The sequence below is a fragment of the Gymnodraco acuticeps genome, unplaced genomic scaffold (genome assembly GCF_902827175.1).
Source record: "Gymnodraco acuticeps unplaced genomic scaffold, fGymAcu1.1, whole genome shotgun sequence".
NCBI classification, from domain to species: domain Eukaryota; kingdom Metazoa; phylum Chordata; class Actinopteri; order Perciformes; family Bathydraconidae; genus Gymnodraco; species Gymnodraco acuticeps.
Genome location: NW_022991356.1, coordinates 10,065 through 82,153, shown reverse-complemented (window position 1 = coordinate 82,153; position 72,089 = coordinate 10,065). Strand labels below are relative to the sequence as shown.

Sequence of the window (72,089 nt, the reverse complement as noted above, 5' to 3'; positions counted from 1 at the left end):
TGGTTTTACAACTGTCAGGATGGATTTACTATTATTTATTTATTTATGTATTTATTTATTTGACAGGGACAGTGCACATTGATTGACATTTCTGTAAATGCGCCAGAGTTAGCCAACAGGCTATTTTTCATCTGCAGTCCCTGAACAGATGTTGAAAGTCATTCTAAAAAAAATGGTAAATACAATCAGTAAAACAACATTCAACATAGATGCTTATATTATGATAAAAGCATATATAAAAAACATAAAAACAATGTACAAACAGAGCGTTGTAAAGTGCACATTGTTGACAGAGCTGATTTTCCACTAACCATGTTTTTAAGTTAGATTTAAATAAACTGCAGGTGTTTTGTTCTCTAATCGTTTCTGGGATTGAGTTCCACTGTTGTGCAGCTTTAATAGAAAATGAAGATTGGCTGAATGAGCTCTTCCTTAACGGAACAACACAGTCTCCTCTTGTTGCAGCTCTTGTTGACCTACAGGTGTGCGTATGGTGACAACATGTCTGAGCGGAGGTGAGGTAAGGCCGTGTATTATTTTGTACTTGAGGCAAGCATTTGCATATCTCATTACATTTTCCCAGCTCAACAAGTTATATTTTGTGAGTATTGGGCAATGATGAGAATAAACTGATTTCTTATCTACTATTTGAAGTGTTTGTATAATGATTCCACTATATTCCTGTTATGTTATAACATTTGTAAGAGATGGCTCAAATTTAGCATTACCTAGCCTCTGAAAATGTTACATAAACAATCGTTTTAGCAACACAAATATACACATTGGTCTTTGTCCACAGAGTTCCATACATTCAGTAGACACCCATATCATCTTTCAACATTGAAGATACACTTTTAACTGTTGTTGTGATCAATCTAATTTGAGTTTGACTCTGAATCCCTGATACAGTTGTGTACATTTCAAGTCAAATTGCTCACAAAAACAATCACAACAGGATGACGCATTGATATTCTCCCAAAATAAAACATCAGCTTTAATCTGCTCCCTTTGTGCTGTCAACCTGCCAGTTATTAAAAATAAATTGTCACATGCATTGTCATCAGTTAGTGACTTTCTTCTCTGACAGTTTAGTTGCTGTGCTTTCAACTTGTTTCCCCCCTTTCCTGTAGTGTGTCATGTAGGTTTTTGTGCATGTAAATGTTCTGCAAAGGCTAAAAACTAGGGATGCACGATATTGTTTTTTTGAAACCGATACCGATAACTTCCTGCTTCTCAAGACCGATACCGATAACCGATAATAAAAAAAATGTTATTTTAACGCGATTAATGCATGTGTATTTTTTTTCCTCGGCCGCCCCGTAGTTTCAGAGCGCATCGAGTTTAAAATACCATCTACAAGCTGATGCTGACAGCCCCGCTCCTGCCGCCCGCTTGTGGCAGACCACACTTCCACGCTCACCGGCAGGCACCGACTGGCTGTTGGGAGGACCGGGAGGGTGTGTGTATGTGTGGCCCGAGCGAGCGAGAGAGAGACCTTACGTGCATTGTTGTTGTTAGCATCTGGTGCTAGCTAGCTGCGCTAACGGATATACGGAGCTGTTTAAATGAAAACAGAGGAGCGACATTTCGCCACAACTGCGCCGAGCACTTGACTTTATGCAGGAAGCCAGACAGTGGGACATTGTACGAAAAGTCAGCACACTCAGCACGGATAGTGCGCAACATGATTGCAGCGTCCAGGCAGCTCCGGTTCGAGCATATGCCTTGAGTTGCACATAGCTCCAACGCCCATACCACTGACGACATGTTTGTTTACTGTCCTGGCTTCACGAGTTAGGGAGCGCTGGATTTGTGAAAACCTCCCCTCTTCCTAAACCACTAATACCACAGTACTGGCAAAACGGGAGGAGCCGAGTGAAAAACAAGCGCCCCTCATCCCAATCCACCCACACCGCAGTATGTTTTTCTTTTTTTTTACCCAAAAAATATATTGTATATTATCGGGGCTATTAATACTGGTATCGGGTTTATCGGGATGACGTCATAATTCCTAATATCGGACCGATAATTATCGGGCCGATAATTACCGTGCATCCCTTTAAAAACCCAAAGTTTCCTCCAGAGGGGGTTTCTCTCCCACACACTGACCGCCTGCCTGAAACGCTTCAATTGTAGTCCTTTGTTTACTTTCGCGACACAGTGACATCATTACGTTATACTTTCTTCTATTCGCTATCGCTTCACATTGTACCTGATAAGCTAAGGGGTGGGAAATCTCTAAGCGGTTAACCAATCACAACAGAGCCGGCCAGCTAACCAATCAGAGCAGACCGGGCTCTGTTTCAGACAGAGGGGGAAAAGAGGTGCTGCAGCACAGACAGTACACATGTCACAGTAGAGGCACACAATACAAATATGATACTTGAAAATGAGCGTTATAGGGCCCCTTTAATGCAAATACATTAAGTACTAACAATGAAATACATATACTTTAAAATGTCTCTTTAAAGACTCTTTTTATGCTAGTCTGCCCTGGAGTGTTTAACATATGCTTTAACCGAAACGCAAACCATTCAAAGAGAGAAAAAGGTTTCTGAATGTTAATTTGAATGGTGGTTTTCATTAAAGTCTGTTCACAAACATCTGAGTTTTTCCTTCCCTTTTACACACTTAACTTTTATGGTTACGGCTTTAATGGATCTTTTACTTTTCCCATCATTTTCTTTCATGCATTTTTTATATGTGCAGTCAAGTAAACTAATACCCTCACAACAGACCACCACTGCCACATCCTCTGGGCTCAAGGGCACTGTGCTCTCTATCTGATACTATTAATCCCATATGGCGTATTGTTCTGTGAAACATCCTGCAGCGAAGGGTTGCAGTTGATCAAATAAATTGTGTGTTTTTACGTGTTTGTGCTACTGACTGTATTTGTTTGTTTTGCACATATGTAGGCTACAAACATATTGGAAGTATTTGCATTTTATTAAATTGTATATCCACTATGGTTATGTGAGAAATCCACAGTATATTTTATACGGCCACAGCCCACAAATTGGGTATGCTGCTATGGAATACAAATGTATGTACGAGCCCAAGGATCTGCATTAAGCCGCAGTATAGTGGCTCTGCTGAAAGATTCATTTCAAGACGTGCCGCGAATGTGGGTATTGTGTGTATAGAATGTATGGAGGGATAATTTTATCTTGTATAGCCAATGTATTGTCTTTCCTTGTTACATGCTTGTTTGTCTGTGATTATGTATGTGTGTGTGTGTGTGTGTGTGTGTGTGTGTGTGTGTGTGTGTGTGTGTGTGTGTGTGTGTGTGTGTGTGTGTGTGTGTGTGTGTGTGTGTCACAATCAATTATGTACCAGCTTTGCTGTGTCTTGCTATGCAATGTCCACATTACAGATAATTTGAGAACAGAAATGTTTCTCTCTGTCAGTCTTTGGCTCCATCTATACTGCAGGATTTTCTTACAACCCAATTTACATAAGTAACCGCTTGTAGGACAACAATAAATGAAATTGAATTTGATTGCCACATTTCAGAAAACCATAGAATGACTCATAATATAGCAATTAAATTAGGTACAGTAAGTGGTGCTGAATACCATAAGAAATACGCTCACCATAGATAGGTACAATTCACCTTTAATTACATTCATGGGAATAAATAGGAAATGTACAATACATTAACACTACTAAATACACAAATTCATTGTAGTCTAATCATTAAGTTATGATGTTTTAGTTAAACATATTTAAGAACGGGGATGTTCTGATGTCTCATGTGCCAGACGTAGGTAACTCAGAGGAATGTATTTTGCAGCTGTCTACATTTGCATCACTTGAGCTGATTAAACCCCTCTGTCCTAATGCTACAGTGCCCTGTTGCATCGTGACTAACCTTTACCTCTTTTCCCCAACTGGAGAACTGACCTTCCCAGAAGGCTGTGCTCCATCAGCCCACCGCCGGGCCTGTCATGCTCCACTTGGAGCTCATCACGCCACGGACCCCAGCTGACAGGCTGTCCTAGCCGCAGACCTTGCTGTCTCCTCAGTGGGACATGAAGGTGTTTAAAAGAGAGTTTTTTTCCGGCCGTGCTTCATAGAGCAAACAGCAATTTTACATTTCCTTTTTTTCTACTAAGATTTTGAATAGAAAAGATAAATCAGTAAAGGACCAACAAACTGCAACCAAACACCGTTTTTTTTAGCTTTAATTTATCTAATTAATTAATTAATTTACTTATTAAAGTGTTAGATTTCCTTATAAGATTCAATGAGGATAATCAGACACAGTTAGGGTAATGTGTTTCATAAATGACTTACTGGGTTATAAATAATCTAATAACTAATTGTCTTCTTTTAAATAAACAAATTACATAAAGTGTTTCTCTTACGGAGTTTCAAACACCTAAAATAGCAAGTTAATAAATTGGGTAATGGGGTTTGCTCTAAGGTACCGATAGCATTTGAAATAAAATGACATTTGGCCGATTTGGCTGTGAAACCCCTTGCTGTGAGTTTTCAAATCATTGCACAGATTACTCATCACCTCCAACAATAATTGTGGTGACGTCAGTGCCCGGTGGCAGACAAGACCAAGTCTGATGTTCGTAAAGCACCTTTCACCTTATTCTGGCCTTGGGCTGCATTATATATAATGTTCTCGAGGTTCTACCAGGGATAAGACATTAACATTTCAGAGAGGAATAACCTCTCAGAGTGCCTACATACATATTTAATGTGCTCTATTTCTCCATGCGAGGCCTTCAGTGTGTGCAGACTGTAATTACCTCACTGCTGCAAAAACACCAATAGAGGAAGAGAGGGAGGGTGTGCAAGAGGATGAAAGGCAGAGGGGCAGAGTTGGGGGGATAGAAAAGTCAGACTTCACAGAAAAAACATGATTATGATAATTTACACTGTTGAAGGGGCATTGTAAAGGTTTCAACTGCTTGCAATGTAATTACACAGAGGCACGTGTGCACATGTCGGTATGCATACACACACACAGACATATACACACACACAAATGTAAGACTCTCTTGCTGCCACCGTGTTTCAAGCAACTTACATGAAAAGCTGTGGATGAATTTTGAAAGTCACAAATTAAATAGTCAAAGGACAAACAATAGCTGTGTAACTGGCAGCTCAGTTTGTGCAGTGATGTTATCCAAACACAGTAATTCATATTGACACACCTGAACCACAGATTGTGTTTTTTTTGTATCTGTTGACACATTATGTGATTAATGTTGGCTTTGGAACACAATGCAGCTACGGTGTGTGAGTAACAAGTATTACATTTTCTTTTGGATCAATAATGCAAAAAACTATAACAAATATTTGTTTAAATAGTATAAAATACGTTTTGTGTTCATAATTATAATATGAGGTGGTCACAAGTGTCATTAACGTATGACCTACTATAACATTACTGAGGTGAACACATTTTCTGACACGTACAGTATAGGCCCACTTAATGTTGAGGGAGGATAGTAATTAAGTCAACGAGTCAAAGATAATGCGTCAAATGCTCCATTCACACATTAAATCACATACTCTACTTCGCACAGGACTGTTACAACCTGAGGTAATGTTAACCACACATTCACAGGGAGCTGAAAGATGTCACAGTTATCGCTGCAATGCAGTCCCCAGAAAGTGCTGACGTATACAAATCGGTTTCAAATCATTGAGATATCTTTGTTATAATGACATTATCCCACCTCTTCCTTGTGAAATTGATCACGTCTAAATACAGCTTTAGAAATGATGGTCTACAAAGTAAAATCTCCTTTTTCCACTTAGTTCTGGGGCTGCTTGGATCAATAACTTAGTTGAAGGAGGAAGGATATGTCAGGATAAAGAATAGGAAATGTGAGACGGGATTTGTGGAGGAGACATAAACAGGACACAGAGGTTACCTAATTGTTGAAGGTGAACTCCTCTGTGTAGTTTCTTCGTCTAATCTCCTTCACCCCTCCTTCACTTTTCTTGAGATAAGCATTTCTTGAAAGATAATTTGTCACCTGAGTGGTTTCTTTACAGGCATACAAACAGAGCAGAGTTTGAAAAGCATGGAAGGATTATATGAGAACATTGGAGTCTTATCTGCTACCAGTGACTAATAAAAAATCACTTAAAATCACCACATCAGAATTGACAGAAACAGAAAAGATGTATCCCGCACTTTGCACTTGGTGGCAGCGTAAACAGGTTATCTATACAAAATTGACATTGTCACCATTTAAGTTTATATTGCGAACAGTCATATCATTAAGCGTCATGTTTCTGTCCACCCAGCAAATGTAAGTCTAGTGTTCGGGCCCTTTTAGTTCTGTTTTGCTCTCTACCAACTCCTGAGGGAAATATCTGTCTCTTTCGCCGCTAAAAGCTCCACTGTGTTCACCAGCCAGTCACCAACTTTGTCCGTGTGCTGTTGTGGCCCCTGTTCCATTTTCATTATCAAAACATCAGTTATCACCACTTTAAACATACTCTATTTGGACGGTGAGTGCACATTATTCTTAATGTATTCAGGCCAAATGTAATGAACTAAAACAGGAAGTCGGAGCGTTGTGAACAACTCACTGATGAGTTCATCTTTCTTACAGATAGAAGTCATACACTGGGTTTGGAAATGTAAAAAGCCTGAGGGTTGGATGGTGCTGGATGGACCGCAGCCAAGAAGGTAGGTCAAGATGTTTCTTGGAGATCAAGCAGCTGCATGGGAACAGTTTCCATTTCCACTCCCACCATCTTGAATTTATGAAAATGCAGAAAAGTCAGGATCGATTCACTAATAAATCAAGTGCAGTATCTCTGACTTGTAGACCAGATGTTTGTTACTGGTGTTATATTTCTCATGACAGGAGGAGCTGAAAACAGGCTCCTGGGAACCCAAATTGTCACCGATATGATGGGTACCAGCGAGGATGGAATGAGTACAAGTATGTTAGAGTGGCATATATAGGACCATTTTATCAACTAAAGTTAGAAACTACACAAAAACAAAACATAGTTGCTGCATGTAATCTTCCAGTCAACGATATCAAGCATGAAAACATTCATGGATGAACTCTTTTGAACTCATGCAGTGCACATCACCCTGCTCATCCAAGTGTCAGGAATGAAACATTCAAAGAGTTTGATGTTTTTGAGGAATAATATCTTCAAAACTATAACAATGCTATTAAGTTCAAAACATTCTAGGTTCTGCCATGCATAGTTCTATCCAAATATTTTTGTCATGTTAAACCTCAATTTGTCCTTTTACATTTTGAGTCAAACAAAGCCATAAAATATGTTTTGACAAAATATCGAAAAATTAAAATGAAGTTACTGAAGTGATGTACCGTATGTGTTTATGAAGTTACTTAGTCAGCTTTTTTTGCCTGAATAATGTCTTCCTTTTTCTTGACCACTACAAATATTCATTAACTCAAAAGAAGTAATTAAAGGTATCAAATGTATACCTTAAAAAATTTATGTTTTTCATGATACTGTACTGTATATAGGCACGAATATGAGTTCTAGGGTGTCTAGGGTAAAAAGTGTTATATTGCATCTGTTTAGCAGATGGGCAATGTGTGTGTGTACAGAAGTAAAAACCCTTGATGGTAGCCAGTACCGCATGAAAAGAGAAAGGAGTTGGGAGTCAATTGAGGGATGTAAATGAAGTCAGCCATGAGTGAGAAAAGAGTTGGGGGAGCTGCAGAGTGTTAGTTTTAATTTAACCTCTAAGGCTTTAAAAGAGGAGAGCAGAAAAGCACTGCGAGTTATATGAAGACTGATGGTGTGCGAAGCATGTGGTGAGCAGAAACCCTAACATCATTATGTTATATAGATATTAGAATATTTCATGTGTGTGCCCAGAATTACACACTCCCTTTTTTTGGTATAGGGGACACATTGTTAACGTCTGTGATTTGTATATGTGCAAGATTTAGCAATGATTATTGTGCGACTCCACTGGTTAAAAAGAAAATCTAATTGTATAGAATTTTATGAGAATATTAGCATTCGTCTCACATGTTTTTTTGCCTCAATAAAAATGATTCCTAATCAGTTAAAGTTCTCAATTGCTAATTTCATGTCTTGGAAACATCATTATATTCATTTTTTAAATTATTCTCTCATTTAGGGTAAAATAGATGAAAGGAGGGTATGCTTTAGGGAGCGGCTACCTTGTGATTGACAGTTCTCTACCACAGTGTTGCGATATATGTGTGTTCTCTGTGTTTCCGTCTTTAATCTTTTCACAGAGAAAATTGCAACATTTTCTTCATATTTGTTCACCCTCTTTGACACTTCTGGTTATAAAATAAAACAAATGGCCTCGGAAAAAATAACAAATGTGCAGGTTCCAGGGGCGGATCTATGGGGAGGGGCAAGGGGGGGCAGCTGCCCCCCCCCCCCCCACTGTAGAGCCTTGCCCCCCCCAGCTGCCCCCCTAACTTTTGTTTCCCTAAAACTGTACTAAAACAAACCTACATTATTTCCACAAGCTTCTCAAGCAACGAAACAAGCATTACATTAGTTAAAAGTGAATCATTTTAAATATCATTTTAGGCCCGTTAAAAACGCAGCTGCATTAAACTGCGGAGCGGCGTTCACAAACAGACGCTGCTCGCTGCAGAGAGGGAGCGAGCTGTCCCAGCACCTATGGGTCAGCTTCCCCTGGGAGCATTTCCCCTTCCACTAGTTTTGTTTTTACTAAGGACGAGAGCTTGAAACTAAATATTAATAAAACGCTGCCGTTTGATTCGATAGCGTTTAACAGATGGGCGCTGTTTGGGGCGTTACGTTACAAAATACTACGCAGACAGCGTTAGCTGGGAGATCGATCACTTTGCTAAACTACGCAGTAGCCTACTATTAAATCCACGTAAACTACACATCACAGCAATGAGGCCAGATCAATGAAACCAGGATACATCCTTTACCGTAAAAAACTGGATCTAAACACAGCTGCCTGTTTGCGTTTGATAAATACTTTCTGATGTTATATTTATGATATGCTACATATTAGCTAGGCTACATGGCCCTAACGTGTAAAGTTATACAAGCATTTGTACCAGTGCTTTTCACAAGTAGACTCTTGCAGGCCAGAGTATAGGAGTGATTCAACAACAACAAAAATACATATGAGAAGTGATCAGGACGAACAGAAAGAGGAAAAGGAAAAGAGAGATGAAGAGACCAGGAGGGTCAGAGCAGGAGGAAGAGGAGGAGATGAAGACATTAGTGAAGAAGAAGAAATATATGTGAGGAATAAAGATGAAGTATCAGAAAGAGGGCCAGAGGCAGGGATCAGGAGGCAGATGAAACTCCAGCTGGACCACATGGTATGTTCTTATTCTCCTTACATATTCCATTACAGCAGCACAATCTAGCAGCTCTTAGTATTGACAAATATTGATTGAAATGTGTTGCTGCACAGGTCACCTTTAGCTCTCTGAAGAGATGGGTGATGTCATTTGTGTACTTAATTATAATGAAGTTACAGTCTGCAGAATTCTGAGTATTCTCTGAATCGGGTGCCTTTTGGGTCTTTATATCTTTGAAAAATGAAACCAAAATGTTTGGTCATAACATCTGGTAGTGGACTACTTACATGTTCCCACCTCAGGCACAACATATAAATAATTACTAGGAATTTCCTTGAAAAAATTTAACAGGGTTGAAGTTTATGACAAAAAGTAGCCATGAGACCTTGTTTAGCTAAGATATGGCACCACATGGAAGTCAAGGACATTACAAAATTATAATATTTTGTAAAACTATTGTTTATTTTGTAATAAACAATTATTTACTATTATTAATTCATATAACAGAGTTGAAATGTTGAGCTTGTCAATCTTAATCTGAAAATACAAAAACTGAAATATAGGTAAGAGAAGAAACTGACTCTTTTTTGATGTAATTCCCTCAATGCAGATCACACATGGACCAGTGGCGAGCCGTCAGGGCCCTCTAGGCACTCTGTGAGGGCCTAAGATATTCTAAAAAATAATATTTGAAAACATTAAAAAAATAACATTTTTTTTCCAATATTTTTTTCAAAATGTTGTTGTTGTTAAATGTTTCATTAGTTTTACCAAAAAACTTGATTTAATTGTATTTAAAATAACATTTCCAAAGAAATAAATCCTTCGAATCTGCCTGTTCAGTTTCTGTTAGAATGTGAAGGGTTAAATGCCGTCTCTGCGAGTTACGCCCCGTCTACACTACAGGCATAAAAAAATCTTGAAGCTGGGCGTGTCTGAAGCTTGGCGATTTTTTGCGAGCAACGCGACCAACAACCAATCACATGAATATCCCGCCCCCGACATACAAAGCAATAGCAATGTTAAAACGAAGTAAACTGGATATAAAATCCCCAAACAGGCGAAAACCTACCAGTTTCACCCACTGTCTCTGCCACCTCCCTCCATGCCTGGTTCCTCCGGTTTGTATCCCGGTAAATAGTTCTGGTCGGAAAGAACCGGGTGATTTGCTACCGTAATTTCTCGTTTGGAATATGAGGAAATGAACTGCGGTCTGGCTCTCCCAGCTTGCACGCGGTTTGATTGGCTAGCGCTTGTACTGGCGGGAATTGCAAAAACGGGATTTGATTGGCTGACGCCAGCTTCGAGCAAGCATCGAGCCTCAAAAGTTGAACATTGTTCAACTTTTGACGCCGATAGACGCTCGCGATGCTTGCAACGCCTTGCCATGCTACCCACAATGCAGTTCGGCGAAGTTTGAAAATATCCTACGTCACCCCATTCAAATGAATGGGCGAAGCGTTGAAAGCATTTTTTGACGCCTGTAGTGTAGACGGGCCGTTACTAGGCTTGTTTGAGACGCGTTGCGGCTCGCCTCGAAAGTAGACGAGAATAGCCGATCGCAGCCGGGGGAGGTCTCAAAAAGCTCGCCTGAAGTCGGACAGCTCGGAGTCGGCTTCGTCTTCTTTTTCTTCTTCTCTCCGTTTTTTGGCGGATTGCAAACAACTTTAAGGTGCATACCGCCACCTCCGGAGTCGGCTTGACTCGGTTTGCATTTATAAAGAATGCACACATGTGTTTAATCGTTAATGTCAGATATGTACTAAGTAAATACATTTGTTCCTGCTCAAGATTAGATTCAACTTTATTGTTATTGCACATATTACAGGTACTGAGACAACGAAATACAGTTTAGCTTCTAACCAGGTGCAACAAGCAGTAAAGTGAAAAGTAATGTACACAATAGACAGAATAAAATATAGAATGAATTGAATGATGAATAAACAGTGAGGGGTATGAATACACTAGATATCAGCCTGTGAGCAGTATGAACAGTGTGTATGAATATGCTAAGATATATAAAGTATGAAAACGGTAAGCAGTGCAAGTATAGTATACAATATATAGATATTAATTTCATGATGATAAACATTGGAACAATGTGGAACAATGATGAAAAATGGGAATGGATGTGGCAACGTAAAACGGACACAAAACGAAACAAACTTTTGCCGAGCCAATTGGAGAGTTGCATCAGCAGCACGTGGTAAAAACCACCAATGAGCGCTCAGCTCGAGATACCAGCGAGTCGTTTCCTTATTATACATCCATGGTCGTTTCCCATCAAGCATTTCGCTTCCGCAGCCCGTGGAGAGGAACTGCGCCGCCTCGCCGCGCCTCGCTCTCAAGGCTGCGGGCGTCTTTGTCCCGCGAGATTTCAACGTCTCATGTAGGCGAGCCTCCAGAGCAAGTCGGACAAAATGACTAACCATCATGCAATGCACTAGCAAGACGTTGATCGCAACTGCGCAGGTCTCGCTTGTCTCAAACAAGCCTACTGTGAAGACGGGAGAGCTTGTTGGTCCCTCTCTACATTCACAGAGGGCCTGCTATAGTAACTCAACGAGAGAGTAATGTCAAATGACAGTACAATTGACCAATCATATCTTCCCTCTAAATGGGCGGGCTTTATTTTCGCGGACTTTATGACAAGTTCCGCCCGCTGTGAGGTCTATGCAAGTGGTGCAGTGACGCGTCCTAAAACCCGGAAGTAAACTGCGCTCGGATTCCCTCGACAGAAAGCATTGGGATTTCTCCATAGGATTTTGGAAAATAGCTTGAAATAAGGTCTGTGGAAAACGAACCTGTTAGATAAATGCTCGTTTTGTTCAGCCGGATAATATCCACATGTCTACCCTACTTTTATTATTTTCGAATCATAAATCTAAACGATAGATTTATGATCGATAGATTTATAATTAGCATAAATTCGTTCATGATGGCTCACTTCAGTGATAGTGATGACATCGTTGCGAAATTATTAACCGAGTCATTTTCAAGATTGAGTTGCAAAGGATCAGCTGAAGCAAGTGCTTCATCCAAAAGGACAGGAGGATGGACTTTGTGTTTCAGTGATTTGATCATCAAAGGTAGGCCTAAGTCATTTTCAATGCGGGCTGCCGTGCCGACTTAATTCATTTGTAATTGTTACTTGGCTGTGGGTGCCCTGTCATGATAGGTGTTTATATAAATGGTGTTGTTCTGTGTGGTAGAGGGTCGCTGTCATTGATGCGTTGTGCACCCCGGGCCGCTGTTTTGATATTCCGCTGAAGTATACACTGTGACGTAACATCTCTTCTTTTTTTTCGAGGGAAGGTAGAGGGCCTAGGTATAAAAGTCACGGCTCGCCACTGACATGGACTGATCCATTATTTTAATAGGAGGGTAAATGGTATGGCGTGACGGGTGAAACAAACTGAGGGACAATATTGCAATTTCATAGATAATTCAAGTATTTTTTCAGAATGTATTTTTGATCAGTTAAAGTTGACAAGCATATGATTATATTAGCAGCAACATTTTGGGATAATTGGCCATTTTGATTTGTTTAATATTAAATTAATATGTAATAATGCTTAGTGAGGACATGCAAATATGTCTGTCTAATACTAAGACAACCCATTTTTAAAAAACAATATATATATTTAATTTTACATTGTAATGCAAAACAACCTGTTCCATTAATTCATTGCTTTAAAATACATTTTGTAGTTTCCTTTCATTTAAAATTGTTGAGGTAAGCTTGGGGGACTCAAATGGCACCCGATTGTTTGTCTGAACACCTTGTTTCTCTTGTGCATTAAGAAGACTTTTGTTAGGGCATGAATTAACAATAAATAGGTTATATACAGTATAAAATACCACGTACTGTCCGCCCTCCCATGCTACCCTGGCATGACCTCTTGCCCCCCCTTTGCCCCCCATGTAAAATGTTCTAGAACCGCCACTGCCAGGTTCAAAACATAGTTCACAAACCAAATAGTGACGTTCTGGTGACTATGTCCGTTTCAGTCAGACATGAGCCATCCAAAACTCTGTGATGTCCTTGGCAATTGGACGGCAGTGTGTCTCGTCAATCTTTGCAAACTGTCACAGTCATACTGTTTTTCCAAAGTCACACATTACGTGCTTACTACATTTAGGATGAATGTCTGCCATGTGCCTACTGGGTCAACTTATTTGACATCAAGGGGCTCTTAAGTCTTTCTTGTAGTTTTGCAGGACACATGCCATGTGTGCACTCACACACACACAAATACACGCAAACAGCGCTCTGCAAGCCAGTAAGATCAGTCATGGACTCCCTAGAGCATGTCTGTGTTTTAGCAAATGCATTGCGACAGGGAACCTGACTCACCACCGTACCCGAGGGAGCTCAGCATCAGCGGCAGGCCTATGCAGCCAACCGCTCGCAGCACCAAATCTCCTTTTGGAGAGGAAACGGCACCCAACGCACAGTCATCCTACCACTGTCAGCGCCAATTACAGTAACTTTTTCAAATCATCTTCATGCTTCAATTGATCTTGCCGAACAGGAGCTAAATTGTTATCATCAGTAATGGTCTCGAGGGTTTGATTTAAAGTGCTCCACAACAAGACATAATATTATATTCTTTGATAGCAGTGGATAAAAGCTGGAATAATTAGATAAAAGCACGAGTCATTTGGAACAAAATGTGACTTTGAAACATATAATACGATTTAAATCTGTCAGGTTGTTGTTTAAAATGCTGTCACGAGTTAAACGTAGATGTTGTCCAGGATTTCACTTCTCCATCCCGTGGGAGCCATCGAATCCCGAGAGAAGTTCTTTAGAAGACCTGCCAGTTTGAAAGGCATGCCATTTTGTAAAACTGAACTGCCACATGCTTTGCAGATCAGCAGCTTCCTGCGTCACATAAACGTTACATATTGACTCAAGTTCACATGAATAATATTTCCTAGGGTGTCTGCGTCACCATCTTTAGATCTCACAAACCACGTGAACCTAATAAGAAGACCTGACTCTGACGTAAAGCTTGGCTCAATTTTTCCACATCGTTAATAAAGTTAAAAGCCACACTGCTCAATATTGAAGTGTTTTCTGGTCTTGAAATCCCATATCCATTGATTCAACCTTATTTCCAGATTTGGCACACTTTACTCAAATAAATTGAGCGTTGTATAGCCCTTCTCAACCTATGTTATATCCTGTCAAAACATTTATTAAGATCATTCTTTCAATCCCTTGGAATAGATGAAAGCAACTCATTTCACACACACACAAAAAGCCTTAGTAAAGCTGAGAATAATTAGAAGAAAAAAGTACAAAGCTTCTGCTTCAACACCACCACATGAAAGACTTAAAAATAAAAACGCGGGAACTACATTTCTTTCAGAGTCAATCTCAACCGATGTATAAAATAGCTGTGCAAATATTAAATTATTTTTTACCACATCAAGGGAGCGGATGTACAGGATGAGTGATGGCAACAAGACAGGATGACAGAGACAGCTGTCCGGGAGCCTCATGACAGCGCAAGTGCCACGAGCAGAGACAAGCCCATGTCTGCCTGTCTCTCTCTCTCTCTGTCTACAAGGGCTGTCTTCGGCCAAGGCAAATATCGGTTAACTAAAGGTCAAGCCTCTCTATATTAAATCAATTTGTCCGACAAAAGACACTGTCATGTCCTCAGTAGGATTCACATGGTGGACAGATGGCTCAATGTGTGGCCCATATACATCTAAATGTAAGGGCTAAGACTTTTGAAGATGTTTTTTTCTATCATCACCCAAAGTAGAAACATTTAACTTAAAACAAGAACAAAATGTTGACCAGAGGTATGAATATATTGTTATAAAAACGAAGTATGAATTGAAGTCACAAACACATCTTAGTCCCTTCTGTTTAGCATAGCTCTGTAATCAGCTTTAATATAACTCAATTATATACTAGTGTATATATTACTGTTTTACATATTTTATTTCAATTGTTTTCCTTTTTTTGTTGTTTTTTTAAGTTTCTTTGTTGTGATTTACCGACACTTTATGTAAAAACATTTACTGTTCACTGGGGATGTTCATCTGTTAACAAACTAAGACAACAAATACAAAGTATTTTGAAAAAAAGAGGTGAGCAATAAGTCTGTCGCTAACATTCATGCTCACACACTTTCCTGTTTCTTGTTCTTTACTCTTTCTTTCCTCTCTCTAGTTTTCCCCTCCTTGAGTTTGATTAATTTCCCACAGCTCTTCTGTTCTTATACTATTATCTGGGATCTTTTAAACTCATTCCCACGTTACTTTTTCCCGCTGTTAATATTCTCTTTTATTCCAAGTCATCCTCTTTCACATGCTCCCTTTTTTCTTTGTTTACCTTCAGTGCTCTTAGCCTTAGGGACTGGCCTTCCCTTGTGTTCTATCCACGCATGTTGCTTCTTCACTTATATCTCTCCCCTCATCTTTCTTAAGTTTTAGCGGTCAATGGCGAACAGAATCCGGAGCCTTAATTACAGCCCAGAGGAGCCGCCCCCTCTTCGCTCCTCATCCTCTTATCACTGCTGCTCCCTCATTCTCTTTGCTTTGTTCTTCTCCTCTGCTCCCTGCCTCCCCTGTCTGATCTTTTCTGCACACTTAGATATCGTCTTGCTTTGCTTTTGGGCTCTATCTCTTGACTCATCACTGAAACATTGGGTTGGCACCTCTCTCTTTCATTTCCCTTTCTGCTTTAGGTCAAATCATTCTGCTCACTCACTCGGTCCATCGCTATCTCGCTTTGTCTATAAGCGTATAAAGATACACGATGAATATGCAGATAGAACTTGATGTCAGGAATCCATAAAAATATGTAGGACTTCAACGCTCTTGTGTTGTTGCTCTGACCAGATCTCAGCCTTTACTATTTGTTTCCCAGTGTCGGTTTGATTCCTGTTGGGAAAAATTGTTTATTGCTCCCCTTCCATAGGGAGGTCAAAGGTCAAAGTCAGCCCAATACCACTTAAGCAAAGTGGATGTTTTGTGTCAAGTGGGCCTGAACTGACTTGGCAGTGTAAATCCTGAACCTCTTCACACCACATACTGCTAAATGTTTTACCGATGATGATTCATTCGACTGAACATGCAGTATACGGTGTAGTCAGAATGGTCGCCCACTGGTTGGCAGAACACTTTCTTCTTTATGTCTGCTAAATTGGACAGAGAAATCTTAGTAGCTCAACATGTGGTTGGTCAACATTGACATAAACAATAGTGTCGTCTCTATTAATCAACATGGCAAACATATTGGTTTACTTAAAGGTCACCTATTATACAAAATCCACTTTTTCATGTCTTTTATACATCAACATGTGTCCCCTCTGTGTAAAGAGATTCTGAACGTTTCAGGAAAAAATATTTGCTCACTTTTTGTTCCTGATCATTTATATAAAAACTAGGGCTGTCAGTCGATTAAAATATTTAATCGCAAATTAATCGCACATTTTTTGTCTGTTCTAAATGTTCCTTAGAGGGATATTTTTCAAGTTTTTAATACTCTTATCAATATATGAGTGGACAAATATGCTTTATGCAAATGTTTGTTTATTATCATTAGAACAATGACAAATATTCTCATGAATATTAAACATAACAACCTCTGAACATTACAAATATTCGCCTCAATTCAACCTGGAACCGCTCTCATACAATACATTAATACAATACAAAGTGTGTGTGTGTGTGTGTGTGTGTGTGTGTGTGTGTGTTGTTGGAGATTAAAAGGGATAACTGGTCCGCTTTTCAAATCTCCGCGCGTTCCTATGAAGCTGTTTATAATACAGGAAGGAATCCATATCTACAAAGTAACAGTTAACAATAATCTACTTTAATGGCAATATGACAATGCAATACAATCATTACAATACAACATGATATATTACAGTTATATTGTAATGCTTAAAGAGTAATGCCGGCTTACTCCTGCCCTGGTTCGCATACTGCAGAGCTACTTTCACCCGAGGGCAGCATGTGAAGAAGAGGCCGAACGCCAGGGATCCACCGGATATATACCAGAGTAAGAAGGAGGGGTTTGGTGTTAGGTCAGCTGGTCATCTTTTCAGGTCATCTCATTGGGAGACGCAACGCAGCAGGAAACGCAGCAGGAAACCAAACAGGCTCACTTTCCAACAAAAGGTCTCAAGGCCTGCATACCTACACCTCCCCCACAGAGCAATAAAACCCTGTTTACTCCAACCAGCCCAGAATGTTTATAGCCATTTGTAGTCCTTACATTTATGAACGGATAAAACAGAGAAATCAATACAAAACACAAACACAGGTATTGTTTGAACAGTATTCACTTAACTGCTACTGTTGATAACCACCAGAGAAACCCAAGGGACCTCTCTTAATATCACAAACCACTGTAGCTTGTTCTAAGTTGAATGCAAATCAGGACATGCTCTCACCTTCCCCCATCTTCCTTTGTCCTCAAAAACACATGTCAACAGGCCCCAAATGCAGCTCACAGTTTTACCCAAATTATTCCCATTTTAAGCTTATCCATAGTTTGCTAACATGAATAAATACAAATATAACTCTACTGTGTGTGTGTGTGTGTGTGTGTGTGTGTGTGTGTGTGTGTGTGTGTGTGTGTGTGTGTGTGTGTGTGTGTGTGTGTGTGTGTGTGTGTGTGGTGTGTGTGTGTGTGTGTGTGTGTGTGTGTGTGTGTGTGTGTGTGTGTGTGTGTGTGTGTGTTGTGTGTGTGTGTGTGTGTGTGTGTGTGTGTGTGTGTGTGTGTGTGTGTGTGTGTGTGTGTGTGTGTGTGTGTGTGTGTGTGTGTGTGTGTGTGTGTGTGTGTGTGTGTGTGTGTGTGTGTGTGTGTGTGTGTGTGTGTGTGTGTGTGTGTGTGTGTGTGTGTGTGTGTGTGTGTGTGTGTGTGTGTTGGATCGTTGGAGCTATGTGCAACTCAAGGCATATGCTCGAACGGGAGCTGCCTGGACACTGCAATCATGTTGCTCGCACTATCCGTGTTGAGTGTGCTGACTTTTCGTACAATGTTCCACTGTCTGGCTTCCTGCATAAAGTCAATTGCTCGGCGCAGTTGTCGGCGAAATGTCGCTCCTCTGTTTTCATTGAAATAGCTCCTTATATCCGTTAGCGCAGCTAGCTAGCACCAGATGCTAACAACAACAATACACGTAAGGTGTGCGCGTTCTCTCTCTCTCGCTCGCTCAAGCCACAAATACACACACCCTCCCGGTCCTCCCGATGGCCAGTCGGTGCCTGCCGGTGAGCGTGGAAGTGTGGTCTACCACAAGCGGGCGGCAGGAGCGGGGCTGTCAGCATCAGCTTGTAGATGGTATTTTAAACTCGATGCGCTCTGAAACTATGGGGCGGCCGTCTTATGAACGTATCTTAAATACGTTTATTTTCTATATATCTTTGCCATTTATTGTCTTGCTTATAATAATGATAATAGTCATTTATAAATATCATTTTAGAGCACACATTTGAAATCAGTAGGCAAGGCTGTAATTTCGCCAGCTGTTACTCTCATGAGCGAGGCAGAAAATAATAGTTTTAACATGCCAAAAAGCTGCTGTGTCGTTTATTGCACCTCAAACATTAAAACACATCCAGAGTTACGTGTTTCTGTACTTCCTCTAAGAACAAAGGACAGTAACAGAAGATCTCTGTGCCTTCATGCTTGATCGCCGTTCAAATGACAGCGTTGGTTTCCCCAAAAGTGGGCGGGCTGTAAAGTGACGTAGATTTGACACTCATCTATTATTCAAAACCATTCTATTTATTCTAACGTAAATTACATGCCAGTGTTTTGTCTTTTTATGTATTTGTAAGAAAAAAGCTTTAGGGGTATCTATCTACAGATAAATATTAAGCCTGACAAAGTACTTAACGTCTAATATATTGATTTCCTGCAATGTTAACTATGTTGAAGCACTTACTTTAACTGATATTATACACATTAATTATACTCTTATGTATGTAGATAGTATAAGAAATATGCAGAATTTGACAGTTTAATGGTGGAGGTATACACACATATTGATAGATGTCTTGTAATGCACTGTTGAGGAACCTGCGACCCAAGTTTTTCATTCATTGCATAACTACACCTAGTTGTGTATATGATATGTCCATAAACCTTTGAAAATCATGAAATCTTGAAAGGGATGTGCAAAATAGCCATTATATACAGTTTTTAATTAACTATTAGTAGAGAATAACAAGTAATTAATATACTTTATAGAGATCTGCAGATAAATGTTTAGTCTTCTCAAGCACCACCTATCAAATATCTCTCCTGATTGTTGGCACTTGACAATCACCTTCCCTGAATTTTACTCGGGTGTAACTAAAGTCTGCTTTAAGGGTTGTTTATATTTCACATCATTAATCAGAATCTGCAAAGTAACTAAAATAAATGTAGTGGAGTAAAAATATCAGGTTAACCTCTGAATTGTAGTGGAGTAGAATTACAAAGTATCAATGAGCTGTCATGTGGGTATATATTAATGCTGCCCATTATTGATACAAGCGATGTTCACCCATTTAGTAATTACATGTTTTAAATTTGTACACACCAATGTGTTTCATATCGCCTAAACCTCCAGGGCTGTACACAGTTTAATACTGTCAACTTCCAATTTTGGGAAAACGAAAACGTCTTTTTAAAACTACAATTCCCAGAAGAGACGTGCCATAGAGAACATGTTGCAAAACACAATAGCCAGCATGTGTAGTTCTGGGGGGGCGTTCGAGTCCAGTTTTGAATAGTCTGCCGTGGTTTCGTTCCATTTCAAAGAGCTTGACGCTCGGCGTAACCTTGGCGCACTGCCACTCCAACATCCAATCCCAGAGCTTGAAGATTAATCACGGGGTTTGTCAACGGGACTGTAGTCCCAAACGATAGCTGGGGATTATGGGTAGTGTAGTGTCTTCGGCCATCCTAAACTGAATTTTTTTCCGGATATCATATCGCATTAACAACACCACATCTGGCGTCACAGAGATCTTCTGTTACTGTCCTTTGTTCTTAGAGGAAGTACAGAAACACGTAACTCTGGATGTGTTTTAATGTTTGAGGTGCAATAAACTACACAGCAGCTTTTTGGCATGTTAAAACTATTATTTTCTGCCTCGCTCATGAGAGTAACAGCTGGCGAAATTACAGCCTCGCCTACTGATTTCACATGTGTGCTCTAAAATGATATTTATAAATGACTATTATCATTATTATAAGCAAGACAATAAATGGCAAAGATATGTAGAAAATAAACGTATTTAAGATACGTTCATAAGAAACGTAACGTGGGAGAAAATATGTTTCTAGCTAAACGTAATTGAGAATGCAGTTTAGTTCTGTGGGAATGTAATTTTTAGGAGACAGGGTTGGTTAATCGCGTTAAAATAATTTGTGGCGTTAATTTCTTTTTGCGTTATTAACGTGTTAACTTGACAGCCCTAATAAAAACCTGTCTGAAAATTAGCTGATCAGATTTTGGCTACTTTATGATGTCATAAAAAATGTTTGGCTCGTGTAACCATTAGCCAATCATCAACCAAGGTAACCCCCCCCCCCCACCTTATCACCTGAATCTCCTCCTAGAGCACCATTGTGTTCTTTTTAACCAAATATCTCTCAGAGGGGCGTGGGGAGTGGCTCCTTATTTTCATCTAAAGTAACAGACAGAGAATCAGCACTTTTGAAACAGGGCTGAAACAGAGGGGATTATGGGAAGCTACAATGCATGATCTGTTTGGTATTTCAAGCAAAACACTTCAGAGACACGTTTTGTATATATCTGAGACCTATAATATATTGATGAAAAACAGTATACTAGGAGACCTTTAATGCCAAAATAAGACAAAAACTGTCTACTGTACATGTGGTCATAAATGAACAATAATGGTCTGTCAATGAGGCTTGATGAGTGTTGAGCATATTTGTATAATAACAAAGTCATGTTTCAGTTCATGTGTATGACATCATCAGAATGTGCCTGAAACGTGGTGATGCTAATGAGCATGCGCAGTTACAATAAACGGCCCCAGTACTCCAGGCCAAACTCTGAGCGATGTGGTCGTGTGTTTCTTCTGTCTGTTAGCATACTTACAAGCTACTTTGGTTGACTGCAAACGTGGAGACTTCTGCTGAATATAATGTCTCACGCAACAGGTTATGGGCCCAGTCAAGGAGGCCAAAGGTGGTTTAAGTTGTTATTCAACGGTGACGAGAAAAACTTTGAGTTATGGGAGACGAGGTTTTTGGCGCACATGGAACTGCGCCGCCTCAGTGAAGTTATCCTGGAAGAGCCAGCGATAGACTACAACGACGAACAAGCACTTGAAGAAGATGCAACAAAGAATGCAGAAGCATATGCTGAATTAGTGCAGTGTCTAGATAATAAGAGTTTATCACTCATAATCAGTGTTGGGTCTAACGCGTTACAAGTAACGCGTTACTGTAACGCCGTTACTTTTGGCAGTAACTAGTACTCTAACGCATTACTTTTTAAATTCAGTAACGCAGTTACCGTTACTACATGGTGCGTTACTCCGTTACTGCGTTAGTTTTTTTATATAGTCAACAGCTAGGCGAACAGAGATGAGAACTGTACTTAAGTACTTGAGTAAATGTACTTAGATACTTCCTGTGTCACATGCGGAGACGTGCTGTGGGCGTGTTTGTGTTGTTTACTAACAAGACTATCATGGCGGCGGCAGAGCTCAAGTCTAGTTTCTCCACCTGGAGATATTCTCACTATTTCACTTTTGTCGAGCACAAAGAAAATAACGTTTTAGTTAAATGTAAGTTGTGTCTTGGCGGGTCAAAGATCCTATCTACTGCCCAAACCAGTAATTAAAATCTCTTAAAACATCTGCAAAAACAACATGCTGGGACGAAGCTAGTAGCTAAGACCACAGAGACTCAGCCGACGCCACTCCACCTCCACCTAAGCAACAGCGGCTGGATTTTAACCAAGGGACTGCTGGCCAGGGAAAAGTCGATAAAGCCATTGCACGGTATGTTGTAGAACACATGCAGGCTATTGCTACAGTGGAGTCACCCGCTTTAAGGGTGCTAGTTAGCATGATAGCATGTCCGGGCGGCACACGGCATATGGGACGGAAAACTTTTTCCAACTACCTGGAGAAAGAATATACAAAAATGGAAAGCCAGCTAATATCGATGCAATCCAGATTGCATATAATGCATGTCAAGTTGATCAACAGATTGTATTATTCTCCAATGCAATAACAGTACTGAAATGAAGGCTATAAGGGCATTAATGGGAGACTTTTTTTCAAGTAACGAAAACGTTACTTTTCACAGTAACGCATTACTTTTGGGTGTAAGTAACTAGTAAAGTAACTGAGTTACTTTTGACATGAAGTAACTAGTAATGGTAACTAGTTACTGGTTTTCAGTAACTAGCACAACACTGCTCATAATGAGAGACGCGAAACGAGATGGAAGAAAAGCGTTGGCAATACTCCGAGAGCACTACGCAGGAAAGGACAAACCACGAGTCGTGAGCCTGTACTGTGAACTCTCTTCTCTCCACAAAGCAAGCAACGAGACTGTTACTGATTATATTATTCGAGCGGAGACTATATTCACGTCTTTGAGAAGGGCCGAAGAAAATATCAGTGACGGGTTGCAGATTGCCATGGTAGTGAAGGGGTTACCGGACTCATTCAACCCGTTTGTCGTGCACGTCACTCAAACCAACGACCGTCTAACGTTCGGTGAGTTCAAAGCTAAACTGCGGAGCTATGAGAGCACTGACAAATATAGGACGAGTGACATGAATGCGAGGACGGCGTTATTGGACTAGCGGGGCGAGGACACGAGGACGTGGAAGAGGGAAGAAGATGGACTTAGCCGACACTGAATGCTACACATGCGGAAAGATGGGGCATATGGCTAGGACATGCCCTAACGAGATTCAAGCGAGGCGAGAGGAGCGACGGTGGGACACGCCACACCGAGGAAGGGGGCGAGGCCGAGGCAGAGGGCTGGGCCGTGATCAGGTGAATAAGGCAGACGGAGACACGGAGGATGATACCGGTGCATCATTCTTTTTCAAAATAAGTGACTGTCAAAATCAAGTAGGAAATAAGAGAGGTCTTATGGTCGACTGTGGTGCCACGACACACATGATTAATGACCCGGCAAAGTTTAAGACAATTGATAAGAGCTTTAGACCCGAGGACCATGTGATAGAGCTGGCAGATGGAACGAAAACGACCGGGATGGCGAAGATGAGAGGAGAAGCCGAAGTTGTTCTGCTCGACAGCGAGGGACGGCAAGTGAAAACGAGGCTCAAACGAGCGCTTTACATCCCATCTTCTCCACAGGACATTTTCTCCGTGAAAGCAGCGACAGCCAGCGGAGCTGAGGTCCGCTTCAAGGACGGTGATGATTGGGTGATTCATCAAAATGGTACTAAGTTTAAAATGGATGTGTATGGTAGGCTATATTACCTTAGCACAGTAGAGGATGAAAATACTGATGATGTTTGTAATGGTTGTCATGACATCCAGACATGGCATAGAATACTTGGTCATTGTAATTTTGAGGATGTGTCTAGACTTGAGAAAGTGGTTAAAGGTATGTCGATCAAAGAGAAACATGACATGTCTAACCATAACTGTGAAACATGTACGCAGGGAAAATGTACTCAAAGCAGAAACAGGCAGGCAGATGCAAAAGCTAAGACAGTACTAGAGCTAGTACATACAGACCTATGCGGTCCAATAGAACCAGCAGATAAAGACGGGTGCAGATATGCAATAGCATTTACTGATGATTATAGTGGGATGATTTTTCCCTACTTTATCAAAGCAAAGAGTGATACAACAAAAGCTACTGAAAAATTCATAGCGGATACTGCTCCATATGGACACATTAAGTGCATAAGATCTGACAACGGTACTGAATTCACTGAGCATGAGTTTCAAACTTTACTTAGGACGAAAGGGATAAGGCACGAGACAAGTGCCCCATACTCACCTCACCAGAACGGTACTGCTGAGAGAGGTAGGAGGACCTTATTTGAGATGTCACGATGCATGCTATTGGAGAGTAAACTCCCAAAGCAGTTATGGACATATGCTGTACAGACAGCAGCACAGATACGTAACGGGTGTTACTGTAAGCGTCTAGAGCAGACACCATACCTCGTCATCTCACGCCTAGACTACTGGAACTCCCTCCTGGCTGGTCTACCTGCATGTGCCATCCGACCTCTGCAGCTCATCCAGAATGTAGCTGCTCGCCTGGTCTTCAACCTTCCTAAATTCTCCCACACCACGCCGCTCCTCCGCTCCCTTCACTGGCTTCCGGTAACTGCTAGAATCCACTTCAAGACAATGGTACTTGCGTATCATGCTGCGAATGGATCTGGCCCTTCCTACATCCAGGACATGGTTAAACCGTACACCCCAGCATGTGCACTCCGCTCTGCATCAACCAAACGGCTCGCTGCACCCTCGCTGCGAATGGGACCCAAGTTCCCATCAGCAAAAACACGTGGGTTTGCTATCCTGGCTCCAAAATGGTGGAATGAGCTCCCCATTGACATCAGGACAGCAGTTAGCTTACACACCTTCCGGCGCAGACTGAAAACTCATCTCTTTCGACTCCACTTCGAGCGATAGAACTATTAACAAAGCACTTATATACTAATAAAGGGCTGGATTATCTAAAGCCAGTTGAGTAGCACTTGAAATGTTTTTGCTCTATGAAACCTGATGTACTTATATGATTCTGTTTTCTTCAAGTTTGTATTTTGTTGGTCGAACGCACTTATTGTAAGTCGCTTTGGATAAAAGCGTCAGCTAAATGCAATGTAATGTAATGTAATGTGTTTTTACTGGCAAAACACCCAACTTGTCCAACATGAAAATATTTGGCTCTGAATGCTACGTGTATAAACAGGATAAGAAGAAGCTAGATTCTAGATGTGCAAAGGGTATTTTTGTAGGATACGACAAATATAGCCCAGCATTCCAAGTATTTTATCCTGAGACAGGGAAAGTCCTGAAACATAGGCTGGTAAAATGTATCACAAAGAGTAGTGCAGATAGTCAGACTCAGACAAATCATAATATGGATTTTGACACTTATGGAGAAACTATTCCCACAACACCAGCAGGGACAAAAATGGTGAACCAGAATCAGAGAGAGCCTAATGTGGGTGTACAGTCCTATAGTGAGGAGAATATTGAGGCTAGTCAGATCCAGACAGATGGTACTCAAAGAGAACAGGGAGAGAGTGCACGACGCTATCCCACTAGACAAAGAAACGCTCCAGAATATTTAATGGAGTATCAGTGTAAGGCTGATTGTAATGATGAAGGTGAAAATGTAGATTATTTCTACAGGGTTGCTTGTGACGTACCCAAAACATAGGCTCTAAGAAATCAAAAATGTGGGCTGATGCAATGAAAGAGGAGATACACTCTTTAACAGAGAATGAGACCTTCAGTCTGACCACACTGCCAAAGGGCAAGCAAGCAGTGGGAGGTTGTTGGGTATATGCAGTAAAGGAAAGCCCAGATGGATCTGAGATTTTTAAAGCCAGATATGTAGCTAAAGGCTATAGTCAAGTAGAGGGAATTGATTACAAGGAAACTTTTTCACCGACAGCAAAGACTTCTGTACGTACATTGATGCAGGTGGCTATACAGGAGGATCTTATCCTACACCAAATGGATGTGAAGACAGCTTATCTCCATGCACCAATAGACTGCGAGTTATATATGGAACAGCCCGAAGGTTTTGAGGCAGAATCCAAAACAGGGGAACACTTAGTGTGCAAACTTATCAAGTCATTGTATGGTTTAAAGCAATCCGGGCGAAACTGGTACAAGTTACGGCCCGTCTACACTACAGGCATCGAAAAATGCTTTCAACGCTTCGCCCATTCATTTGAATGGGGTGACGTAGAAGATTTTGAATCTTCGCCGAACTGCATTGTGGGGAGCTGAGCATGGCTTTGCAAGCATCGTGAGCATCAAAAGTTGAGCAATGTTCAACTTTTGATGCTCCCGATGCTTTCGAAGCTGGCATCAGCCAATCAAATCCCGTTTATGCAAATCCCGCCAGTACAAGCGCTAGCCAATCAAACCGCGTGCAAGCTGGGAGAGCCAGACCGCAGTTAATTTCCTCATATTCCAAACGAGAAATTACGGTAGCAAATCACCCGGTTCTTTCCGACCAGAACTATTTACCGGGATACAAACCGGAGGAACCAGGCATGGAGGGAGGTGGCAGAGACAGTGGGTGAAACTGGTAGGTTTTCGCCTGTTTGGGGAGTTTATATCCAGTTTACTTCGTTTTAACATTGCTATTGCTTTGTATGTCGGGGGCGGGAGATTCATGTGATTGGTTGTTGGTCGCGTTGCTTGCAAAAAATCGCCAAGCTTCAGACACGCCCAGCTTCAAGATTTTTTGATGCCTGTAGTGTAGACGGGCCGTAACTGCATGATCCTCTTACAGAGAATGGGTTTGTGCAAAATGATGCTGATCATTGTGTATAGCCTACAGAAAAGAGTCTGAGAAAGAAAGAGTTATTCTGTTGATATGGGTAGATGACCTACTTATAGCGGCCAATAACAACGGCTCACTCAGTGATGTCAAAGAGATGTTGAAGAGGAAGCTTAAAATGAAAGATTTGGGTGAACTTAAACACTTCCTAGGTATCGACTTTACACAGAGTGAGGGGGAGATCAAAATGAGCCAAAAGAGACACATAGCAAAGATGCTAGAGAGGTTTGGCATGTCAGAGTGCAAACCAAGGTCAACTCCATGCGAGCAAAAGTAAAATGTTGACACTGAGGGTGAAGTTATCCATTCAACAGGATACAGAGATAGTAGGTAGTTTGATATACATTATGACATGTACTAGACCTGATCTGAGCTGGATTGTGAGTAAACTATCACAACACTTAGCAGAACCAAAACAACAACTTTGGGCTGCAGCAAAACCACTGTTGAGGTATCTAAAGGGTACAATAGACCAAGAGCTACATTACAAGAAAAGGGAGGAAAGCCTAAAGCTTGAGGGATACAGTGATGCTGATTGGGCAGCCGATCAAAATGATAGGAGAAGCACAACTGGATATTGTTTCAGCTTAACTGAAAATGGTCCAGTTATATCCTGGAAAAGCAGGAAGCAGCCAACAGTGGCGCTATCGATCTGTGAGGCCGAGTACATGGCATTAGCGGCTACTACTCAAGAGAGCATGTACCTTGTACAGTTATTAAAAGGGGTAGACCGTAATAGCCCACATGTACCAGTGAAGATATATGAGGACAACCAGGGAGCAATAGCTCTATCAAAAAACCCTGTATCCAGACAGAGAAGCAAGCATGTAGACATCAAATACCATTTTGTACGATCTGCACATGCTGAGGGGAAGATATCTATTACATATTGTCCTACTGCAGATATGGTAGCTGATGTCCTAACCAAGCCGTTGACAAAGGCACAATTTGACAAGTTCAAAGGGTATTTGTTTGGAGAGTAATGTAAATTGCAGGTATAAAAATGTAACACTGCTAGAGAAGCTTTTGTTTTTGTTTTATTTGGATTCTGTGTACCACTGTAGAGAGTTATCAACATGTCTTTGAGTGGGAGTGTTGAGCATATTTGTATAATAACAAAGTCATGTTTCAGTTCATGTGTATGACATCAGAATGTGCCTGAAACGTGGTGATGCTAATGAGCATGCGCAGTTACAATAAACGGCCCCAGTACTCCAGGCCAAACTCTGAGCGATGTGGTCGTGTGTTTCTTCTGTCCGTTAGCATACTTACAAGCTACTTTGGTTGACTGCAAACGTGGAGACTTCTGCTGAATATAATGTCTCACGCAACAATGAGTTCAAGTGTCATATACTCACTGTTTCTTTTATCAATGTATATATATTTGGAAGGCAGCAGGATCATTAGTAATAAATAAAGCCAGAGTAATGATTTATTTGTCTTTTTTGTTTTCATCTCCATTGCCTATTGCCCTCTTTTTCCGGGGCATATACACTTCAAGGTACCAGCATGAAAGTTATGTTGAGACCATTAAAAATGACATGTTCTTCATTGAACTGTAGTTACAGGCCTGCTGTTTCTAGAGACTAGGGGCTTGCGGCCACAAAGCACCTCTTTTAGGGAAGAAAGGCGCTGGTGAGAGCCTCCAGCCTTTCATCAGATAAACGCTACCAGTTTTATTGTTTCATTTATGTCAACAATGTTCTGACAACACATCGCCGTGTTGTATGACAAACTGGCATGTGTTTGTACTCCGATATAAAATAATAAATACAAAATTAAATAAATGTTTTCAACTCGTAGCACAGCGCTTTTCCTCAAAGAGCCAAAACTGATTTTCAGACTGGCAATAACTGCCAAAATATGATTTTGAATATAGGCTATTTTGGGATAAGTATTTGATTAACTGAATTATTGATTTTGCTCATACAATGTAATGTAGGCTTAATTCTTTTTTTCTTTTAAGTTCAACTTCAGATCTCTAAGAATCTTTTTTCATCACAAAAATTATCTTATATTTCTGCTTTTTTTGGGGCATAACAATTCAAAACACTGGGAAGTAGAACATACCATCCGTATTGTTAGCAGGGACCTGTGTAAGGGTTAGATGTCCACAGTTTCAGATATTTTCAGACAGGTGAGACTTTCAAGAGAAGCTACCCTGCCAAATTTCATTCAGCCATAGCATCCCCTGCTGGCAAGCAGTCTGTTATTGTGGCACCATGACTTGTTTCTTCCGGTGTGAGCATCCTTAAAGTTGACTCACCGATAGATATATATGCATTGGTTAGTGTTCATTTTTATAGCAATTGAAATGAATTCCTAGAAAATCTGCCAGGAACCTGCTGTGTTTTGGTACTCTCCCAATCTACAATGGAATAACTGACATTAATGAATCGTTTATGAGACATTCCTGAATCACTTTGATTTAAGGACTTATATATAAAATAATGGTGAGTTAGTAGAGAAAAGACTCGAAGATACTATAATGAATCATTGGTATAATTTCTGCTTCAAGTGTTTCCACTTACTTTTTTCATAGGAGAGTAAAACACACTATTATGTTTCCGTGTAGCTCAGATATTGTATTGATTTACAGTCTGGCTCACATGTTTCTGAATCATTCTCTAAAGTTCAGACGGTAATAAGCAATTAAAATGTTTTCCCTTCATTCTTTAAATAATGAAAACCTTTGTGAAATATTATAATCCAGAATGTAAGCATTTCAACAACATCTTTTTGCTACTACCACATGTCAAATCACTCTTGCATCTTTATAAAGTATATTTAAACATAAGAAGTGTATCAATGGCAGGCTTGCTCTATGCCAAATATTTCACAGAACTCTAGAGCATGAGCCAGCAAGCCAACAAAATAAATGTTCTGGCCATGAATTATGGCATTATTCATATCCATGTATTGCTGCTTCAGCACTCCTATTGAAAGTGAAGCAAGTGAAAGACAGCCTTACATTTCATTACTATTTTATAGTGGGGTATAGCCACTCACCAGAGTGATGACTCATGGTAAAAATAGATAAATCAAACGCTCTCCAGTCGTGTGTGTGTGTGTGTGTGTGTGTGTGTGTGTGTGTGTGTGTGTGTGTGTGTGTGTGTGTGTGTGTGTGTGTGTGTGTGTGTGTGTGTGTGTGTGTGTGTGTGTGTGTGTGTGTGTGTGTGTGTGTGTGTGTGTGTGTGTGTGTGTGTGTGTGTGTGTGTGTGTGTGTGTGTGTGTGTGTGTGTGTGTGTGTGTGTGTGTGTGTGTGTGTGTGTGTGTGTGTGTGTGTGTGTGTGTGTGTGTGTGTGTGTGTGTGTGTGTGTGTGTGTGTTTTTTTACTCTGTGCAAGGATATTGTTCTTGCCTCCTGGTTTCCTCCTTACACCATGCAGATTATTCGTGTGCAGCGGGGAGGGGAGCCAGCGAAGCGGGGCATTGCACTACACTGCTTGTTATCAGGTGGGGAAAATGAGGACATAAAGTGGGCAGACAGGGCTAGTGAGTGGGGGGAAAGAGGTGAACGGAGGGGTGAGCACAGATTGAGAAAAATGAGGGAGAAAGGCACGGATGACTGGAGAGACAGAATGAGAGAGGATGGAGGGCAGCGGGTATGGAAAAATGACTGGGAGAGTGAAGAGAGGCAGACTGAGTGACACTTGAATCTGTGCTGAGAGCTATAAGAGACACCATGAGAGCCTTGACTTCAATGAAGATGAACAGAGATGTGAGGAAAAGGAGAGAAGGGGAACATTCAATGATTTACAGGAGATCTTAGTTGCAGAAAGAGTACTTTCTTAAATATAACAGCGGAAACAGATATCTTCCCTCCCCTTTAGCGTTTGATATTATTGTTGGTGCTGCTGTCAAACTTTCTTTTTTGCTAAGAGCTACCAACAACACTGGACACAATGCTTTTGTCAAGGTATCATATTTTCTGTCCGTTGATTTTCATATGAACAGGAAGATAAATATATAGCTAACTAGCAGCCAAGCTAACGAAAACAACTCTGAATACCACAGACCTAAAAAGCCCTCAGAGCTGTGGTTAAGGCATATTAAAAGACACAGACAGTGGTATTATTATTTCGGAGGTTTTTACTTCCTGATACAATCTAGTGGAAAGAAGGTTTTTTTGTATCACCCCCTCTTGGCCTTTTCTTCTTAGTCAACAGGGCTTTTTCATTTGGAAGAGTTTTCACAGCTGACCTTTGGGTTTTCCCTCACCTTAGGATATTGACCGTTAGCTAGTTTGTTGAGCTGCCTCTTAGCATAGCATACACCAGGAAGCACTAATGTGGTTAGGGAGAACCTGATATATTATCAGGGGAACAAAAATGCTCTATAAAGTATAAATGTCAGATCTCACAAAAAGTCACTGAAAATATCATAACATTCTCAGGGAGGTTCACATAGAGGACAAGTGATTCAAATGTCCAACACCTCAGAAATACAAACGAACAGCTGAACCCGGGGAAAGCAGAGTGGTTCAGAGTTCAAATGTCTGCAGTAATCGCATCACTGTGTGAAATGTACTTCAAAACTGTCTAATCTTTCCTGTCTTGTGTCCAGAAACAGTCAGTTGTTGTCATGTCACATGTTCTTTTAATGCCCAGAGTGCATCAAACCAGTGCTTCCACTGCATATGCAATGTACCCCCTATCTTTTACACACACACTTGCACATACAACATGTCAGCATATATCAAAAAGAAGGAGAAGAGTGTTTTATCCCCCTGATGTTCTAATCCCTGTGGCTTCATGTTTACTGCAGTGCTTGGGAGGAAAGGCATAACTAGGCAGCATGACTTTAGGTTAAACCTCTTCTTGATCAATTTATCCACAGTCAAAGAATTGGCCAAAGGATCTTGAGAAAGGACAGTGTGCATTTCAAAAGTATTTAGTGTCGTCTTCATCTGGTCTGTGATCCTTTTTGTGTTTTGCGTGTCCATGTGTAATTGCATGCATGCTCGCTCCACACGTGTCTCCGTGTGTAACTATGTGCACTGTGCAGCATGGTAAAGTTATTTATTAAGACACAGACATTCAATATTTGATTTCCTGCCTGTGCTGGAGAAAGGAAGAGTGAGGTGAACGATCTTAAATATTTGATCAAACCCAGGTAGCACACACTGCCTCAACAAAGCATTCTCTGTCTGCTTGAAAAACAGAGCAATGCACTGATAATACATTCAAAACATTCATTCTCATTTACAGGCTTCTTGCGCCTTTTTCTACAATTCACACTGCAATGTGAATGTTGTCATACAATCGGTAACTTACTTGGCTTTAAATAGAATGCAGTTGTCCCAAGAGAAAATGCATGAGCACTGAAAGCTTTTGAGTTTGTAAAGTAATTCTATTCACCCCATTTAATGTAGGTAATGGAAAAGTAATTCAGCCAGTCTCAGTGATTTTATGTACAAAGCAATTGAGTTCACCAACTAGGTAGTGTTTCAAATAAACCCTACTCATAATAAAGCTAATAAGTAACTCTCATACTGAAAACATCATATGGGAGAAAGATTTTAATAAAAATGTATCAAGCTGAAGTCCAGCTGATGAAAAGCATATGATCTACTGCTCAAAGGTACACATTATAGGCTTAACGGAAATGTGCACTGCAATATGCACTTAATCATATTCATAGGGTCAGGTCACATCTGGAGAATGAATAAATAAATAAAACCCTTCAGCATTCATTAGTTAGCATGTAGAGCATGCACTGAAAGCTGGCTTTTCAAATGAAGAGAGAAGTATTTACTTGTTTGCTATTCTCTAAAGGAAAGAAGAATGTTAATCTAAAAAAGCAACTAAGGGGTTTTATACATACATAATTCAGAGTATTAATATAGCAGCAAACACACATTTGCTATGTGAATATATCATTGTATATGGCATCCAAACAGGTCACTCTCCATTTGTGTGTGTTTCAATCTCCGTTATTTGTATTAATTATAGCTGGGTTGGCCATGCATGTATGTTAGTGCATGTGAGTCCCTGATTGTGTGTTTCCCAATGGCTAATGTCCGCCACTCTGCACTGGCTCATGCGATGGTTAATGCTGATTACGCCGTCATAAGCCATCATCGATTGCCATTGTTACCTCTGTCAGCACTGTTGCCATTGTTCGCATGTTGAAAGCCGTGTGGAGGCAATTACTCATTCATAAAATATGCTCTAAATGTCATATGCACTACCTTTAAGTCAACAACACAGCACTCTGGATTTACTACTCTTCTGATGAGGAAAACCAACAAACAAATAATCTGTTTTTGCTGACCTATATTGGTTTAGCAATTCACCTTGTGGCAGTGATGTAAAGGTGTACTCCAGGGTGTCAGTACACTGTGACATCACCGGTGGTTACACAATTAAGACTTGACAAGTGCTTTCCTACCGGGTATTAAGTTAAGACTAAAATTATAAACAAGACGAGACGTTTTTTCTTGTTTTAAATGGTTTTGAGGATGAAAGGTAGTATTGGTTTCAAACAAGCTCATGTGTAATTGATTATACTGAGTACGCACCCCAACAAATGGAACTCAACAGTCCTGAACCGGTTTCATGCAATCTATAACGGAACTACATCTAATGTAACGGCATCACATATGCAGACACACTAAAACATATATTAGGGCACAATACTGTGTTTACCTTTAAAGGGCTTGTTCGTTTCTTTTTTATTTTTGCAACCCCTCAGTATGAGACACCATTTCACAGCAATAAATAAACCATTCGCTCAAAGCTCATTGCATTGTCCTTTTCAAACACATGCTAAAATGCATAGAGACACGCATGAGATCCTAACGAGAAAAGTCAGTTGCATTCTGAAGGAGATGTTACCACAGAGTTGGGTTGATTCCACTGAAATGGGTGTTAAAAAGGTCTTTCTTCATGTTACGGCTTATGATTTTAGACATTGCATAACATCATGAATACTGAGAATTCAGTATTATTTTGTATTCGTCTCGTCTTGCTCCATCCCCACCTTCTTCTTCCTGCCTCCTCGTCTTCTTGTGATTTGCATGTGAATTAAAGGTGGCGGCTCACAGATCCCCCCCACTCACTTTCAGCAATTGAACAGACCTACCAAGAAAAATTGGCAAGTCTGAATGCCTGGATTCAGATGAGCCCAGCTGTTACAGACATATCCAACACTATCACTGTCAAATGTGCCAAAGGAAAGTTTCCTCAGGAAGTTATATCAGCAGAAAACTCAGTTAAAACATTTGTTATTTTACTTTCGGGCATTCATTAAAACATCATATTTTTTTAGTTACCACTGCGGTTAAAAGACATACAAAAATAATGTAAATATGTCGTTATCAAACTGTGCTTAAGATTTCTCCATACAGGAAGCATGTGTGAGCTGATATTTGGAAGGTTTCATGTATAACAATGCACATAATGAACATGCCCTCAAGCAGACTAGTACATTCTGTCGGTGAATGTCTCTGAGTCTTAACCAAAATCTAGGTATTTAATTATGTCTATTTATCCTTGAAATATTGAATGTTTTTTACCTACATGTGGAGTTATTAAAACTGGAAGGCATTAGTGTTGCTTGTTCGGATCAGATACCCACCGGGATGCGTTTTCTCAAAACAGGGTTTAATGAAGTCTCGGTGGTAGCATCTCAGGCGGTAGTTCCATTCAAATGGCTCCCAGTGTTTTAATCAATTCTTAGGTTGCACAATTTTAGAGTCTCTGTGTGTCTTTTGATGATGTGGATGATTGTTATTCTTTGAACGGTAAATGTTTGAATTCCATAAAACATGGTGTGATCTATGAGCTGCTTTGTGGCTTTTCTTATAGTAAACAGGATGTTGAGAGCTTTTTGGGTGATCTCTTACCCTAGAGCAATAAAGGAAAGGTTAAGTGACCTTTCTTTTAACTGGAGGGCACGTAGCCATACTCCCACTAACACATTTGACCATGACCTCTTATGCAGTAATATAACTGTGTATAGGGACACATGTTTCTCACTGCTTGCAATGCATACTCTTCATGTTGTGACACACAGTTACTCCTTCTTCCATTTGTTTTAAATATACTGCAAAAACACACACAGAGACCCAACAGCATTTATCAGCAGCTTGTGTTGACAGAAAGTAAACAGCACTGTCTCTATCAGCGGATGTGTATCAGGGCTACAGGGACCCTATTCATTCCTATTATCAGTGATTACCATCGCCGTGTGCTCCTTCTGCTCCTGATTTGTATCTGTGCCAGCAAGCCAAAAGACCTTCCTCAGACACTAAAGGTTTCAACATTTATGTTCCCAATTTTCAATTAAATAGACAATTAGGTGCAACAAGAGGAAGAGGGGGATGGGTGTCCCTTTCAGTACTTGCCTAAGGGTTTGCACGTTTATTGAAATGAGGTTGTTACTACACTACTTGTGACCACAAGTCATTACATACCATTTGTATTTGATGGTTGATGCAACATTTGCCAACTTTCGGAGACATCAGAGGGGTCAGGTAGATTAGGCAAACTAATGTGGAGATTAGCTTTGAAGGAGGGTGATGAAAAGGAAAAAGGTGGAGCAATAAATACAAAAATATCATAAAACATAGTTAGATAATATTAAAAGGGAGAGGGTTTTGTCTGTATCAGTGCTTCTCAAAGTGTGGTCCGCGGACCACTGGTGGTCCGTGAGCGCCCCCTAGTGGTCCGTGAGTATATTGGTAACATTTATTATTTGAAATAAATAAATAAATTTAAGTTTTCCACACTCTCGTGGGAATATCTCCGCAACGGAATGAGGTTAAGTTTCACTTTCGATTGCATGATATAGCCCAGCGCAACACCTTCATCAAACATTTTGCCACTTGTTTGTACCATTTTCAGGCGATTTGTAATATGTTCTAGAAAAACGATGTGTTTTTTTATATTTGTGGAGTTAGGTGGTCCGCGAGTGTTTTTTTTATTGGTTAAGTGGTCCTTGGTATGAAAAAGTTTGAGAAACACTGGTCTGTATGATGGTACAGACAAAAACTAAAAAGGAGCCTATATAGTGTATACATATATATTTTTTAGACAACATTACATTATGTTATAGTATTTCCTTACATTGTCAGTATGTAAAATGTACACTAACCAAAATAAGTTATTTTCATTGAGACACCAGAGACGGCAAGAACACTATGAATGAATGAAAACGTTATTACAGACTCAGGGTCCAGATAAAAGACAAGACATTACATATAATAAATTACATACACAGCATACAAATAATTCATAGTTTAAGAATAACTTAAATCAGTGTCCTACAAAGAGACAACTATACCAATGTCTCCACAGCTGTGATTGGTAGCGTGTAGTACTAAACCTTATGTTCGATAAGGCCAAGAGGATTTCATTATCACAGTCATTAAGCCGGTAAATACATTTATACATAAGATTTCTTAAAACAGCTTGTAGAATATTGACTCCTGCAGCCACAAACATTTCACTTGCACTAGACCATCGAGGTCTCTTCAGCAATATTCTCATGGCATCATTATAAGCTACTTGAAGTTTCCGTAAACTTGCTTTTCTGTAGTTTGACCACAGATGTGCCGTTTAGAGCGGTGTGCAATATGCTCTGAACAGAGACATCTTCACTCCATCTGTACATGCACCAAACTTACGTAAGAGAATGTTTGCTTGTGCATACATCATGCGGCATTGCCTATAAATATCTTCATCATCTGTCATTTGTTCTGTAATAAAGTGTCCAAGATATTTTAATTTATTACAGACACTAAGATTAATATCAGACAATCTAAATTGTCAAAAGGCCATCTGTTATTTAGCATCATCACGACATTCACAACAATGTGGATTTAGCAATTTGACCCTAAACAACTTTAGTGACTGATGGTCTTTCTCTTACATTTTCCTTATCCTTCTGCTTTTTACCCATTAGGCCTTCATATCCAACTGAATGTATAACTATATCCATTATTTTCAAGGCCGAAGAGTGGTTGTGTACTCATGATTATTGTAACTGTAATATAAGTCAGCGTATAGATGGAAGAGCACACTGTTCTTGTATCCTCTTAGCAGCACTAAGTGACAAATATAAACCATTACTGTAGATGTGGCACACATGCACAGATGTTTAGACATAAGTCATGATCTCTATCCTACCCTTTTTTCCCCAGAGACCTTTTCTGTCCCTAGTATTGGTTCCTCTCTCTTCCTTTTTACTCTGTAAACATAATGCTAGAGGAACCAATCAATCCATCTTGATAGTGCTATTAGCATATTCATCTATTTCTGCTAATTGTAGTTTCAGTTAGCTCAAGGTTTTTCCACAAAAACATTCTCCAACAATGTTTTCTTTTGCATTTGTTGTCACTTATCACACTCATCCACTAACCTTAACATAATGTTACGTTAAACTGGAATGAATAATAAAGCTCAAACTACAATATGCCATCTAGTAAATTAAAAGTGATTAATCAAAAGCTAGCGGTTCACCTATAAGGCAAAAGCAGACATGTCATTACACAGCAGATCATTATGAATGCAAGCATAACCGCAGACATTACTATACTGAAGTATTTTATTAGGAAATGTTATGATTGACACAGCAGGAGAAGCAGGAGTTGATTAAATAAGCAGTTGTTAGGCAAGCTGTCAAACAAACTCCTGCTTTCAGTAGACATACTGCATAGCTTATTATGAAGTGTGAAATTGAAATGTGACGACCTGTCTTATAGGACTAAAGCTATACGTTGAGTTTTCCAAGATGCCAACATTACAGGGCGATATGTGTGGGCTGTGTGCAAGACAAATCCCTAAAGCCAATATACAATAGTATCCTCTGCTGGAATCCTGGTTGACGGTGATCCTTTAGAAACTCCCTCTCCCTAAACAACTGACTGGCAGGGAGGTACGCCACATAACTATTTCAGCCCATACCACTCCTAATACTCATACGTTCTTGTTCGAAGTAACTCAACCATTGTTAAGGAACACTGAGGGAGCTGCATGGGGTTGCATTGACACTGATTTACTCAACTGTAATGCTTACCTTTTGAACAATTCCACAGTTATGCGATTTATAAATACGGTCTTTTACATCCCCTGTTCTCACTTGTGTACTGCTGGAGTATTGACATACTGTAGAATGGCATGGATTGGATAATCTTCTAGTTTATAATGGATTGTGAATCATACTATTTTTAGACATACAGTATCTGCCAGCTACGAGTTAATCTGAACCGACGCTGTAACATACTGAGCAAGGGGTTCAAGGGTTAACAAGCATTATATTCACGGCCATCAATACAGAAAGGGAGGGGTCAGGTTGGAGGGATTTATGTAGCCATAACATCCATTTGTCTCTGTCCATCACAAACACAAATAATGACTGGCCTCCCACCTGACAAATGGCCACAGCAGATGGACAGAATGAAGTGTGGCTTTGCCTACAAATCTATATGTTGCTTGCAATGTCTGCTATTTGTTTTACCACTGGTTACATCATTTACAGGTTATACAAATTGCAATCAAGTGATTGCTGCAATCGATACCACATTGTAGTTATGTTAGCAGATTACAGATGTCCTGTTATGAAAAGACAGGTGTTCAAAGGTTTCTTGTAGCACTTTGTTAAAGTAGAAAAACAAAATGTTTTTTATTGAAGTGCGGGTCTTTTATGTGCTGCAGTGAAAATAGCATCTACAAATTCTGATGTGGCTTTATGATTACTTTCTCTCTCCCTCTTTGGCTTTGAATTGTAAATCTCACATTGTAAATCGAGCTCTTCTGCTTTCCTTTGCTTCATTCCAACATTCACTGTGTTGTTCTCTCTCGACCTTTCAAGTTCACCATCACACTCACCTTTTTTCCATCACACCAACCCCTAGAGTGAGTGAAAGTGTTTGGATTCTCGTTGCATCATTTCCCAAATGACTTGACCTTAATACATGATAAAACAACCTGAGAAGGAACATGTAGGTTTTTGTGCATCAAAGAATCATGGGTGTCATGAGACTCCTGTCAATATGTGTGTACCCTTTCCTTCACGTATCTTTTCCTCCTCCTTTTCCATAACCCAGAAGTAAGGAACAGTTAACAACATGTATATTTCTGTTTATCACACGTAGATGTTTTCTTTTATGTCAAATTAGCAACACAGGGACAAACATATTTCCTTTTCATTGCCTGACCTGCTCTACCCCACATACAGTATAGATGTAACAATGCAGAATCATAAATGAAGCCACTCCCATCACAACACCCATGAGAAATCACTTGCCATTGCACCTAGCCTCAGATCCCTTGCCCTTTAGCTTCCATCCTCCTCATCACAGGAGAGATCCTCTGAGACCGGGGGAACAGCTGCGTGAAGCTCCATGATCCAGCCTAAGAGACCCAGCCCAGCTTAGTCTATCCTTGCCTTATATGCATAAATGATCCCAAAGGCAGAGGCCACATCATGCAGGTTGCATTAACTTATGCACTCTGTTTTGCTTAAAGGGTGTCCAAAACATTTCTGTACAGAAGCCTTAATCATGTTTCATTCAATTGTTTCATTTTAGTTCAAATTGTTTCCATATGAAAATAATAGAATGAGGACTCACAGGTCTCCTGCCCCCATTTTGATTGTATTATGCATGCTGGAAAAACATGGCACATACTGTGCATATTTCAAAGTACATACACATTTGTATGCATGCTTACACATCGATGAATACGCATGAACACAGCACTGATAGATGTGAGCATACAAGCCTGTTTTCATACGCATCATTGCATGCTTGCACACATGCGCAGATGATGGCACAAACACACATTTAACCCTTGTATGGTGTTCATATTTTTGTTACTCAGCCGGTGTTCGTGGGTCTGGTGGACCCGCTGCCTTTTTGGGCTTCAATTCAACACAATCAAACTATTTTATGTTAAAATACTCAACAGATGTTTACTTCATCTCAATTACAAGCAATATAAACAGTATGGTTAATATTTGCTCTTTTACATGTGTTAGATCACATTAATGAATTCAAGTGCTACTTGTTTTTTTGCCCGCTGACCGGCTGGTCCTGTGGCTCGTCTTTTTTTTGTAACTAGCTGATGCTCAATCTCATCCTCTTCTTCAAAGTCACTGTCAGACTCTGAATTCTCAGAAATGTGATCCTCGCATTCTGAAGCCTCTTCCTCTTCCTCATCATCAAATGGTTCACTCTCGTCCAGAATCATATGCAAGGCCCTCTGAGCAGAGAATCTGTTGGCCATCTTGATCAGTTGTGATAAGGACCCAAACTGGCGACGCTTTATTTATTGTGTCTTGCCCCAAATTTGCAGCTGGGATAGAGTGTGAAAAGAATAAAGATTGGGTCCCGCAAAACACAATGCGGGAATGTGAGAGCAGACAGGTGTCTGTGCTTGAATTTATCAACAATGTTGCAACCTTGTGCGGGAATGACAGGGGCAGAAACACAAAAGTCTCACACACACACACACACACACGCACACACGCACACGGCCCAGACAGGTGCACGGGACCTACAATTTTCACACTTTTGTTAGCCCCGGATACCCTGTAATGTATGTGTAGGGGGTGCAGTGGGTGGTCATTGAAAATGTGTTCTGATATATGTTCTTCACAGAAAATGACCCAAGGTCATTGAATGTGGGTTTACATTTTTTTTGTATCATATCATTTTTCTTTTATCTTTAGCTAAATAATGAAAACGTGTCCCACAGACCCGAATACCATACAAGAGTTAAATATACAATATAATCTACTCAAATATGCTCAACAAGCAGAGCTAATTGTATGCTGACTGATGTAATGCAACAGCACCATCTTCTGTTCTGGAGAAAAACTGCAAGACTGCAGCAAATGTGTGAACAAGTGGTCCTTTTCTTTTTTCTCTCCTAACTATCTGTTGGCAGGCTGCTGAGTCATCCAGATCAATGATATCTTCCATCTGATCCAATAACCATGTGAATAACACTTGGGCATGTTTACCAGTATCTGTGTGTGTGCAAGCTGTTGAGCTGACTAAAACCCACCCACGTACACACCAAGCCAAGGCTGTGAGCCTGAGGTTTCTCTTGCTTCATTTGAACAATATATCAGCCGTTCTCAGCCCACATTTATTCTCCTGCCTCTACTTTTCCACTCCGTTTACCACCGTTTTTTTCCTTATTCACCACCTTACGCTTGCCCTTCATTTTATTTTCCCTCAGCCACACACACACACACACACACACACACACACACACACACACACACACACACACACACACACACACACACACACACACACACACACACACACCTTTGTATCTTCTTTGGATCTTTCACTCGTATTTTTTGTTTCACCCACACTTCCCTTTCTTTATTTCTCTCCCCTCCCTCTACAACATTTTCTCCCACCCCTCCTCTCTGGTTCTCGATCTCTATCGGTCTCCTCAGTCGTCCCTTGGCATCTCCCTCCGCCTCTCTCTGCCTCTGCCTGATGTCATAGCAACCGCAGTGTAAGATCCAGGGCTTGCCCATCATTCTGTCAAACATGACAGAGACAGCCAGACACATGAGAACTAGAGGTGGTGGAGTAGAGGGATGGAGGTGACAGAAAGGGAATTAACCACATTACAGTAGGGTCAATGCCTTATTTGGGCTATTTGACAAGCTGTGGGCAAGGTCGGCTTCAGGCTGCAGTATTTGTAATGATATGACTCACTGTGGCATGGTGCAGCAAACTGACTATAAAGCAATGCAGGAGGGTTAGAATGAACTGAAAGGCGTCATAGTGATGTGTCATAGGGCAGATACAGAAGGGTGAAAGAGATTTAGGACAGGGTAGTAAGGTGAAAGATATTTTAGAAAAAAAGGACGTGTGTGTGTGTGTGTGTGTGTGTGTGTGTGGCAATAGAGACAAAAGAGGATTGCAAAAACGAAGGAGGGGTGAACTAAGTGTAATATGCAAAAAAAGAGTGAGATACTAGTGATTTGCATTTTAAAGGTCTTTTGGCTCCATGCAACATGTGCTTACTTTTCATACACTCACACACACATACATACAGCCACATAATCTTGTTCTTTGGAAGAAATTAAAATGCAGTCTCTCACTGTGAAAAATGTGCAGCTCCAGCACCAAAGTGCCAGCTCCTGTCACGCATGAATCATCTCATAGATAGGACAATAGATGGTCATTTGGTTTTAATGCCCATTTAGCCTGACTCCCAACCAACATGAAATAACACTGTCCCCTAAGGCCAATTGGGACTACAGGAGCACACCAGACTTAATTATTATATCTTATCTGAGGTGTGTGGTTCAGGGAGCGTTGGTGAGTGCATGTGGATCATGGAGGCTTGTTGGGGGGCTGTTAGAAAACATACTGCATACTGTAAGGTCTTCCTTTTAATGGTTAGGCTATAACATGTGCCAATGTAAAACACATTGTGTATGTATTACACTAGTGACATCTTGTGGAGCAATTATGTAAAAGCAATATGCTTCCACCATCAGCCTAACAGTTTTTAAAAGAAGAGATTCAAGGTCTCTTTTCACTATCTTGTCTAAACAATGAATGAATGCTACAACCATGTTTTCCACTTCTTCTATAATGTATAGGCTATTCAAAAGCAATATTCTTTTTCAATTCAATATTACAGATCATGTCTATCCATGATCAATTTTAGAACTGATACAAGTAATAATACCAATGTAATTACTACTGACCAAATACCAATTCATCTAAATTGAATTGCAACCTTGAAAACTACCTTTCTCTTAAACGTTCAACAATATTAAGCAAACATTAATATATTAATACATCTTCCTGTTATTTCCAGTCGTCTTATAACATGTATTATTCAGAAGGTTTAAACACGTCATTCATTTATTATTTTTTAAACGCTAGACTAAACACCCCCACCATACGTATGCAAACGCCCAGACTTCCATAACAAGGTTTTTGTTTAACAAAAGCATGTCCAAAGGTGCTGCTGATTGAATCAATCTAACATTATGACCAGTACTGTTGTGCCTGGTTGGTGTTTGTGCAGGGGCTGTAGGCTGTAATGAATGAATGACATAACGAGCGAACCAGCGTCGATGGAGGAAACTAAAGAATGAATGGCACAGACGTCGTGTGCCTACGTCATCTATTCCTCTGCGGAAGGATATTTTCAGTTTTCTGAAGTGTAGTTCCGGGATCTGGAACTACTTTTCAGGATAGGAAGGGGAAAACGTTAAGCGTGTAAGGATACAGCGGAGAGACACGTCGCTAGCAGGTGCAATCACAAATACGAGGCGTATGATGGTATAGCATATGGCGTTTACAATTGTCTAACGCTAGAAAACCACAAACTATAACATTGTGCTTCCACTGGAATAATGTCACGGTAAGCTATGCTAGCAGGCTCTTGTCCACCTTTGTAGCCTATGTACCGTTAACTGTTGGCTAAAAGCAAAAGGTAGCATATTTGGCTAACAGCTGACAACTCTTAGTGAATACATTAATGTAACATTGGTCCTTGAGACGAATGTTAGTAGTTAAATCAATTCATAAACATTGTTTATTGTCGTAGTGCACGTTTTGTGTGGCTTAATAACAAATACATGTCAATGTAGTAGGTCAAATGTGTTGCCATTGAACATGTAAATATTCCTAATTTTATAGACTGCCTTTGACGTCAGCAGGGAGCCTTTGACGTAACGTCCAGCTAGCTTAATATGAAACATGTTGCTGTCTAAAGCATATCGACATAATGTTTACATACTTACATACGAGTTTGCTAAATACTTCCTTCGCAGCTGGAGTGATATATTTTTTTAATTTCTTGTGGCTTTATTTAACAACCGTTATTTATTTTTAGCATCATACCATCTTGGTTTATGGTTTAGTTTAAAGTAAATATCTTTATGTTACATTATAGCAGGCACTGCTTTCCTCTTTGATCAACCCCGAATACTGAAACCAGATGAGTCACTTGTTGCTTTATTTGATATCATGTTTTTTAAATAATAATCTGTGGTTCCGTAAAAACACCTCAGCTTAAAAGGAAATTGTTTTTAGAGCTGTCTCTTGTTATATACAGTATAGGTCCTTTCAATGTGTGTGTGTGTGTGTGTGTGTGTGTGTGTGTGTGTGTGTGTGTGTGGTGTGTGTGTGTGTGTGTGTGGTGTGTGTGTGTGTGTGTGTGTGTGTGTGTGTGTGTGTGTGTGTGTGTGTGTGTGTGTGTGTGTGTGTGTGTGTGTGTGTGTGTGTGTGTGTGGTGTGTGTGTGTGTGTGGTGTGTGTGGTGTGTGTGTGTGTGTGTGTGTGTGTGTGTGTGTGTGTGTGTGTGTGGTGTGTGTGTGTGTGTGTGTGTGTGTGTGTGTGTGTGTGTGTGTGTGTGTGTGGTGTGTGTGTGTGTGGTGTGTGTGTGTGTGTGTGTGTGTGTGTGTGTGTGTGTGTGTGTAAAAGAGAGACATGGTTGTGTAGGAGGGTGTTTTCACACGAGGGGAAAATGACTCACTATTGTTGTGGTTGCTCAGGAACAACTGGAGGAGGTGTTGGGAAGGGGAGGGGGTGTCGGGAAGGGGAGGGGGTGTCGTGGGGCTGGACACGTTAGAAATTGCTCTGCTGAAGTAAAAGGGAGACTTTACTTGCCTGTCTGTTCAGCAGGATGTTACTCTTTGTTTTACTTTCGGCAGGGGTGTTAGCCCACTGTGCAAACACAGGTGAGAGCAGCCGCTCCTCAATAATAGAAAATATGTTGTGGTGTTCAGAGTGAAATTGTAAAACATCCTAATATACATGTCCTCTAATTAGTTTTTTTTATTTTGTATTGTTGTTTCCGGGAGTTTCATATATTCTGTAAGGAGATTCACATCATGAGATTATACATTTTTATTAACAATGGCAGAGTTTGCAGTTGCTGTTTCTTTGGTATTGTTTGTATTTGGCCGCATTGTTGTGAACCATCGGGCAGCGCTGCTTTCTTTGTATCGGACTTTTGACAAGAGCCCATTAATGCAGGATTGTTTAGATGAATACTAAACATTCAATGTGTTTATGAAGATGATGATACGTCAGCTGATCACATTTTTAGGTGAACATTTCTGCTCTGTAACCTGTACATGTATTTATTAAAAAGGATTAAGGATGTACTGAGAAAGAGAGAGAAACATTTTAAATTGTACTTAATACATTTCATAGAATATCTTATTTATAAGAAGAAAACTATTTGATGTACATTTTGGAGCCTATATTTTTGAAGATATGTATTTGGAGGGTAACGTCAACCACAGTAACATCTGATACCCACCAAGCTACAAGCCATCATGTTGTAAACTAAATAGTTTGATACAATTTGCATATTTGAGGATGCAAAATAAATGGCTGATTTATTTATGTTCATTTACTAATTGATGTATTAACTAGTACAAAACAATAAATCCTTATTGTCCACCCGTGTGGAAATATGTCTGCTAATCATTTAATGTGTAACTCGTGCTCCCCGCTGCAGCACCATTTTGCAGTGTATTGTCCATATGTGTGCGGAAAGGGCTTAGTCGTGTTGGTTTTCTTGGCAGGTGATTGAAACGGTTCGTGTTCTTGTAAGAGAGTCGCTCCAAAATCCCTGAGCTACACACAGAGCTAGCCCGAAAGTACTTGGCCATCCTCCAAACCTCAAATTGATTTCTCATCTCTCTTAAGTCCTAAATCCCTCTTCAAATGCTGCAAGCCCGCTGCTGGAATGAATCATTTTGGCATGCAGGGTGTTTGCATGCTGGTGAGCCTCGTTGCAGGTTACGCTTGTTGTGCTCTTATGTCTGCCCATGTATGTTAGTGCATGGTTTATAAGTGCTTACATTCTTAATTGTGTCCCCTTTAAACCCCCTAACTGTAATATGGATTATGAACATGAAAGCAAGATGTCATTACCCTCCAACTCCCCCTCCCCTTACTCAATAGCTTTATTGACGTAGAACTTATACAACAAATGATTGGAAGTGAAATAGCGATTCAAACTCATTTAGAAAGCTCATTCATTGCAGGTATATTTGAGGTGCTTCCTTTGACTCTCACTTTCAGTTTGAATGTCTTCATATGCAGCAAATGTCTGATGCTAGACTTTTATGGAATGGTCATTCAAGCATATAATAGCCAGTGGGCCAATAGCCTGAGCTGACCTCTAAATGAAAAGAAAGAGCATGGACACTTCTATCCATTTAATTGACTTTGTGATTTATTTGTTTGACCAAATGGGGATCTAAGAAGACTAGCACAGTTGTGATTCATAAAGGAAAAGCTGTTGACTAAATGGAAATGATGAGTAGTCTCACTTAGGGCTGTATGATTTTGGGAAAAAATCTAATCGCGATTCTTCTAACAAATATTGCGATATTTGTTTTTTAAGCGTCTATTGTAAAATGCGGCCATATCTCCGGCTAGGAAGGTCGTATCAACGTGCTCCCGTCTCTAGCACCCCGCAGCCCGAGCTACGAGTGAAAGAACTAAACTTACATGAAACTTCCGTTGGGTTGCTTTAAAGTCAAGCTTCAGTTTAAGGTTCACCCTGTAATAGAAACATGTGATGGAGCGTTACTAACCTGACTCAGATAGTTTCACCAAAGCATCTAAAGCTCCATTGGAAGCCATTTGGATAAGGGCAGGCACTTTCAAAAATACTTGGCAGGTGATTGGATCAATCTGTCTATCACCTTCTATCATGGGCCACTTCTGATTGGTTAACAATGGATGGTACATGTGGAGCACAGCACTTCTGATTGGTGTGGATGACTGACACACAATAACAAAAAAAAAAGAATAATGTAATACAAATAAAAATGTAGGCTTTGCGATTTGATAATCGCATCATTTCAAATCACGATTTTGATTTAAAATCAGCCCTAGTCTCACTGAATGGTTGTTAATCTTTGCCCAAGGACTTGTACCGGTATAAAAATAGATCGAGAACACTCACAGAGTTAAGTAAAGTAACTAGCCTCCGGTTTGTACAGCAGTCATATGGCCATGAGAAAACAAAGTCCCTCCTTCTCTCTTTGCATTACATTTAGCTGACGCTTTTATCCAAAGCGACTTACAATAAGTGCATTCGACCAAGAAGACACAAACTTGAAGAAAACGGAATCATATAAGTACATCAGGCTTCATAGAGTTAAAACATTTCAAGTGCTACTCAACTGGCTTTAGATAAGCCAGTCCTTTGTTAGTATATAAGTGCTTTGTTAGTAATGTTATTGCTCGAAGTGGAGTCGAAAGAGATGAGTTTTCAGTCTGCGCCGGAAGGTGTGTAAGCTTTCTGCTGTCCTGATGTCAATGGGGAGTTCATTCCACCATCCTGGAGCCAGGACAGCAAACCCACGTGTTTTTGCTGATGGGAACTTTTGATCTTTTTCTGTCTTACTTACTGTGCAGAACTTCAGAATCTCTTGCTTCAGTAAAGCCTGAAGAAGGAACAATGCTTGGATACAAGATGGTTTGACTTGAGATGGACTCACAGTGGCAGGGTTTGGGATCACCTTGGAATTGAATCGCCAAACCTTTTTTTTGATTTTCTTCCTCCTCTGTCCTTTCTACAGAGTGAGCACTATCTGCTGACCTCCTTTCACCAGAGTGACTTTGCGAATCGAGTCCATTCACTCTCCTACCAACAAAATGTCAGGTAAAGAGTTTTTCTGTATCGATTTGGCGCAAAATAACATTCATTGGGAAGACGGGTTTCTCTACATGTACTTTTTTAATACAATACGATAAATGCCTTTGCCTTTACTTTGGATATATTGTGACGTCTCATTTGAGTTTTCTACATACTTTGCCATTCTCAAAATGCCCTTTATAGTTTTTATCACCTTTTCTATTAAAGTACTAGTTTTTTTGTATCTAACAATCTGTTTCTCCCTCAGGTACCTACACACCAGCCCCTGGTGGGCCCTTCTCTGCTCTCACTCCGAGCATGTGGCCCCAGGATATTTTGGCCAAGTACCATCAAGTGAGGATATGTCTTTATTTATTGTTTAATGTGCAAACCTTCACATGAATGAGTGACAGTAAAACATATTGAAAGGAGAAAAAGACAATTCTGGAATGAGAGGAGAAATGAAAGTAACAATCTGTGAGGCATCTGATAGAGGGACAGAATATTAAGACAAAAACTAGCTTTCACGGGTATTTCACAGTCACGTTTCCTCTTTCATCTACGAATGAACTGCATGTTCTCTTTTGTCTCTACAGAAAGAACCCTCAGGACAGCCTGAACTCCAGTATGATGAGTTTGGCTTCAGAGTGGACCCTGAAGGTATCCTCACATCGAGACATTCACAAACTCCTTCATTTATTTTCTCCTCACTTGTAAAATTCCTAAATCCCAGTAAAACACACAATAAACACAGTAGCTACATTATTTACTCAAATGCATTGATGGCAGAGTTATGAGTGCAACTTTTGTCTTTTATGCCTGGGAGGGGAAAATGTGTTGTACCATTTGAACTCTTCTTTTTTACAGTACATGTAATGCCTCCTATAAAGGGAGGTCTATTTTTGCCTTTGTTATTCAACCACTTATCTCTTATCAACATAACTTTCCCCTGACTCACTTCCCTTCCTTTTCCTTCCATATCCCTATGTTTGGTTACATTAAAGGGGACCTATCATGCAAAATGCACTTTTTGATGTCTTGTATACATAAAGATGTGTCCCCTGTCTTTTGGGGAACTCACGCAGCGTCAGAAAATAAAACCCTCTCTCTTTTCCTCCGTACCCAAATCTCTAAAAACGGGGCTACAACGGAGCTGATCCAGATTTGCGTCCGATATGACATAATATTGGAAATGTGGACCCACGGCACTATCAGAAAGTTGCTATCAGAAACAGTGCCCAACTGTTTTGGACGTAATATGGTCGGTGTTGACATTAGCATCGCTAACACTCAGAGCTAACCTGTACTGGAGAGCATGTGTGTGAAGAAGCAGGAAATAAGGAACTCACCTTGTGGTATAACCGGCAAGAGAGAAAGCCTTTGAGCTCCATACTGTTTCAGAGATAATCCTTGATAATCCATGATATGGCGTTTCATCAAGGCAGTATCTGCCGGTAGCATCTCCCGGTAGCATCTCCCGCATGAGCTCAGCCCCCTCCTTTTCTTTTTTTATCAAATTTTTTTTTTTAAAACTTTATACCCCAAAGCAGCACGTTTGAAACAGGAAGTGAAATAGAGGGATATGAGGCATGGCTAGAATGGGTGATCTGTTTGGTATTTTGAGCAAAACACTTCATATACATGTTTCTTATATTTTTTTATATATCTGAGACCTATGCTATTGCTTACAAATAGCATGATAAAGTTATACCTGATATTATTTTCCCATTCCTCAATTCAAGAGTTCGACTGGGCTTTACTTTAATAATATTATGTTTACAGAGAACACTGCTCACCCCCATATATTACTCTCTCCTCACAGATGATGGGAAGCCCAGGTCCAGGCTTGGCACTGAAGGCTCCCCCCAGCGTGAAGACCCCCAGCAGCGACTGCGCTGGCAAGCCCACCTAGAGTTTACCCACAACCACACTGTGGGAGACCTGACCTGGGATCTGATTGATCCTGTCCTCTCACGCTCTGAGCGGCTGCGTTCCCTGGTGCTGGGGGGTATCCCTCACAGCATGAGACCACAGGTAGGGACAGGGGCTCAGCAGGGACAACTGTTTAATTGGAAGTGCTACACATTGGGCTACAATACTACCCACATTAGCCCGTCCCTTGTTGATATAAAAAATAAATAGTTTTCACTAGAATGCTCCAGATGCCTTTGAGTATTACATGTTTGTTATCTCCAAAGTCACAAAACAGTGATGTAAAGATGCTTTGTTTGTTAGCTGTGGATGCGCCTGGCTGGAGCGCTGCAGAAGAAAAGGACCTCTGAGATCTCTTACAGAGAAGTCATTAAGAACAGCTCCAATGACGACTCCAGCACTGCTAAACAGGTAAAACCACAATCTAATTACATCTAACCAAACACAAACCCATTGCAGAATTCTTACTAAGCATAGTTCTTGAGATCATGTGTAATAATTATTTAAAGTTGAAAACGGCTACTTAAATACAACCAAATCATCGTTATTGGCATATTTAAATTAAATGTATATTTTGTATTATGTATTTAACACGTGACATGTCGTTTGTAAGACATGTTTCTTTCCTGAAATGTGATTGTTCTGTGTTCCCCTCTGTCCCTCAGATAGACAAGGACCTGTTGCGGACGATGCCAACCAACGCGTGTTTCTGTAGCATGAGCAGTGTAGGAGTGCCGAGGCTGAAGCGGGTACTGAGAGCCCTGGCCTGGCTCTACCCAGACATCGGGTACTGTCAGGGCACCGGCATGGTGAGAACACATTATACAGAAAGACTACATTACACTCATATAATTAAACACACAGTTGTAGGAAGCACCTTCCTCAAATGTTATACATTGTATCCTCGTCCTATTTTTTACTGTCTCCACCTTCACTGATACCCTTGTCGTTGTCCTGACACTTATGTGTTCTCCCCCACAGGTGGTTTCCTGTTTGCTGCTCTTTCTGGAGGAGGAGGATGTTCTATGGATGATGTGTGCCCTGATCGAAGACCTCCTCCCTCCAGCCTACTTTAGCTCCACTCTGCTGGGTGTCCAAACAGACCAGAGGGTTCTCCGCCAGCTCATCGTTCAGTACCTGCCGGCCCTCGACCGTCTTCTCCAGGAGCATGACATAGGTAGGGGGTGTGGTGTTGAGTCAGAGAGGCAACATGGGCATTCAAAATGCATACTAACTACTATTAATTTAACTTAAAAAAAAACTGTTACCACCATATTTGATCCTTCTGCTGAACCTTTATTAAAAAAGGAAAATAAATTGTTTGGGAACTCGATCTTATGATAGAATTGGTGTTTGGAATATAGAGCTGAGTATAAACTGCATATAACATACAGTTTGTAATCCTTCCTTCTTCACATGCAGAGTTGTCGCTGATCACACTTCACTGGTTCCTGACCTCATTTGCCAGCGTGGTGGACATCCGTCTGCTCCTAAGGATCTGGGACTTACTCTTCTACCAGGGCTCGTTGGTTCTCTTTCAGATCACACTGGGCATGCTGAAGATCAAGGTAATTGCACTAAACTGCTTGTTTTTGTGAGTTTCTACTCTTAAATCAGTTAATATTGTGCTGAGAGGCTTTCTGTCACTCAGTGTGGTCAGTAACCTACTTGATTTTATTTTTTAAATTATCCAAAAGTCATCTTACAGCCAAGTCTGCTAACAGACACACGTACTGTATAATGCCAGAAAACAACATCTAACACCAACTATTCTATGTCTCTTCCTCAAAATGACAGTTTTTGTTGATTATTGATGCTTGAATATTTTACTCTTCATTCCCAGGAGGAGGAGCTTGTATCATCAGAGAACTCTGCGTCCATCTTTAACACTCTGTCGGACCTGCCGAGCCAGCTGCGAGATGGGCCCGCAGTTCTCGGGGAGGCTATGAGGCTAACAGGGTCGCTAACCCAGGAAACACTGGAAGCTCACCGGCACAAGCACCAAGCCTACATCCTCAACGAACAGGCGCAGCTCAGCAATGGAAACAACACAACATACAGCACCAATCTCAACAAGGTCAGATTCAGTCTGTATGTAATATGAATAACTATTATAGAATAAACAAGCAACGTCAAGTTTGTGTCTAGCTGTGCGAACTGGAGTCGCATGATCTGAGCAAATTAAGTCTGTGTCCTTAATCTTGACTGTAAAACATTTTTTTCTAACCATCCTGTGTTTATGCGTTCAGGCGGTGAGGAGACAGTCTCTGCGCAGGAAGTCCACTCTGAGCTCCCTGCTGTTCGGGGAGGATGAAGCAGAGACCCTGAAGTCCAAGAACATCAAGCAGACAGAGCTGGTGGCAGCCTTACGAGAGGCCATCACCCGCACTGCAGAGCACTTTCACTGTCTGGACCCTCGGCACTCCAGCGCTGTGAGTTCTCACACTGCAGCACAGGGACAGTGTGTATGTCTCATGGAAAATGTATCAAGCAAAATAACAGGAGAATTGAAGGGGGCCTCCCGTTATTTCCTGGCATGTTAGACTAAATGCTATTCATTTCTATAACCAAACTCCTCCCTTCTCTCTAGGAGCTGACTCCTGACTACTCCATGGAGAGCCACCAGCGAGACCATGAGAACTTTCTTGTAGTTTCTCGCACCAGACGGAGGCGGGCTAAGGCTCTGCTGGACTTTGAGAGACACGACGACGACGAGCTGGGGTTCAGGAAGAATGACATCATCACTGTGAGTCATGCCTTGCTCGATGACTCACGGAAACCAAAAAAAAGCTTTCTGTGGTTTCTAACCTTTCGCTCTGAATCTGATACAGCTGTATTTTCCATCTTTCCCCTTCAGATCATCTCACAGAAGGATGAACACTGTTGGGTTGGAGAGCTAAATGGCCTAAGAGGTGTGTGGGCTTTTTCTTAAGCATCAGCACCGTGTTGAATCTTTTTGGTTCTATATACTAGTGCTGGGGGGAAACGATTATTTTGAAAACGATTAATCGGGCGATTATTTGATCGATTAGTCGACTAATCTAACGATTATTTTTCTGTTGTTCAATTCATAAAAAACGTAATGTAAAAAAAAAATGTTTCACGACACTGTGTCTCAGGGGATCTTAATATTTAAGAACCTATTAATGTGTTATACCAGATTAACGGAAATAATCTCAGCTAACTGACGATACAAACGATGTTTACCAAAACAAAACACAAGTCTCATAAGAAGCATCTAAATTACCCCTGAGCGAAAAATGCTAACGGACATTGGCACAGATCTCAAGATAAAAGTACCCTTATTACTTATCATAGTTGCACTTACAATATATCCGATTAAAGCTGAGACTCCACAGATTATGTAGGTACATAGTATCATCACTGAGTGATCCGGACTCGCGACAGGGGAAGCAAATACTGTCATCACAACACGTACCTTCAGAGCTTCTAGGGAGATCGTCTCACCGCCGTAGCTGTCAATCTGATCAAAAGACGTGTTCAATGGCATTAAAATGAGAAAAAACGCGGCTGAATCTGTTAATCCATAGGTTTTTAACGTCTATGTATAAAAAAATTATTGAATTTATAATCCATAATTCAATTTTTATGTAAAAATCGGAGAGCAAATGCTAGCTGCTAATGGTAGCCACCACAGCTAGCTGCTGCTTCCGGTCTAGGCAATGTCTCAGTGAGATATAAATATATAAATATCTTTGCGTTTTGGACTAACTTTAAAATATTCCCATGCTTTTGAAGACCTAGGGCGAGATGTTTTCGTTTGAGGGCTTCGTGCGCAATCCTGTGAGGAGGAGGTGGTAGCCGTTTCAGTCTCCATTGTGTTTGAAGTGCGATTGCGAACTGCTTGTTGCTTTGGGTGACCCACGTGTGTGTAGCGACGCGTCGACGCGGAAATATGTCGTCGACGACGTAGCGACGCGTCGACGCGGAAATATGTCGTCGACGATATTTTGAAGTCGACGCGTCGCTACAGCACTACTATATACTGTTGCAGCTTATTGACATTTTCTATTCTAACAGGTTGGTTTCCAGCGAAGTTTGTGGAGATCCTAGATGAAAGAAGCAAAGAGGTATGGAATCAGTTAATTATCCGCTTAATGAGAAAGGATGTTTTTATGCTTACTTTTAGACGAGTATTTGAATGTTAACTCCATGTTGTTCTTTCCTTCTGCTCACCTTCAGTATTTGTGTCTGTCCCCAGTACTCATTAGCAGGCGATGACTCTGTGACGGAGGCAGTGACGGACCTGGCCCGGGGGACACTGTGTCCGGCCCTGAAGGCCATCTTTCAGCACGGGCTCAAGAAGACATCTCTACTGGGAGGGCCCTGTCATCCTTGGTTATTCGTTGAAGAGGTAGGAGATTCATATTTCTTTTAATATTGCAGGTGTATCAAACTCATCATGGGACTAATCCCTTTCTCTTTTCTCTCAGGCGGCCAGTAGAGAGGTAGAGAAAGACTTTAACTCTGTCTACTCCAGACTGGTGCTGTGTAAAACCTACAGGTAAAACCCTTATTTTTAAATAAACATTCAAGAGGAATGCTTCACCCACAAAATGACAATTTGATCAATTACATAACCCCTGTTACCTTGAAAATACAATCTCTCGCTCAAAAAGCTTGGATAGAAAGCCAACCGGTTTATAACCAAACAAACTTGGGATCTAACCCTTTACCTTCAGTTAGAACTAAAGTGTGCTCTGGCAATGGCAAGTGGAATCGGCTTTCAGTGTGTATGCCTGAAGCATAATAAGATAACGACTTGTTCTCTGCCGTATTTACCAGGTTAGACGAAGATGGGAAAGTACTCACACCAGAGGAGCTGCTGTACAGGGTGAGTGTCCTTAACTCAATGTGTAACATCTGTAATTGGGTTTTCTTCAGCTTAATGTGCAGCTTGCCTCTAGGAATGAATGTTAGTAGAAAGTAATTGAGCGCCCTCTGTCTGCTCCTCCCAGGCGGTGCAGTCGGTCAACATGAGCCACGACAGCGCACACGCTCAGATGGATGTCAAGTTTAGGTCTCTGGTCTGCGTCGGCTTAAAGTGAGTTCTCGGGAGAACTGCACACACACACACACACACACACACACACACACACACACACTGGGGCTGTTTGGTTCTTAACGGTTATCTTCCCCATCAGTGAGCAGGTGCTCCACCTGTGGCTGGAGGTGCTGTGCTCCAGCATGGCCGCTGTAGAGAAATGGTATCATCCATGGTCCTTCCTCCGCAGTCCTGGATGGGTACAGATCAAGTGTGAGCTCAGGTAAGAAACACCTGTTTTGATCTCAGATTAGAGCATCTTTCAAGTCAAAGTTGGTTGCAGTGGAAAATTCAAGCAAGCAAAAAAGCAGAAATGGCTAAATAGGATAAACCACTGGCAAACGTATTACTACATTTCCAAAGCTTGCTTGCCATATTAAGTACTTAATACTCCACTGCAGTATCTTCCACATGTACCGCACATAATCCAGCAGTTTAAACATATTAGTTTATACCCCAAAAGGACTTTAAACAACAAAAAATGAAATTGAGTAAAAATATGGACACATTATTTGTCCAAAAAAAACAACAATAAGCAGTCTACCATTGTTGTCTCCTCAGAGTGCTTTCAAAGTTTGCCTTCAGCCTCTCCCAAGATTGTGAGCTACCTGACAAGAAAGAGGTGAGCCCAACACTTCATTTTACTTCTTTGTTGTGGTTGTAAGGTATACTTTATTGATTCTTTATATTTTAAATATTTATTTCAAATCTTTGAATATTCTTAAAAAATCTTTTGCTTTGATGTCTTTCCCAGGAGAATGAGCAGAGACCCCTGAAGGAGGGAGTGCAGGACATGTTGGTGAAACATCATCTCTTCAGCTGGGACATTGATGGCTAGACACACACAGAAACACTCGTCTGAATCCTACTGCGTCCTCCTGTCTGTGTTTGTGTGATGTCTCCTTATCTGTCACTTACAGACTGTCAATTATAATTAAGACACTGTTGTCTGCTACAGGAAGTGACTGCTTCATCGGTCACGTCACTGTTCAGCCAGTTCTGAAACATGTGTGCATTAAAGTGCATACTTTATTTTACTTCTGTAGGAGATTACACTACATGGTGCAAAACGATATAGTAAAACACTGCAGTACAGATGAGTCTGTACCCATGAAACTGGAGCTCTCGTGTGTCCAGTACGTATACAACTCCCTGCTGGACATTCAGCTTTCATAGCCGAGTGCATGTTTTGTGCAGGAGTGAGCGTTCACTCTCTTTCATTAGTTGTTACAACAGCAGCGGGTCATCACCACGAGAAACCCTGGACCTTTAACACGGTATTAAATGCCACATTAACCTTTAAATACCCAGATATTAAGACCAAAACAGAACATTCCTAAATATGGAGCTGTAAAGTTACAAATTATTTTTGAGAGGGATGTTAGTTACCTCAAATATCATGAACTCTACGAAACATTTCATTAACTACTAAATGTTGCACATGCCAAGTAAAGCCTTTTCAAATAGTTATACAAGATTATGGCTATGTGTGCTACCTTATCAGTGGTAGTGAAGTCTGCACTCGTATGACATGTAAATGACGCAGATAAATACTTTTTTGTGCTACAATCTATAAATAAATGTGAAATAGCCTATACAGTCATTTGTTATGTTTTTGTATATACGTGAATATATATTTTGCTTGTGACTAAATGTGCCCTTGCGAGTTAAAGCGATTTAACATGGGACTTTATCATTCTTACTTACTGATTACCTTTAGTTCTGACTTAACTGCACATACATCAGGAAACAGGGACATTTTTGGGAATGTATTTATTCAAACTGTTGAGCGTTCGTGATGTTCCACTGTATGAGGGGACTGGAGAAGTATGATGTACTAATTCAAGTTGCAAAACATTTTCATTTGCATCATACAAAGGATGTTGGATTTACATGAACTGTCTCTTCCCCATGTGCAGAACATTTAATGAGCTTGGCTTTTTGTGATCATAGTCATTGTAGCTTGTGTAAAACATATTGTCAACAATTACAAATGTAATATTGTCTGGATCTGTAAAATATGGAACTGAGGACTGCACAGCTCTCCTCTTAATATTGAAGAAGACTAAGACCAATCCATCCTTATTTTTTCACTTTAACAAATCAAATCCATAGTATTGAAATTGTATAATATATATTTTGCTGAAAATGGACATAGAAAAAGCCACACTGTTGAAGGTTCAGTAAAGCCTGTTTATTGATGGTCAGTTTTTTAGAGTGTATTTAAAATGTCACAACATGTAAACAGCGACAGGCCATAACGCATGGGGTACTGGAGTAGCACTGCGAGTACTGCATGTCTTATAATCATGAGGAGTGACAGGACGATGTGCTGTATTTGTTTGTACTAACACTATTTGTATAACGTTTCTAACATGGCTGACTGACAGTGGAAGTATGATGGTTTCTGCTGAATCTGAGGAGTGCAAGTGAGAGCAGAATGAAGACCATCAGAGCGAGCTTTCTGCATGTATGCCAAATAAATACCTGACAATTATAAAACGCTTATATTTTCAATATATCTGGAGATAAAACCCTATGTGCCCTCTGCTACATTCATTTCTGATTTGCATACATTTTGTACAATTCCATCTTTCCAATTGGAGCACAACTACAGGCTAATTTACATATGCAGTATAAATAGTACATTAATTGGTTTTCATTGCAAATACACAAGGAATGCACGGAGTAGTTTCACGTATAGCTGCTCATGCCGATGCTGGAACTGTTCAGGGGGTTTGGCCTCCTTCCCTTGCCATTGACATCGAGCCAGAAAAATACATTGTCAATTTCATAGAGGCATAAATTATGGGTTAAATTAAATAAAAACATCCTGAGTGAGGCTTACCTCAAAAACCACACTGCTATCAATCACCCAAACTCGTTAAAGAAAAGCAAAGGCAGCTGATGATAAAATGCATTTAGGGACACACCCCACTGTGTACCCTTTATAAACTATGACCTGGTGTCAAGAGGCAAGGAGTGATGAGACTGAGGAGTGTCTCGCTCCAAGCGTCATGGTTTGTGGAATGAAGACACTTGGTGTTGGAGTGATATTTTAGAGGGAGGTTTACAGGGGTTGGGGGGGGGGATTCAGGAGCCTCCTGTTCCTGACGAGGAGGGGGCTGCTGTGGAGTTGCTGCTGTTCTGGCCTTTTCCTTTGTGCCTCTGGCCGCCCCTTCTCCTGCCACCTCCTCCAGACTTTGGCTGCAAGGGAGAGATAAGGAGAACACTCGATAAGGCACCTCCATGACCGAATATGTTATTTACTCAATGTATCAAGATCACCTGGCTATGAACTCAACTATCTTGCTTTAGCCAAAACACAACCTCCAGTGTTCTTGTTTTAGTTTTAATCGACCTATTTTACCTTGTTCTCTTTGTTGCCCTCCTTAATCTGAGGGTCTTCATCCCCCTCTCCCTTTGGAAGCTAGCCACGCAAGCAAAGTGGGGTTGGGTGGGTTAAAAATAGTAGTGATGAAGTAATGAATGAGTGTGAGCGTGAGTGGTGGATAAGATAAAGCAAGAACATAACCAAAAGGAAGGAGGACACAATGCAGTTAGAACAGAGCTGCAGTGTTAGGGCAAGTTTACATTAAGAGATTCACTACCTCACTAAATAGCACTTTATAAAGTAGCATGTCTAACCGATTGTGTTGCGTTTGGGCCAGCTGACTGTGATATCGTTGGAATATCGTCCCCGGTTGCCGTGGTGCCGTCCTCTCTGTGCAGCGGTGCTTTCTTTGTGGACTGCATCTTGATTTGGGGAGGTTTGGAATTTGATGGTAAATTATTGGTAGATTGCAGCAGCTGAAAAGAGTGAGAGTCGATATAAGAGTCTGAAGAAGATTGTTTTAAAAAAGGTCGATGTGTAAAAGTAATGTGTTGATGTTTGTTGTTGTCTTTAAAAAATCTAATAAAAGTATTTCTGAGGAAAAAAAGTCGATATATTTGAGCCTGATGCCCTCACCAAGAGAAGATATCAGGTTGTTCATTCCATCATTGTAAAGGAGAAAAAATACTCATTATTCCTTAAATATTCAGTTATGTGCCCTCACACTGCTTTACCTTAGTGATGGTTCCCACAGCCTTGGTGCGCCCCTCCCTGAACACCAGCCTCTTGTCGCAGTGCAGGTACTCGGGGGTCTTTATGAAGCGGAAATGGACCGAAGCCTTGTCCCCTGTCCGTAAGCAGTCTCTGTTCATAGACAAGATGGTGGCAGTCTGCCTTATGCTGCCACAGTGGACTGAGTGGAGGGTAAGGAGAAGGAAAATAAACGTTAACATTTTGTTTCTTATTAAAGAGTCACTTAACGGGAACTTATTGCTTAAGTGTTTCTTTGAGAGGGTGTTGAGAAATTGCCCTGTACTTCTATATAATCAAATCAATGTTGGCTACTAATCTTGAAGGCAATTAAATGTTCAGTCAATATTTTAAAGCTGCTTTGGAAACCCACAAAATTGTAATTTTTCCCTCCAACTCCCTGTCCCTTCTTCCACACCATTGTTACCCACCCATGGCCTGGTATCTGGGGGATATCGTAGTGGGATGATGCAGTACCAGGATCTCAGCCTCAAACTCCCAAGTGGCCTGTGGGCAGACCCTCGGGGAAACCATCACCATGCCCTTCCTGATGGTCGAACGCTTGATCTATACAAAGGGGTAAGGATTACATAAGAACCAGACAGAGGAAAAACATCAGAGGAATGTCAATTTTTCAAGACTGTTTTAATGATTTCTATAAAACATTTCGGCATGTTTTTTGAGCTGGAAAAAATAAAGGAAACAATTATACATTTGACCATTCAGGTTTTATAAAACCTTTCTCCCAAAATATACAAATACACAGTTTGAACAGCCAGTTAATTAAACCAGACTTTAAAAAATGCCCTCCCAGATTTCCCTTACCTTTTTGAGAGCGAATGAGGCAGTCTGGCCCCCTCTGACCTCCTTCACAGGCATTCTCTTACGGTGGATTGATTTCACAGCAATGGGGATGAAGCTGCCTAAGGGGTCCGGCCCTAGTAGCATTGTATCATTCAGTCGTATGAGTCCACGTAAAGTAGTGCCAGAAACTACTGTTCCCACTCCCTTCGGCATAAAAACAAAACCGGTGTAAACATTCAAATGTGGTAACGGTTGTCATGTGTTAGGTTTGCACCTGTAGCATGATACTCCTTCACTCTATGCTGTTCACTAGGTTAAGTGATTTGTATCTTGGTAACTTACCGGTACAGAGTATGTGTCGTCTATCTGAAACTCAGCGGGCTGGTCGTCTCTGTAGGACGTCCTGGAGGAGAGCAGGTTGAGAAACATCTTGAGCAGGTCCATGTTCTCCCCGCTAACATTGGAGATCTGAAAGATTGGACACATCCTGTGAAGAACAACACAAACATGTTAGAAAAGATAAACTGTTTCACTCTTACTCTGAATCTGGCCAGGATAGTCTTTGTACCTCTCTGAACTGAAGTTTGAAGCAGTGACTATTACATCATCCTTGTTCTGTACGAGGACGGGTATCTTCCTACAGCCGGGCGACTTCAGTAGCCTCTGGAGCAGCTTCAGTGTCTCTAGGAGCAAAGTATCACAACAAGTTTTTTTTAAGTGTTTAAAGTCAGGTACAGAACAACATTTTCATTAAAAGCTACGCCAATCGACACACACTCACTTAACTCATCCTATTGTTACATTGTGTTTTCAGATGTAAGAAAAAAACACATTTCAGGAGTTATAAAAGAGACTGACCTTGCAGTATGTTGGCCGGACACATGTCTATTTTGGTTACCACCACGAACACAGGCACATTCAGGGCTAAGGCCAGGCCCAGGTGCTCTTTGGTCATCCCTACGATACCTGCATTACTGCCCACCTGGCGAGGCAGGGAGAGAGAAAAATCTTTGTCTATATTTTAATAAAAGAAATAAGCAAAAAGGGTATTTGTTGTACAATGTAGACACTGAGACATTTTACATTTGGGTACATTATAAATCTTGTAATGGTTTCATCCAAAGTTGAAATGTTGAACTGCTTGTGTAAAGATAGAAACAAAACATGCAGGCAGATACTTTCATGTTTTTGTAAAAATATGGCACACATTCATGATATTCACCAGCATAATAACATCATAATATTTCCTCCTTCCTGATCCCCCTTCTCACCATAAGCATGCAGAAGTCAGGCAGGTGTCCGGTCATCCCAAACACGGTGGTCTTGAGGTATTTCTCATGTCCGGCCAGGTCTATAAAGGTAATTACTTTGGAGGACTTCTCACAGATTTGAGTCCAGTCCAGGCTCCCACCATGACTATCTGGTTTGTTCACCACCTAGGGGCACACAAGTATTATTGCATTTAGAATGATAATGCTATTGAAACTTAATTTAACTCAATCAAATTAGCTATATTTCTGATGCTTAAACAACCATTCTTTCAGAAGCACCTCTCACCTGTCCCTCCTGGTCGAAGCCCAGGATATCGTTGCCCACGCTGCTCGTCCTGCCGCTCTCCATCTCGTGTTTGTGTCTGAAGAGCTTTTGCCGGGCAAATCCCCTGCCATTGTCCAGCTCGCCATGCGTTAACACTCCCAGCAGAGTACTCTTACCAGCATCCACATTACCCACGACTGCAACCCTGAGAAAGAGAGGGCAAGACATTTTAACCAATGTAGTGAAAAAGAAAGAGGTTAGGTTATATCAATGGACATAATTGTAATCATGTCCCCTTTTTATTTTGATCTTTGACCACTCACCTGACCTCAAGGAAGTCCAGTTCACCCACACGCCGGCGGATCAGATAATCGCGCACCAAACCGGCAGCCTCATTTCGCTCCCGTAGCGTAATGAGATCAGCATCCACCTGCTGACACATGGAGCGAACTGTGGCTACTGAGGCCTCCATATCTTTCTCATCCAGACCCCAGTCACCCCCATCTTCAACATGGAGACACAGTAGACCGTTTAACAAGTAGACCCTATGATTTGTACAGGTTGTATAAACTGTTTTGGATCAACTGAAACTTAAAAGGTATTTTCTCACCTGAGCCCATCCCGACCACATAGATGGTCTCCCCACATCCCTCTTCCATCCTGTCCCGTAGCTGGCGAAGTAACGAGTAATACTGCTCTCCATTTGGGCTAACAAGTGCCAGCTGTAGGGTTGGTGCATTCAAGGGAAAAGGAAACAGAGAACATGTGGCTGTTGCTCGATGGTTGTTCGACAATAAATGTATAATCAAAGCAGATCCTTTATCCAATGAGTTGCAAAAAGTCATTCACTTTTGGTGATTGCTTAAAGTGAGATTGTTTTCATGAGAGACAGTGACAGGAATTAAAAGTAAACATCGTTTGGGACCATTTTCTCTCAGTTATGACAACTCTTATAATTAATTACTATGTCATTTTCAGTAAAACATAAACCAAAGAGGAATGGGCTAATCAAGAGTTGCACTACACACAAAATGCAGCTGTCTTTTTACCATGAAACACTTCAAGGTTACATGTGGACACATACAGCAATATTGACTAACTAAGATTAGGATAGTAACACAAGTCAAATACAAACAAAAGCACTGCTCATGCTACTTCAGCACAAATGTTAAGGCATGTTGAGCTGTTTATACCATGTTACAATTAAAAAGGATTGTAATTATTTTATTGCCGTATGTGAAAAATGTGCCTTCCTATTGCAGAACTGTGCTTTAATTGCTTATAAACACTCATAACATTGGATAACAGCCACAATTGAGAAAAATATAAATGTTGTGCAAATGTACATTGTTTGTTTACTACTAAGAGAAACAGTACACTTAAGTGTCCCTGAGACTCCTGGTTATGATGGTGTTATTAATATTAAAGAATATGCAAAAACAGGCTATTGATATACAGCTAATTGATGGAGCATGGATCAAGGTTTCTATATTATTGTGCCAAAAGTGTGATGTCAAATGAATAATATAAAAAGAAGTCAATAAAAGTATACTAGAAAACTATTTAGAGCTAGACCCAAGCAGAATACATTGACAGGAGCCAAAGGAAGAAGGGACTGACTGCACCTGACGCAATCCTGAGCAATCTGCTTGAGGGTCATGTTACACCATTGTAATGTGACCCTTCAGGACATTACTGTTCCCCTCATACAGGTCTACATCCATGTACAACTCATTTGACAGGTCTTACTACTTAATCTACCCTATTTATTTTCTTAGGCGTTCTTGCTGGTAAAGGTCCAGCAGGCAAGCCTGACCTTTATCTTGTTATCTTCTGTATTTCATCATCTTATGTGTTTGAATTGGGTTGACACACTACGTCAAGCCAATGTTATGGTCTGTTTGACAACACAGTCTTACACGTTGCTCTGCCTTGCTTTAAACAGTAGCAGAAACAACATATATGGTTGTCTACAGACATGTTTTGGCAGCATATGGTCCAATGAAATGTGTTTCGACTGATTAGTAATTGTAATGTTAGCGTTAGGTCAGGTTGCTGCGTGCCAAAGCATCAGCTGGGGCTAGCGTTAGCCACAACTAGCTACTTTATTTACCATCAGCAAAAGCAATAACATTACCCTGAGTTCAAAAAGTCAGTCGTTAACTATAGGGTACTAAGGGTACTGAGTAATTGCAGACTGGAGCAGCATGATGTTTGGTAATAACATGGTAGTTCATGCAATAAACACATCATTTGTTTCATTCATTCATTTACCAGGAGCCGTTAACGTTAGCCTTGCACCGCTATGACAGCCAGGGCCTACCTTGTTGGTGAAGTCAACAGGGCGGTCCTCGGGCTCGCCATTGAACATGTCCCCGTCATCGAAGCACTCATCCCCGGCGTCGTCCTCGCATCCTCTCCGGTCCGGAGCAAATATGCTCGCAGGGACCAAAGCATCAGCCAACGCTATGGCGCATGGGGTTAAACCTGGCTCATGAGACGCTGCTATTGATGCCATTGTATGCCAGCGTCGCAGAGATAAATGTCAACCTGTTCCAATTGTTGTGATGACTGCCGGCATCAAATACGCATAGAAGCAATGCAAGCTCCAAGCTACAGCCACAACACAGATACGGTCAGTCAAACTGTATCTCCTCACTTTAGCCACCCTCTGCTTATTTATATGTTTTAGTCCGCATTCAAGCCATTTCAAAATAAAATATCCACCAGCACCTCAATATTCATGAGGGAGGTGTGTGTGTGTGTACAGGCCTTTTTACTTCTTATCACCAATAGTAGTAAAGTAAATATGAATATGTTGGCAGTGTGCCAATAGCAGTCAGGCTGTTCATATTATTACAAAGTGGACCCGTCCCTCTGAAGCAGGGCGGGTTATGTTTGAAATGGTGTAATCAGAGCGTAAGTTAACAATCATAGCCTAATGCTGATGTAATAATGAAAACAATAATAGCCTACATATAATTTCCCTGTTCCTGAAATATATTTTTTAGCTGTGAAACATTAACTCTCCTGGCCTTATGAGTTTGCTTATACGTTGACAACAGTTTGATAACTAAAAAAAGTGTATAATAAAGAAATACTAAATAATAGGAATTCCTCTTACACCAGCAAGAGTGCCTTAATCATTAAGAAAGTAAACAGCACTAGGATACACAGTGGCGTTTCTAGGTGTACAAAACTGGGGGGGGCAGAAAGAGGTCGGGAGAGAGAGAGAGAGAGAGAGAGAGAGAGAGAGAGAGAGGGGGGGGACAGAGGGGGGGAGAGAGAGAGGGGGGGGAGGAGAGAGAGAGGGGGAGTGTCAAATTACATACTGAAGACCACAGGAGCAACACTGTCAGCGCATACATTTACGTACACAGCGTGGGGATGTCATAGTAATGCACCTTCATACATGGAGTAAAGGTCACCATCACAAAGTAATTCTTAACAATAACAACAACCGTAATGCTTTAGCATTAAAACACCATAGACTGTAAATATAAGGAAAACACAGACACTCATCATCGAGGTCACAATATCAATCGATCCAGCAGAGGCAAAACACAGAAGATCAACAAAATATATGACATAAATGAACTTACCAAAGCTGAAGGCTCACTTGAAAAGAAAAGCGGCACGGCGGTCCTTCCTCTGACAGAATGTGTCTATCACTTTGGGGATGAAGTCCTGTAGTTGCTGGATCAACTGGCTTTCAATTGAAAGCATGGCCAATGCGTTAAGTCGCGGCTGTCCCATGGTGTTGCGAGTGAAAGTCTTTATCCTTTTGAGGGTGGAAAAGTTCCTCTCTGACTCGGATGTCGTCATCGGAGTTGTCACTATTATTTTGACCAAAATAACAGTCTCAGCAAACGTTTCCTCCAAGTTGTTCTCGTGAATGGATTTCAACAGAGACAGGGCAGTGTTTCCAGTGTGAAGCTCACTGTGGCGGTAGAGCGTGGTCAGCTCAGACTTCAACTTCTCCTTGTTTCCCAACGCAGGCCACAGTTTCACGGCGCAGTCAAGCTCAGGTGTAGGAAATGACAGGACATGCTGTGGGAAGAATGAGCTGTCAACAAGCTTTGCAGCGATCAAATGGTCACTCTGTGAGAACCTCTGTTCCACCTGTGAGATGACTGTGTCACAAGCCTCCTTCATCACCGGCGCTGTGCTGCTGACTCGTCGGCCTGGCTCGTCTGTTCCATCATGAGCAGTGGCGGCCAATGCATCAGTTTTCTGCCTCATTTTCTGAACATTTTCCTTGAAACGGCAGAGCGCGCTGTTGATCCCAGGTGCATCGATGCTTCGTTTTTGCAGAGTGTTGTATAGAACATCCACTTCTGGCATAAGCAACGAAAAAAACTCCAGGAGCTGCATAAATGCTCGGTCCCGCAGTTTCTTTGACAGGCCGTATGCCTCACTTATGGTGACCGCATCCCATCCTGGTTGTGCGCGTATATGCTTCATACACTGAAGTAGTGCATCTCGGGTCTCCCAAACCGCGTTCACAGTTCTGCTTTTAAAGTTCCATCTCACAGCCGGTGGCCGTGGGATGCGTCTCTGTGTTGCCTCTGCAAGAGCGGCAACACGTTTTGGAGCACCGGAGAAAAAAGTGGAAAAAGCAGTTAGATCTGCAAAAAACACCTTCAGGATGCTCATCCTTGCTGAACACAGTTGCTGCAGGGTCAGGTTCAGTTGGTGGGCGTAGCAGTGAACAAACTGAGCGTTTGGGTACGTCTCCTTCATCACCGTCTGTACCCCGCGCACGTTACCGCTCATGACGGCCGCCCCGTCATAGGTCTGAGCGATTAGCTTTTCTTTCAGCTTCAGGGGTTCCAGAACAGCCTTGATGCTGTTAGAGAGACCTACACCAGTGTTGTCCTTTACTTCCACAAACTCCAAAAAACGCTCTGTAACTGTGAGGTCAGGCATAATGTATCGCAGCACAATCACCATTTGCGATTTACAGGAGACATCGGTTGTCTCGTCGGCCTGAACGGCAACAAATGATGTGTTGTCCACTTGCTTGGCTATTTCCTCCCTGGACCAGTGCTTGAATTGGAATGAAAAAGGTGCCAGTACTCTAAAATCAGCAACTTTTTCAAGTCAATTGTATATATACAGCCCACAAACAAGAATTTGGCTACTATAATGCTGGTGGGTTTGTCTCTTTACTACTGTATATTTTAGAAAGGTTCACTGTACTTAACATTTTTTATGATAGGCAGCGGATATGGCTAAAGCTCAGTAAGGTCAATATTAACTGAAAATATAGCAATCAAAGTCTAGATCTTCTGCTGAAGACACATGAAGCAGAGACCTTTCAGGTGAGAGCCCCTCTGGTGGTGTTCAATATTAATGACAAGGAAACAAAGCTCTGGTCAGAAGCATTTTTTATAAAAAGCTTTAACAAAATTAAGTATTTCTGTACATTTTGAATGCAATCTAACTTTCTAACTCAGAAAACGAAAAACGAAAAAGTGCCAAAAGTCTTCTCACATGGCTGAGCTGCTTTGCAATATACTTCACCACTGAAGAATACAAATATGTATAAAGTAAACTATGATGCAATCTAACTTTCCAACTCAGAAAAATGATAAAGAGCATGAACAAAGAACATGTAAAAACAAATGCAAAATTTGCACAATCTAAAATGAGAAACTGTAACTGCAAGTAACAAAGTCTGAGCCATGGTAAAGAGTTACATTGAACACCAAGCTGATCAGATAACTCCCTGGTTGGTCTGAAGTCCTTCTATCTCCAGGATCTGTACAAATCGGCACATTATGCCAAAAGTCTTCTCACTGGGTGAGCTGCTTTGCAATATACTTCACATTGTTAGAAAAGGCTCCAGAAGGCCTTGGGGACATCAGTATCAGGGGCTGGAGCTGGACAGGCTCTTTCATTAGCACTTCTCCTTCCCTTTGCCAGCCAGGACCTCACATACTGTTCCGGATTGAACTGTCCTAGTGATGGTCCATTACATTTAATGAAAACCAGGCTGGACAGTCGGCTGACAGAGAGAGCATTCCTTTTTGCAGTAAGGATATCGTTCATGCAGCTGAATGCCCGCTCACACTCACTAGTGGAGACAGCGATGGTTCGGACTGCTTTCAGTAGAGGCTCCATGGCAGCAGGTGTACGGGATGCCCTGGTTTCCTTGTATTCGCGAAAGCCCTGAACAGTCTCTCTTCTGTCCACTTTCAGCACTTCGCACAAACGTAGCACCTCTACGTCCCCATACTGTACGTCTAACTCCTCTTCAGGCCAACTTCCAGGATGGATAACTTTCATGTCCTGGATTAGCTTGTCCCGGGCCTCCCGGCCATGTAATGGGATTTCTCTTGTGCTGACATGAGAGGAGGTTGTGGAAGTCATTCTGTGTCTCAGATTCTCTACCATACTGCGGAAAAACTGACCTGCATGAATCTGTACAAGCCTGCCATTCTCACGCAGGGCAACACCCTTGAAGGACTTCTCAGCTAGAGCTGTATGAACTGTAGTCATGTGTGGGCCAGGCATGGTGACCATGGATTCAAAAACTCGTATTTCTCGAGTTAAGAGCCTATCTACTGTAGGCAGTGTCATCTCTCTTTTTTGGAGTTGCCGAGAGAGGTCGCTGAGCTCTGTGAGCGCATCGTACATCAGTCCCAGATTGCTGACAAACGTTGCAGATGTGAGCACATCATCCAGGCCCTTGTACTTTGCTCTGTCTCTGGAATCCCTGCTCGTGTCGTTTGCAGCATTTGTGAAGTGATCATGAAGCACTCGGTAGTTTTCCCAGACTGCTCTGACGCTCCTTTCACTTGAAGCCACCCAGCGGATGGACAAAACACGCCCTATCACCAGGAGACGCTGTCCGACTGCTTGCGCACACTGCGCTAACTGCCTCTGATTTTTGGGGGAGGCATGGAACAAGGAATAGAGTTTGTCAAAAAAGATCTGGAAATGATTGAGCCCTGAGACCTCCTTGACCACATCCCCAACTGCCAGCTCTAGACGATGATTGGAGCAGTGCCACACAAACAGGCTTGGGAATTTACTACACAACTGGGTAGCAACGCCTGTTCTCTTCCCTAGCATGACTGAAGCCCCATCACATGCAAAAGAAACGAAACACTGACCTAAAAAGTCCTCGTTAAAATCTCTTCCAAGACACTCCATTAACGCCTTTGTGATGTCATCAGCCGTTGTTCCATCCAACTCGATCAGCTCCCAAAAAAACGTTTCGGGCTCAGCATCAGCTAATGCTGAGCGTAGACACACAACAAGCACCGTTTTACCACTAATAGTGGTAGATTCATCGACCAAAACACAGAGTTTTCTTTGGTTTTCTGTAATGTCTTTTGCCATTTTTTTCTTCAGCTCATGAGCTATGTGGTCGATGATTTCGCCACAGGTTTTATTGGAGTGCAAAACCCTGCCCACGTTCAGCCCATTCAGTTTCTGTACATTCAAATCAATTGGCATGTCTGTGAATGGCCGGCTATGTTTGCCAATTTTATATGCCGTTCGAAAAACTCTGATAGTGGTGTCTAATTCAGATTTATGCATAGACTGCACTTGATGTTGAATAGTTTCACGTGAAGCAGATGTAAGGATGTCAGCAGCTTTTACATGGGCTTGTGATTCTTTATGTTCTTTGATTTTTGTTCTCAGGCTAGCTTGTTGTTTGCCCTTGTCAACACCGAAATGAGACACTACACACTCACCCCATTCAGTTGACAGTTTCAGTCCTTGTCCAGTGTGTATTCCCAAAGATTTGACATCTCTGCATATCTGACATCCTAGCTTCTTATCTTTAAGAAGGAGCCATGCATTGGTCTTGCAAAAATATTGCACCTGGTCCGTTGTCCAGCAGTCAGGTGCATCGCTTTGCCCGGTGTTGGTGGTGGCAGTTGCGCCAGCAGCAGCTAACGTTAGAGGCTCTGGAGGAGGCGGCGGAGCTAGTGCTAATGCTAATGCACTAGAACTTGGAGCAGGAGGATCAACCAAAGAAAGCTCCCCATCAGACACAATTTCCAACACAGGCACAGCATTCTCTGTATTTGAAGTTTCTTCCGGCGACAACCGCTGTCTTTTTGCACTTTTATTAATCCACGCTAACATTTTAGAAATGCTAATTTGTGACGTGATTGCTTTCCTTCTCTCGGGGGCGTGCCTGCTCTGTTCTATCACTCGACATAGCCACCCACTGGGTGGGAGTTGCACTGCATAAACACAACACACGTGCATCTAGGTATGTAAATTGTAAAGCATTAAAACATGGTTTTACTAACAGTTTTCAGTATGTTGTTACTTCGGCATTATTATTATTATTATTATTATTTTGAAACGTGTATTACTATTAAATCACGGTCAAATAGGTTAATTTTAACAGTCGTTTCCACCACAGTATTTACATGGAGAAGATAAGCCCCGCCCCCTCTCCAGCACGTTCTGTTTGAATGACAGGAGTAAACAGCTGACAGCCGCTGTGAAACTCCAGCGGTTAGAGCGATGAGAATGTCCGTTCGGCACCTCATGACGCATCTACTGAGTACCGGGCGGCTGTATATATATATATGGATGTATAATAAGAACGACGGGAGAGTGTTGAGTACTGGCACGGTGCATGAGTACCGGAGTACCGCCAGCATGCCGGTACTGAGCAAGAAGTGCCGGTACTCCATGGGTCAGAACCAGAAGTGCCGGTACTGCGTACCGGTGAGTACCGGCCCAATTCCAGCACTGCCCTGGACACATCATACATGCAGTCCAAGAGTTCATTCTGTATGGTGCTTGATGTCCCTTTGAAAACAAGCTGAGCTTCGTAGTGCCGTTGAAGCCTGGAATCGCCCTCACACATTGTCTCGAAAATTGACCTGAATATCCCTGGATTCAGAGAGTCCGCCGACTCGTTGTGGCCCCGCAGTGCTGTCTCACATTTCCCACACAGTTTAATACAGGTGATGATCCGACCAAGCACGTACCTGTTTTCTTCCACCTTCCTATTATGAGAATCAATGCCGCGTCTGTAGGCGCTGTCAATCTGAGCTGCAACATTCACCCTTCCAAGTAATCCCAATTTTACGGCATTTTCCAAATGACTGTTGCTGCTCTCATGCTTCATTGTCCTCTCCGAAAGATGCTTTAAGTCCTTGTAACCTGTCCTCGACCAAGTACCTTGATCTTCACCAAAAAGCAGGCAAGGAAAGCAAAAGAGGGAATTCTTCTGGATGCTCGCCGTTAGCCATTTCTTTTTAGCAAACCACTCAGCGTTAAACCCACGTTTAACTTTGCCCGCAGTCTGGACCATTTGGAAATCCGGTGGATGGTGGGCACCGAGGCGCTTTACCTCCAGTTTCTCTCCGAGACTAAGTGTCTCAAATGTGTGCTCCAGTAAATGGTCAACTTCATTCATTTTCTTTCAGTTTTTTACTTATTTTAATCGCTGGTGATGTTAGCTATATGCTGCTCTCTCGTCTCCTCTTCAAACTACACGTGACGTTTCGCAGCACTGCACACGTGAGTACTTACAGCCAATCAATTCTGAATTATGTGAGATGACGTATGGTGGGGATGGGAGCACTATGCCCCTACGGTCATTATTTTTTTGCCACACACATTAAATAGAAAAATACTCTGAGCATGCGCAGTGTAGTTTTTACAATCACCGTTCACTTAGACGGAGGGGCAGGATCGGGTTTTGTCCCACATGGCTCTAAACAGCCCAAAACGGCACTCTAGACACGAATTAGAAGAACACAGACTAAAACAGAAATGTACAGACGAATCAGATTATTAAACATGACCTTAAAATATATTTTATATGTTTTTTTATTTATTTTTTAGTATTTTTTTGTAATCATTATTTGTAATACTTTCTTCTGACACTAGGTGGGGCTGCGCCGCCACTGAGGATACATAATTATTATAACTAGCTAGAACCAGGCGCGCCGGATTCATTTTAGAAGTGGGGGGGCCAAAAAAAGTGCATGTGTATGGCCCACTCCCAAACCACGCCCTACACCCTACCCCTACACACTCCCCCCTCCGTGACGGAGTGAACTCTGTGGAGTGACACATGAGGCTCCCTCCTGTCAGATGGAGGGAGTAAATACAGCAGCAAGCTTTGGGACGGCCTCCCCTCTCTCCGGCAGAAACAAGAAGTGCCGTAACTGAATGTAACAACGGTTTCAAATCAGCATCTCTTTTACAAAAATGTAAATGAATAACTCAAATAAAACTCCAAACATCTTTCATTGTGTTACTTTTTTGTAAAGCTCTTTTAGTTTTAAACCTGATGTTTATAAGCTTCTTAGTTTTTGCAACAGTCTGTAAATATACAACTTTATAATAAAATGCACACAATTACCAGTAGTGTGGCGTGGGGAGAAAATTAGAGGAAGCCAATAATACGTCCTTTCTTTTGGGTCGGGGGTGTGGTGGTCAATGTGATAACGTAACCAGATGAGTGATTACAGCACCCGGTATCATTTTACACACATTTGTATCATACAGATGCAGGACTTACACACGCCTGTTATCTAACCGACAGGTCCGCACGCACTCTCCAGCAGCCCAAACTCTAATAAGCATTCATTCACAAACTAAATCAGGAGACCTTTAACGTTTTACGTCCGATTCGCTCCTTTTTCCCTCGCTGTACACAGCTCCAGTTTGGGCATTGGCCTGTCATCAGATTTTATTTGTAGTTGCTGCTGTAGCGGAAGTTTAGTACAATTATTTTTGATTAAATACTCCAAATCTCCACCCTCCATAATTGCACTTGCTTGCTACTTTCTAACGGCGGTGAGAGTGGTGCAGTGACGCTATCTATCTCCTATCGATTAGATTTATGATTCGAAAATAATAAAAGTAAGGTAGACATGTGGATATTATCCGGCTGAACAAAACATGCATTTATCTAACAGGTTCATTTTCCACTGACCTTATTTCGAGCTATTTTCCAAAATCCTATGTAGAAATCTCATTGCTTTTTTGTCGAGGGAAACCGAGCGCAGCTTACTTCCGGGTTTTAGGACGCGTCACTGCCACACTAAATTGATGCGATTTGATTGGAGGCAAGGGAAGCCAGCCGCCTCTGGCTTCCCTTGGCATGGCCTTGACCAGCGTCATATAGACTGAGAGTTATGTCATCTCCGTTCACTCCAATGGACCACTTTTTTACAGCAATGGCGGATCGTGGAGCCTCTCAATCGTTCCCCGGAAGTTAGCGCCAAGGCT

The 72,089-nt window shown here is 41.2% G+C and overlaps 2 protein-coding genes across 8 annotated transcripts; one reads left to right on the top strand and one right to left on the bottom strand.

Annotated features, from left to right (window-relative positions):
* Nucleotides 1-42,874: 42,874 nt before the first annotated feature.
* Nucleotides 42,875-56,120, top strand: sgsm3 (small G protein signaling modulator 3). Of its 3 annotated transcripts, none has more exons than XM_034240654.1 (21): nt 42,875-43,198; nt 47,387-47,469; nt 47,711-47,796; nt 48,039-48,102; nt 49,265-49,476; nt 49,678-49,785; nt 50,040-50,183; nt 50,356-50,551; nt 50,797-50,942; nt 51,218-51,451; nt 51,624-51,806; nt 51,965-52,120; nt 52,232-52,286; nt 53,416-53,465; nt 53,597-53,749; nt 53,829-53,899; nt 54,181-54,229; nt 54,354-54,439; nt 54,540-54,662; nt 55,001-55,061; nt 55,194-56,120. In XM_034240654.1, exons 2-21 carry the CDS (start codon nt 47,463-47,465, stop codon nt 55,275-55,277), a joined length of 2,268 nt encoding a protein of 755 aa, XP_034096545.1. In that variant the 5' UTR covers nt 42,875-43,198; nt 47,387-47,462; the 3' UTR covers nt 55,278-56,120. The 3 variants fall into 3 exon arrangements, with proteins under 3 accessions (XP_034096545.1, XP_034096547.1, XP_034096546.1); XM_034240655.1 differs by lacking the exon at nt 42,875-43,198 and adding an exon at nt 44,500-44,518; XM_034240656.1 differs by lacking the exon at nt 47,387-47,469 and having other exon boundaries at nt 42,876-43,198.
* Nucleotides 56,121-56,611: 491 nt separating this feature from the next.
* LOC117562777 (GTP-binding protein 1-like) lies at nt 56,612-63,745 on the bottom strand. Of its 5 annotated transcripts, none has more exons than XM_034240658.1 (13): nt 63,187-63,745; nt 61,474-61,585; nt 61,187-61,367; nt 60,885-61,068; nt 60,599-60,763; nt 60,186-60,309; nt 59,896-60,010; nt 59,670-59,814; nt 59,349-59,531; nt 58,955-59,090; nt 58,508-58,686; nt 58,088-58,249; nt 56,612-57,646 (listed from the first exon to the last, which is right to left on the bottom strand). In XM_034240658.1, the coding sequence occupies exons 1-13, from the start codon at nt 63,379-63,381 to the stop codon at nt 57,533-57,535; spliced, it is 1,995 nt and encodes a 664-aa protein (XP_034096549.1). In that variant the 5' UTR covers nt 63,382-63,745; the 3' UTR covers nt 56,612-57,532. The 5 variants fall into 5 exon arrangements, with proteins under 5 accessions (XP_034096549.1, XP_034096551.1, XP_034096553.1 ...); XM_034240660.1 differs by having other exon boundaries at nt 58,088-58,195; nt 63,187-63,381; XM_034240662.1 differs by having other exon boundaries at nt 61,187-61,293; nt 63,187-63,288.
* Nucleotides 63,746-72,089: the final 8,344 nt, after the last annotated feature.

Excerpts from the sequence above, each read along its gene's own strand:
- sgsm3 (XM_034240654.1), top strand. Across the intron at positions 47,797-48,038 it reads TTTTGGCCAAGTACCATCAA|AAAGAACCCTCAGGACAGCC; the intron begins GTGAGGATATGT and ends TTGTCTCTACAG. Across the intron at positions 54,230-54,353 it reads CAGAGGAGCTGCTGTACAGG|GCGGTGCAGTCGGTCAACAT; the intron begins GTGAGTGTCCTT and ends TGCTCCTCCCAG.
- LOC117562777 (XM_034240658.1), bottom strand. The coding sequence starts at position 63,381 with ATGGCATCAATAGCAGCGTCTCATGAGCCAGGTTTAACCCCATGCGCC. Across the intron at positions 60,011-60,185 it reads TCCGGCCAACATACTGCAAG|AGACACTGAAGCTGCTCCAG; the intron begins GTCAGTCTCTTT and ends CTTTGCTCCTAG. Across the intron at positions 59,815-59,895 it reads TCAAACTTCAGTTCAGAGAG|GATGTGTCCAATCTTTCAGA; the intron begins GTACAAAGACTA and ends TGTTCTTCACAG.